The sequence below is a fragment of the Dendrobates tinctorius genome, unplaced genomic scaffold (assembly GCF_039654945.1).
Source record: "Dendrobates tinctorius isolate UK_male_01 unplaced genomic scaffold, ASM3965494v1 ptg000103l, whole genome shotgun sequence".
In the NCBI taxonomy this organism is placed as follows: Eukaryota; Metazoa; Chordata; class Amphibia; order Anura; family Dendrobatidae; genus Dendrobates; species Dendrobates tinctorius.
The window spans coordinates 45,598,130-45,668,415 of NW_027361771.1; the positions used below are offsets into that span (position 1 = coordinate 45,598,130).

The 70,286-nt window shown below is 42.1% G+C and overlaps 1 protein-coding gene and 1 long non-coding RNA gene across 2 annotated transcripts in view; both read right to left on the reverse strand.

Annotated features, from left to right (window-relative positions):
* Positions 1-6,344: 6,344 nt before the first annotated feature.
* Positions 6,345-60,706, reverse strand: LOC141100124 (uncharacterized). The gene is made up of 10 exons (XM_073588376.1): positions 60,604-60,706; positions 41,159-41,310; positions 38,299-38,478; positions 38,105-38,228; positions 32,212-32,375; positions 21,101-21,274; positions 20,906-21,023; positions 20,707-20,804; positions 20,436-20,547; positions 6,345-8,572 (listed from the first exon to the last, which is right to left on the reverse strand). Exons 2-10 carry the CDS (start codon positions 41,264-41,266, stop codon positions 6,624-6,626), a joined length of 3,027 nt encoding a protein of 1,008 aa, XP_073444477.1. The 5' UTR covers positions 41,267-41,310; positions 60,604-60,706; the 3' UTR covers positions 6,345-6,623.
* A 5,838-nt stretch (positions 60,707-66,544) lies between these two features.
* Positions 66,545-70,286, reverse strand: part of LOC141100143 (uncharacterized) — a 4,760-nt gene continuing 1,018 nt past the window's right edge. The window contains exons 1-2 of the long non-coding RNA XR_012234611.1: positions 68,813-70,286; positions 66,545-68,282 (exon numbers count right to left, since the gene is read on the reverse strand). The exon at positions 68,813-70,286 is cut by the window's right edge and continues 1,018 nt beyond it. This is a non-coding gene — a long non-coding RNA (uncharacterized lncRNA). The remainder of the gene's footprint in view (positions 68,283-68,812) is intronic.

Below are 70,286 nucleotides of genomic sequence, written 5' to 3' on the forward strand. Positions count from 1 at the left end.
TGGAAGAGAAGACCACCTGCGCTCCCATTTCTTTCACTTTCTTGCCTAAGTCTTCAAAGTCTCTGCAGATGGTTTCCAGGTCGTTTCTTGCGGTGTCATTTGTCCCCACATGTAGTAGCAGGAATGGGTAGTCATCTGTAGGTCTGAAGAGTCCTGATATCCTGTCAGACACATCTTTAATTTTTGCACCTGGAAGACAGCACATTTCTCTTGAAGTTATATCCGGTCTGCAGATAGCGGCCTCTGTTCCTCTCAACAGGGAATCCCCCATGACCACCACTCTCCGTTTCTTCTTCACATTTTTCTTTCTCCATCCAGGAGGACTCTGAAGGCGTACAAGGTTGCTGTTTGTTGGCAAAGTCTTATCCTGATGTATTTCTTCATCATTTTCCTGCGTGAGAGCCTGGTACTGGTTCCTGAGCAGTATGGGTGCTGACTGCCTCCTGATCCTCCTGCTTCTCTGGGTCACATGTCTCCATTCCTCTGTTTCTTCAGGTGCACTTCGAATTTCTTCTCTTTCTGTAACATGAAGAGATAATTCTGCTCTGTCCAAGAACTCTTCACCTTCCTTAATGATCTTCAACGTAGCTAACCTCTCTTCGAGATTTTGCAACTTTTCCTCCAACAGGGACACAAGCTTGCATTTGTGGCATGTGAAGTTTGGCTTTTCCACTGGTAAATCTGTGAACATGTAGCAAGAAATGCAGCTCACCAAATGGCTCCTGGCCTCTTCCATCTTGAGATTTCTTAAAAACGATGAAAGATGAGCCAAAATGATCTCCTCAAGATTCTTCCCCTGGTTTTCCGATTTCCTCTTTTCAGCTGCAACGGCCAAACCCCAGTGATCGTTGAGCTCGCGGAGACTCTTCACTTATCCCAGAAGGCACTGGGAATATGCAAATGATCTCCTCAAGATTCTTCCCCTGGTTTTCCGATTTCCTCTTTTCAGCTGCAACGGCCAAACCCCAGTGATCGTTGAGCTCGCGGAGACTCTTCACTTATCCCAGAAGGCACTGGGAATATGCAAATGATCTCCTCCTGTATGAGATATATCTCATACACAAGGTGTATAGAACACCGAGCTTCCTTTTTAAGATAGGGTCCGCTCAGATGCAGACTGTCCTAGATGTGGAACAGAGGATGCGCATTTAATGCACATGTTCTGGGAATGCAGTAAACTGGGCTCATATTGGAAAAGCACATTAGCTCTAATCCAAAGGGTATTTGGGGTGCAAATTCAGGCAGACCCAAAGGTGTGTGTGCTGGGATATATGGTAGAGTCAACGGACTTTGAATCTCCGCTGGCCATTGGGTTATCGCAAACATTATACCAGGCTCGCAAACTGATTGCATCAGATTGGCTGGATGTCCAACCTCTGTCGGTCAGTGCACTAATAAACAGAATAAATGCTAACATTCAAATGGAAAAGGGTTTATAGAAAGAGAAAAGCAATAACAAAATTTGAAAATATATGGGGACCATGGTTAAATACGCCCTGCCTACCGTCTGGAGCACTGGTGAGAGATAGGATATGGCAGCCAGTGGTTCCAGGTAGAGGGCTACAATATTCCCGGGCTTTGGATATTGGAGTAGTTACTGGACATAGTAAATAGAAGTGACTATTGTGTGTCAGTCAAGTTAGGGTATATTGGATGCAATGATCTATGAATATACGTAGTTTGCTCTGGTGTGTTATTGGAGGGAGGGGCATTTGTTTTTGTTCTCATTTATAAATATAATCAATAAAACTGAGTTAGAGATAGATATATGGAAAGTTGTTGATACAATTAAATGCATAACAGTAATGTAAAGGCTTAATCTGTAATTACGAACAAGCGGTTATTCGATGGTATATTTGTAACAAAGTTATGTATGCTTTCTTATCAATAAAAATGATCTGATTAAAAAAATTATATATATATTTTTTGTCATGTCTATGGCAGTATTTTTTTAAAAAAACAAACATTTATCTTTTTAGAATAAGCTTTCACATTGGAACACAATTTTTTCAAAACCTATTGTTATAGGAAACAATTCATATTTGTAGTGGGTTTTATAGCATTGGGCAATGACAAATTCTATTCTTTAAAAAAATATTTAATGTGCTCTTTTTTATTTTTACACAATGTAATAAGAAAAAGTAGTTGGCAATATTTTCGGCAATTTTTCTGGAGTCACAGAAAATCTTATATGCGGTCATACACTATTGATTGGACACCTGACTGGGCTCAGGAAGTGCCATTTGGTGTATAGATGTAGCTGGAATAGGTTTCAGGCACCTGGTTACATTTGCGGTGCCCTCAAGGCACCAGTACTGTGGAAAGTCCTCAATGGAGACCCCATTTGGAAACTAAATCCAACATGGAATTCTTGCTATAGGTGTATAGTATTTCGACCCCTCAAGTGTTTCCCAAAAAGTAGACACAGGTCTAGAAATATTTCGGCAGTGACCGAATGTTCCTGGCTCTGTAGGAGACTATTGTTTATTTAAAAAGAAACAACTGAGATGGATTTACAGTGTAGACTTTCAGGTTTAATTTACCACCTAACCCTGGAGGTATTTTCGTTTTTCACTCCCCTTCTTCCCAGAGCCATAACTTTTTTATTCTTCCATCAAAATGACCATGTGAGGGCTTGTTTTTTGTGGGTTGAGTTGTCCTTTTGGATGACATAATTGGTTTTACCATGTTGTGTACTAGAATACGGGGAAAAAATTCCAAGTGCGGTGAAATTGCAAAAAAAAGTGCAATCCCACACTTGTTTTTTGTATGGCTTTTTTTACTAGGTTCACTAAATGCTAAAACTGACCTGCCACTATGATTCTCCAGGTCATTACAAGTTCATAGACACCAAACATGTCTAGGTTCTTTTTTGATCTAAGTGGTGAAAAAAAATTCCAAACTTTGTTAAAAAAAAATTGTGCCATTTTCCGATGCCCGTAGCATCTCCATTTTTTGTGATCTATGGAATTGAAAGAGTTAATTGTCCGAAAAAGGGGTGGTGACTTGCAGGGAAAGGTGTTTTTAAGAGCAATTTATTGGACTCTTACCATGAATACAAAACAACCCAATGGGTTAAATTTTTAAAATGACACAATATTGCTGTATAAATGTTTCAAAAATATATATGTTTCTATGCTATACAAATTTACACATGATCACAAATTTTCCTAATATATTTTGATAGGTTAAAAGTGGTTTTAAATATGTGCCGCTAAGTACCGTATATACTTGTGTATAAGGCGAGTTTTTCAGCCCCTTTTTTGGGCTGAAAAAGACCCTCTCAACTTATACACGAGTCATACACCTGAAAGCCGGCGAGGGAGGGGGAGCAGGAGACATGATACTCATCCTCCTGGCGTCTGCATATCCAGCTTTGCTACATCTCAGTCCCGGCTGTCTGCATCTCCCTTCCTGTCTTCTTTCCATATGGGTGGAGCCGCATATTCATGATTTTAATGAGCGGTACCATGTGACCGCACAGGAAGAAGACAGGAAGGGAGATGCAGACAGCTGGGACTGAGATGTGTAGCAGACGCCAGGAGGGTGAGCCAGCCATGCCATATTCACCTCAGTCTCCCGGGCCGGGTCCTCTGTCTGTGACGTTCAGGTCCAAGGGCGCGATGACGTGGTTAGTGGGCACCCTCTGCCTGAACAGTCACTGAAGAGAGCCGGTGACGCTGAGGAGCAGTGGACAGCTGGTGAGTATGTCATTTTTTTTTATATCGCAGCAGCAGCATTATATGGGGCATATATTAATATGGAGCATCTTATGGGCCACCAATAACCTTTGTGCAGCATTATTATATGGGGCATATATACAGTGCTGTGCAAAATAATTAGGGCAAAGCATTTTTTTAAGTAAAATCGTAAGTTGGTTACCAGTCAGTGATTCAAACCAGTTTTAACTGCTTTGAACAGGCACTCACACCAGTTCAAAGCAGTTAAAACTGGTTTGAATCACTGACTGGTAACCAACTTACGATTTTACTTAGAAAAATGCTTTGTCCCAATTAATTTGCACAGAACTGTATATTAATATGGAGAATGTTATGGGCCACAATTAACCTTTCTGCAGCATTATATGTATTTTAAATATGGAGCATGTTATGGGTCCACCATTAACCTTTCTGCAGCATAATATGGGGCGTATTTTAATATGGAGCATCTTATGGGGCCACCAGTTTACTTTTATTAGTATCTATTTTTATTTTTGAAATTTACCAGTAGCTGCTGCATTTCCCACCCTAGGCTTATACTCGAGTCAATAAGTTATCCCATTTTTTTGTGGCAAAATTAGGGGGTCGGCTTATACACGGGTCGGCTTATACACGAGTATATACGGTACTCACGGTACCTCTACGACTAAGTAACTAACGAGTCAGATGTTTGAGTCAGCAGAACCCGTTATAATGGATTGACGATAAAGGATATCTACTTTACACAGAGGATGTACCGTTCAATCTCACAATAACCCAACATATTGTTCACAGCTTGCGCAACTGTGAAATCTCAGCTATTATTTTGTTTCCTGGTTTTAAAAAACACTCCAAGTGGTCCTAATGTTCTGTCTAAACATATGACAAGAATACTACATGCATCTGAGGCATAGTTTTGTGCTTTACAGCATATAAAGAGGCCGAGAGTTAAAATTAAATAAAATGTGACCGCATGAAAAATTACATCTCTCAAGGTATTCATCTGAAGGTGTAGTGATCAATTGGCTTTTGAAGAGTGAAAATTGCTAATATGTTTAGTGCCTAATACATTGTGGCTACCTTGTCTTTACGTAGAAGTACACTTTGTGCACAAGTGTTCGACAAGGATTTTGACCGTATAATTTTATGCAGATTTTACAACTCCAAGCTGTATAAACTTGAATTATTATTGGGTGATGAAGACCAAGTGATGAGTATTTGTGTAATGAGGGCGGGTGTGTCCTAAGCATACCATTTCATTACCCCTTATCAAGGCGTGCAGAATTATTAGGCAGCTTGTTTCCTCAGGCAAATGGGATTTAACCAAGTCTGAAAAGTCAAAAGTCAGAGATGCAGCACTCTTAAAATTGCTAAGATATTGGGATGTGATCACAGAATCATTAAAAGTTTTGATGCAAATAGTCAACAGAGTCCCAAAAACCGTGTTGAGAAAAAAAAGACGCACATTAACTGCCAAACACTTTAGAAGAATCAAACATGAAGTGTCCAAGAAGCCATTATCCTTCAGTGCAGTCATATTCCAGAGCTACAACCTTTCTGGAGTGCCGAGAAGTACAAGGTGTCCAGTGCTCAGAGACATGGCCAAGGTAAGGGAGACTGAAACCCGACCACCACTGAACAAGACACAAGTTGAAACGTCAAGACTGGCATAAGACATACCTGAAGACAGATTGTTTCAAAGATTTTTTGGACTCATGACATGAGTGACTCTTGAGGGTGAAGATGGATGGGCCTGTGGCTGCATCAGTAACAGGCATAGGCTCCACTCTGATGCCAGGAAGGTGCGGGTGATGTACTGCACTGGGCTTGCTATTAAAGATGAGCTAGCTGGACTAGGAGAGTATCACTGAAAAGTAGAAAATCTGCAGCAATGTAATCCTCGATATTCATGAGCCATGGCTGTATCCACTGCTGACCACTAATTGTCCACGTTTTCTTCTCAATTCAGATGTCCTTACAAACTGACCAGCACTTTTGTCCATAAAATAGCTACTGATGGAGAAACATGTGACAATACCATCAGCCTCCCTAATAGAAAAGCAGCTTTCTCATGTCAGCTGTTTTACAATTGGAGAAGGCTGATGGATAGGTCTGGTTAGGCCTCTTTCATACTTCCCTTTTTTTGGTCAGTTGCAATCCGTGAAAAAATGCAAAAGACAGATCCGTTTCCGTTGTGACACAACGTATGCCACCGGACCGTTGTTTTGACAGATCCGCTGAAGTCGGAAATTTAAAGGAACCGCTGCCTAGAAAGAGAGAGAATTTTTCCTGCCGCCAGAACGGGATTTGGGGTTAAATTTCTGGAAAGGAAATTCTTCCGGGCATGCTCAGTGTAAAAAAGCGGATCCGTGCTGACAAAAAACGTTACGCTTCATTGTCCATCCACTCAAGTAAGCGGACGCCAAAATTTTGGCGGATCCGTCAAAAAACGGATCCAACGGATGATCATCCGTCAAAATCTGCCGCTAATGCAAATCAATGAGAAAAAAAACGGCGGATTTTGACTGATGGAAACAAACGGAAGTGTGAAACGCCTTAGATGTGCCTTCAACAGTAGCTATTTTATGGACAGAAATGGTGTTCAGTTTGCGAAAACTGCATTAAAAACAGACAGTAGCCAACCTGTTTAAACATAAAATTATGAGATTCAATAGGACACATTAAAAGGCAATGGACAACATTTAAGAAAACTCTGACCAGAAAACTTGTTGCCCATAGCAAGCAATCTGCATTTAGCTTTTCTTTTTTCAGAGTAGTTTACAAAAAATGTAAAATTATAACTCTGATTTGATGTAATTAGTAATAAGACCAGTGTTTCTGTCATACAATTCTAATAAATCAGATTCAATAGTGCTGAATTTTGTACCCCTCTTTTTACCTTGTGGCACGTATACACTGTACTTGTCATGTAACTATAATTTGGGAGTGCAGCGGATCAATGGAAAAACTATTCAAGATAGAGAGGTTGGGAAGTTGAGAGACACCTGAAGAGGTGTGAATTCTGTGGTGTCTAATAAGATCTGACCTCTGGATAAAACATTTTCCACAGTCCGAGCATGAAAATGGTCTCTCTCCTGTATGAGTTCTTTGATGCATCTCAAGTTGAGATTTACGTGTAAAACATTTTCCACACTCTGAACATGAAAACGGCTTCACTCCTGTATGAATTTTCTGATGTGCAACAAGCCCTGATTTCATAGTAAAACATTTCCCACATTCTGAACAAGAATACGGTTTTTCTCCTGTGTGAAATTTTCGATGCTTAACAAGAACGGACTTTCGAGCAAAGCATTTCCCACATTCTGAACATAAAAATGGCCGCTCTTCTCGGTCGTTTCTCAGACGAAGTTCACCATTTCCAATTTTTGAGGAGTTTCCATCTGAATGAATTTTCTGATGTCTGACAAGATCAGATTTTTGGATAAAAAATTTACCACATTCCGAACATAAAAAAGGCTTCTCCCCTGTGTGACTTCTCTGGTGTATTTCTAGCTGACATTTACGTGTAAAACATTTTCCACATTCTAAACATGAAAATGGTTTCTCTCCAGTGTGGATTTTGTGATGTTGAACAAGAGATTTTTTCTGTGTAAAACACCTACCACATTCTGAACATGAAAATGGCTTCTCCCCTGTGTGAATTCTCTGATGTCGCTCTAGATGATCTTTTAGCAAAAAACGTTTCCCACATTCGGAACATGAAAATTGCTTCTCTCCTGTATGAATTTTCTGATGCTTAACAAGATATGCTTTCTGGGTAAAACCTTTTCCACATTCTGAACATGAAAATGGTCTATCCTCATTGTGAATGCCATGATGTATTTCAGGGTGGACACAAGTATTACCATTCTCACAATCCAAACATGAAACTGACTTCTCCAATGTATGAATTTTTTGATGTTTATCAAGACCAGATTTCTGTGAAAAACATTTTCCACATTCTGAACATGGAAAAGGCCTCTCTCCTGTGTGAGTGCGATGATGTTTCACAAGACCTGATTTCTTAGAAAAACATTTCCCACATTCTAAACATGGATATGGTCTTTCTCCTGTGTGAGTTCTCTGGTGGTCAACAAGAACTGACTTCCTGGCAAAACATTTCCCACATTCTAAACACAAATATGGTTTCTCTCCTGTGTGAATTTTTTGATGTTTCACAAACAATGATTTGTTGGTAAAACATTTTCCACATTCTGAACACGTAAACTGATTCTGCTCTGAGTGAAGTCTTAAATGTTTAACAAGAACAGATTTTTTGCCAAAAGATTTTCCACATTCTGAACAGGAGTATGGTTTCTCCCTCATGTGAAATCTCTGATGTTCTACCAGGTATGATTTATAAGAAAAAGATTTACCACATTCGCCACATGTAAAAGGCCTTTCACCAGTGTGAATTCGTTGATGTCTATAAAGAATAGCTCTGTGGGTAAAACGTTTTCCACATGTAGAACATGAAAAAGGCTTTTCCCCCGAGTGAAATACCTGATGTTCCACAAGATGTGTCTGCTGAGTAAAAGATTTGTTGCACTTATCGCATGAAAACGGCTTCTCTCCTGTGTGTGTTCTTTTGTGTCTAAAAAGATTTGATTTCTGGCTAAAAACTTTTCCACAATCAGAACATGAAAACAGTTGACCATTTTTATGTCCTGAACACTGTGTAACATTAGATGAATGGATAGGTGAAATGTCCTCTTGAAAACAGTACTCAGAGAACGCTTTTACATTGAAAAACCCTTGGTGTACACTTGGGACAGTATATAATTTTTCTGAAAAATGTTGTTTAATGTCATCTTCAATTTCACGATCTGGAGATGAAACAAGCTGTCCGTTTAACAACTTGCTGCGGCGGTCAACTGTTAAGAATAAAGAAGGATTTTATAACATTTTTTAACTATCCAAAAATTATAGTAATACACTATATTACTTATCTGTAGATGCAGTGGCATGTAAAAGTTTGGGCACCCCTGGTCAAAATTACTGTTATTGTGAACAGTTAAGCAAGTTGAAGATGAAGTGATCTCTAAAAGGGCTACGGTTAAATATTACACATTTCATTTTTTACATTTTAAAAATTACAAAAAGGAAAATAGGAAGATGGAAAAGTTTGGGCACCCTTGGAAATGTGTGTGCTTAGATAACTTTGACCAAGTTTTCAGACCTTAATTAACCTGTTAGGGTTATGGCGTGTTAATAATCATAGTTAGGAAAGGCCAGGTTGTACAAATTTCCCAGCTGTTTCAAAACCCAGCCTCCTCTAACCTTGTGCCAAAAAACAGCCTTGGGTTGTTCTAAGCAGCTGCCTAGCACTCTGAAAATGGTGGAGGCCCACAAAGCAGGAGAAGGCTATCAGAAGACAGCAAAGCATTTTCAAGTTGCTCTTTCCTCAGTTCAAACTGTAAATAAAAAATATCAGTTAACAGGAACAATGGAGGTCAAGATAAGGTTTGGAAGACCAAGCAAAATTTTAGTGACAGCTGCTCATAGGATTGATAGAGAGGCAAATCAGAACCCTCATTTGACTGCAAAAGACCTTCAGGAAGATTTAGCAGACTCTGGAGTTATGGTACATTGTTCTACTGTTCAGAGACACAGGCACAAATATGGTCTTCACAAAACAGTCATCAGAAGAAAACCTCTCCTGTGTCCTCACCATAAAATTCAGCATCAGAAGTATGCAAAAGAACATATAAACAAGCCTGATGCATTTTGATAAGTCCTGTGGACCGATGAGGCTAAAATAGAACTCTTTGGCCACAAAAATCAAAAATATGTATGAAGAAAAATGGGAACAAAATTTCAAGAAAAGAACATCTCGCCAACCATTAAGCATGACGGTGGATCACTCATGCTTTGGGGTTATGTTGCAGCCAATGGCACAGAAAACATTTCATGGGTAGGGGGAAGAATGGATTCAATGAAATTTCAAGAAATTCTCAATACAAACATAACATCACCTGAAAAAAAAGCTGTAATTTAAAAGAGGATGGCTTCTGAAAATGAATAATGATCCTAAACACATGTCAAAATACACAATAGACTACCTCAAAAGACGCAAGCTGAATGTTTTACAATGGCCCTCACAGTCCCCTGATCTGATCATCATTGAAAATCTGAGGTCAGAACTCAAAATAACAGTGCATGCAAGACAACCCAGGAATCTCACAGAACTGGAAGAATTTTCCAAGGAAGAATGGATGAAAGCCCTCAAGTAAGAATTGAAAGGCTCTTGGCTGGCTTTTTGTAGATGTGATACTAGGTACTAACCATGCAGGGTGCCCAAACTTCTGCATTGTCCATTTTCCTTTTAGTAATTTTTAAAAGTAAAAAATGAAACAATATACATATTTTTTGCCTAAAATGCAAAACAATATGTAATCTTTAACTTTAGGCCTTTTAAAGACAATATCATCTTCAACTTGCTTAACTGTTTACAATAGCAGTAATTTAGACCAGGAGTGCCAGAACTTTTACATGCCACTTTATATATGTAAACAAAATATATCTCCTTACCTATAATCACGAAGAAAGACAGCACACAGTTGATGTAGAAGACAAGGCTTGGTCGCATGTGACCCTAAATGTTGCTACTGTAATCTATAGGCAAAGGTCCATGTTTTCTGCATCAACTGGCTGGAGTATCGGTTCTCTTGATTTATTTACAGAAGCAATCAGAATTATTCAACCCACATTACAAGTTAGATTTATAAGCAAAATTTGCAAACCTTCTGCAATAAACCAAGAACAAATGTTAACATCTCAATACAACCAATATAACATGTGGTTTCTATAAATTCAACACAAAGTACCACTTTTACTGACTATTGCATTCTAGTCATTGAACCTCTTCATGACAAGTATCTTCAATAATTACCGTATATACTTGCATATAAAGCCGAGTTTTTCAGCACATTTTTTGGTGCTGAAAACGCTCCCCTTGCTTATACATGAGTCAATTGTCCCAGAAAGCCGGCGGGGGAGGGGGAGTGGCGTGTGACAGAGGCAGGAGCCGGCGGCTGTGGCTAAAGCCTGTACCGCTGATTATTCATTTCTCTTATAGAGCGCACAGTGACATCTGAGGCCACTGGCTTTCTGAAGACATCCTATTCACCCTCCTGCGTGCCCTCGCAGCATCTCGTTGGTCCCGGCGCTGGTAGCTCTTCCTGTGATCACATGGCCCCGTTCATTAAAGTAATGAATATGCACGCTTCTCCACTTCCTTTGGCGTGGAGGGAACATTCATCATTACCTTAATGAGCAGGGCCACGTGATCACTCGGCACAGGAAGAGCTGCCGGCGCTGGGACCAACGAGATGCTGCAAGGGCGCATGGAAGGTGAGTAGGTTGTTTGATTTTTTAAATAGGAACCATTCATACAAGGATAGGGGACAAGGAGCCATGCATACCAGGACAGCGATGGGAGAGCCATGCATACCAGGACAGAACGGGGGAGCCATGCATATCAGAACAGGGATGAGGGGAAAATGCATACCTGGCTTATACTCGAGTCAATAAGCTTACTCATTTTTCCGTGGCAAAATTAGGTGCCTTGGCTTATACTCGGGTCGGCTTATACTCGAGTATATACGTAGTAGAGCACCCTTTAGCTGTTACGACCTGCTGTAAATGGATGCAAAATAGACACCAGTTTCCTGAGGAATGGGCAATGACCTCCACATCACTAACGCTCTGGGGTTTGTGTGCTGCAACTACCTAGTGAAAAAAAAGTTGCAGCATGCTATGATTTCACTTTTAAATTGGATAACACTCACCCATTTAAGTCTATGGGTTCAGAGAAAAGGTCGGACTGAACTAGGATGACATCTGAGTGCAGTCCAATTTCCGTGTATTCACAGAATGGAGAAGGTGAAGAAATGTTATCTAATATATAAAGCTCAAGTGTCTGTCTGTCTGTCTGGGATTGGCATCCACACCTTCGCAGCTACAGCCACAAAATTTGGCACAGTCACACGTCTGGACCCCGAGAGTGTCCTAAGCTATGTTGTGAGGCGAAATTTTAACCCCGCGCGTTCCAATTCACCAAACAATTTTGCCCCTATCTACATAATGGGGAAAAAGTGTGTGTGTGTGTGTGTCAAGCCCCGCCCCTCATTATGTCATAATGGTTGCCATGGCGATGCTGATGTCATCGTAGGTTGCAAGCCCCGCCGTTCATTATGATGTCATAATGGTTGACTATGGGATGGAGGATGTGTGATGGGTATATGTGCACTGGACTATGGGATGGCAGATATGTATGATGGGTATATGGGCACGGGACTATGGGATGGAGGATATGTATGATGGGTATATGGGCATGGGACTATGAGATGAAGGATATGTATGATGGGTATATGGGCAGGCGACTATGGGATGGCGAATATGTATGATGGGTATATGGGCATGGGACTATGGGATGGCGAATATGTATGATGGGTATATGGGAATGGGACTATGAGATGAAGGATGTGTGATGGGTATATGGGCACTTGACTATGGGATGGCGAATATGTATGATGGGTATATGGGCATGGGACTATGGGATGGAGAATATGTATGATGGGTATATGGGCACGGGACTATGAGATGAAGGATGTGTGATGGGTATATGGGCACTTGACTATGGGATGGCGAATATGTATGATGGGTATATGGGCATGGGACTATGGGATGGAGAATATGTATGATGGGTATATGGGCACGGGACTATGGGATGAAGGATGTGTGATGGGTATATGGGCACTTGACTATGGGATGGAAGATATGTATGATGGGTATATGGGCACGGGCCTATAGGATCGTGGATATGTATGATGGGTATATGGGCACGGGACTATGGGATGGAGGAGAATTATAATTTGCTATAACTAACCACAGTTAGTTACTATGCCTGGGCAGCTCCGGGCTCTTCAGCTAGTTATCAATATTCTCCTCACAGTGTACTAGGATTTCCTCATTTGAGAGAATTGAATAACACTATGCTGACACTTGGATGAATATTTACATTTTGCAGATTTGTTGATGAAACTTCTGCAACTATACCATTTATCTGAAAGGACATGCAGAAATCAATGCGCTTGCCTTAGAAACTACCACCCTCCCATAAATAAATGATACTGTATTTCAACAATAAACAGACTACATGAGAACGCTGATGAAAGGATCTCAAGCCAATTGGTTGTATGCTCCTTTCTTTCACCCTAATGTGTTTCACTGATGGCAAATGAAAGTAAATTTTATATATTTAACACAGACAAATAATGGACACAAACACAAACCTATACTAAGGCAAAAAAAGTCTCTAAAAATGTAAGCTTAATTAAAAGAAAACTCGTGTGTATATATGGAATGTTATCTGTTAACAAAAAGGAAAGTCTTTGCTGCCAATTTAATGTAAGTAGATACCTACAATCAAAACGGAGAAGCCCCATCTCATCAAGCATTCCTATTCATCAAGACCTCCACAGAAATAGCCCTTATTCTAATGTCTGACCAAACAGATTCTTCAGATACCTATCAAATTCATTTAAATCTAAAGAGAACTAATCTTTACTCTTTAATACAGTCCTGGGAAAAGTGTGGCGAGTGGGCCGAACTGGACCAGATGTGTCTGTTCCAGTCTGGTCATCTGGCTACTCCAGCCCGACCTGCCCACTGAAACAGCCAAAGGGCTGAAAACTGTGGCCCACCCTGCCCGGCCCGACATCTCGATTTCACCACTATCTGCCTCAGGATGCTAATAGTGGTGACTATAATGGTGGAAGAAGAAGCTGCCGGCTCCACCTTCCACATTCAGCGTGTGCGACTGAGACAGCAGACAAGATGCTATCACTACACGGCGTCTTCTGTGTGGAGACTCAGTGCACACAGCAAAGATGGAGTAGAGTGCTGGGGGGACTGAGAGGGAGGGAATAAGTATTTGATTCCTTGCTGATTTTGTAAGTTTGTCCACTGACAAAAACAAACAGTGTATAATTTTAAGGGTAGGTTAATTTTAATGTTGAGAGATAGAATATCAAAAATAAAATCCAGAAAATCACATTGTATAAATTTGCATTTTGCAGTGAGAAATAGGTATTTGATCCCCAACCAACAATTAAGAGTTCTGGCTCCTACAGACCAGTTAGACGCTGCTAATCAACATGTTACCTGCATTAAAGACAGCTGTCTTACTTAGTCACCTTTGTAAAAGATTCCTGTCCACAGACTCAGTCAGACTCTAACCTCTACAACATGGGCAAGACCAAAGAGCTTTATAAGGATGTCAGGGACAAGGTCATAGACCTGCATAAAGCTGGAATATGCTACAATACCATAAGTAAGACACTGGGTGAGAAGGAGACAACTGTTGGGTGCAATAGTAAGAAAATGGAAGAAACACAAGATGACTGTCAATCGACATAGATCTGGGGCACCATGCAAAATCTCACCTCGTGGGGTATCCTTGATCATGAGGAAGGTGAGAGATCAGCCTAAAACTACACGGGGGGAACTTGTTAATGATCTCAAGGCAGCTGGGACCACAGTCACCAATAAAACCCATTGGTAACATATTACGCTATAAAGGTTCACAATCCTGCAGTGCCCGCAAGGTCCCCCTGATCAAGAAGGCACATGTGCAGGCCCGTCTGAAGTTTGCCAAAGAACACCTGGATGATTCTGAGAGCGATTTGGAGAAGGTACTGTGGTCAGATGAGACAAAAATTGAGCTTTTTGGCATTAACTCAATTCACCATGTTTTGAGGAAGAGAAATGATGCTGCCAATGACCCAAAGAACACCATCCCCACTGTTAAGTATGGAGGTGGAAACATTATGTTTTGGGGGTGTTTCTCTGATAAGGGCACAGGACTTCTTCACCGCACCAATGGGAGAATGGATGGAGCCATGTAATGTAAAATTCGAGTGACAACCTCCTTCCCTCCGCCAGGACATTAAAAATGGGTCGTCGCCGAGTCTTCCAGCAAGACAATGACCCAAAACATACAGCCAAGGCAACAAAGGAGTGGCTCAAAAAGAAGCACATTAGCCTCTTTCTGACATATGACATACTATCCCGTCCATGGCCCTGGGCCTTATGCCCATGGACGGGATAGTATGTCAGAGCGATCAGCTCTGCTCACGGGGGCAGCGCAGCTGATCGCGGCCGGGTGTCAGCTGATTATCATAGCTGACACCCGGCACTAAGTGCCAGGAGCGGTCACGGACCGCTCCCGGCACTTTAACCCCCGGCACATTGCGATCAAACATGATCGCAGCGTTCCGATGACATAGGGAAGCATCGCGCAGGGAGGGGGCTCCCTGCGTGCTTCCCTGAGCCCCCCAGAACAACGCGATGTGATTGCGTAGTTCCGAGGGCCTCCTCCCTGCAGGCTCCCGGATCCAAGATGGCTGCGGGGTCCTTCCGGGTCCTGCAAGGAAGTTGGCTTGTCAGTGCCTGCTGAGAGCAGGCACCAGCAAGCCTCCTACACTGCTTGTCAGATCGCTGATCTGACAGTGCTGTGCAAAGTGTTAGATCAGCAATCTGACACTATATAGTAATGTCCCACCCTGGGACAAAGTAAAAAAGTTAAAAAAAATTATACTGTGTAAAAATGTTTAAAAAATTCCTAAATAAAGAAAAAAAAATAAATATTGTTCCAAAAAATACATTTCTTTATGTAAATAAAAAAAAAACAATAAAAAGTACAGATATTTAGTATTGCCGCGTCGATAACGACCTGCCCAATAAAACTATCCAACTAGTTAACCCCTTCAGTGAACACAGTAAAAAAGATAAAATAAAAAAACGAGGTAAAAAACAATGCTTTATCATCATACCACTGAACAAAAAGTGGAATAACATGTGATCAAAAAGACGGCTATAAATAAACATGGTACCGCTGAAGACGTCATCTTATCCCGCAAAAAACGAGCCGCAATACAGCATCATCAGAAAAAAAAATAAAAAAATTATAGCTCTCAGAAAAAAAGATGCAAAAATTTTTTAGATAATAGTTTTTATTGTATAAAAGCACCAAAACATAAAAAAAGATATACATGAGGTATCGCTGTAATCGTACTAACCCGAAGAATAAAACCGCTTTATCAATTTTACTACACGCGGAACGGTATGAACGCCACCCCAAAAGAAATTCATGAATTGCTGGATTTTGTACATTTTGCCTCCCAAAAATCGTAATAAAAAGCGAACAAAAAATGTCATGTGCCCGAAAATGGTACCAATAAAAACGTCAACTCGTCCCGCAAAAAATAAGACCTCACATGACTCTGTGTGCCAAAATAGCAAAAACTATTTTTTTGCAATAAAAAGCGTCTTTTAGTGTGTGACAGCTGCCAAACATAAAAACCCACTATAAATAGTAAATCAAACCCCCCTTTATCAGTTAGGGAAAAATAATAAAATATATATTTTTTTTATTTATTTCCATTTTCCCCATTAGGGTTGGGGATAGGGTTAGAGCTAAAGTTAGGGTTGGAGCTAAAGTTAGGGTTGTGGCTAAAGTTAGGGTTAGGGGCCCCAAGAAGAAGCAACAACGAAACAGAGCTTTTCAGGCGTGGGGGAGCACTACCAGCATCCTACACCTTAGTGCACAGACTTGCTCTACCTATCTCCATAGCAGGCAATATACAGTTACTACTTTCTATGCACTCATGTAGATTGTACCCCTTCTATTCCATTTCTGTTAATGGCTACTGTTTAGTAGTGTTTTTTGCACTTTTCAGCACTTACTAGCATTAATTGCTTTTGCTGATTATATATTGGCCTTTCTGTAGGGATTATGGATAATGTGGACAATTGCATCTAACTGCACTTTAAACATATAATTTTTTTGATGTGCACTTTATCTGTTAATCCTACATAGCAACATTGCTGCTGATTTTTGGATATATGTACATATTAATGCTTGTCAAACTCCCCCTGTGATTGTAGGTCCCTTTTTATCCTGTCTCCTTTTTATTCATTACCTTTAATAATTTTTAAACTACCGTATATACTCGTGTATAAGCCGACCCCCCCTAATTTTGCCACAAAAAAACTGGGAAAAACTTATTGACTCGCGTATAAGCCTAGAGTGGAAAATGCAGCAGCTACTGGTAAATTTCAAAAATAAAAATAGATACCAATAAAAGTAAAATTAATTGAGACATCAGTAGGTTAAATGTTTTTGAATAACCATATTGAATCATGAGCCCCATATAATGCTCCATACAGTTCATGCTGGGCCCCATAAGATGCTCCATACAAAATACACCCCATATAATGCTGCACAAAGGTTAAAAATGCCCCCATAAGATGCTCCATAGAATAATATGCCCCATATAATGCTCCATAAATGTTATGGCCCCATAAGATGCTCCATAGATTATTCCCCCATAAGATGCTCCATAGATTAAGCCCCATAAGACGCTCCATAGATTATTTCCCCATAAGATGCTCCATGAATTATGCCCCAATAAGATGCTCCATAGATTATGCCCCCATAAAATGCACCATGGATTATGCCCCCATAAAATACTCCATAGATTATGCCCCATATGCTGCTCCATAGATTATGCCCCATATGCTGCTTCATAGAATATGCCCCCATATGCTGCTTCATAGAATATGCCCCCATATGCTGCTCCATAGAATATGCCCCCATATGCTGCTTCATAGAATATGCCCCCATATGCTGCCCCCATAAGATGCTCCATATATTATGCCCCCTCCATAGAATATGCCCCCATAAGATGCTCCATATATTATGCCTCCATATACTGCTGCTGCAGAAAAAAAAATGCCATACTCACCTCTCCTGCTCAGGACCCGGCACCTGAGATAATCACCTGTCCGGGGTCCATCGCTGCTCACCACTGTCTGCCGCTTCCTGTGTCAGTGACTGTTCAACCAGCAGAGGGCGCAGCGCGCACTAACCACGCCACCGAGCCCTCTGCTGCCTAAACATCACTGACAAGCAGCAGACAGCGGTGAGCAGCAATGGACCCTGGACAGGTGAATATCGCTATACATATCCCCTCCTGGCGCGGTCTCTGCAGCCCCGCTTCTCCACGGTCTCCCTTCCTGCCTTCAACGGTCACGTGATACCGTTCATTACACTCATGAATATGCGCATATTCATGAGTTTAATGAGTGGTACCACGTGACCGCTGAAGGCAGGAAGGGAGACCATGGAGAAGCGGGGGGGCCGCAGAGACCGCGCCAGGAGGGGTTAAGTATAATTTCTCACACCCCCGCTCCCCCTCCCCCACCGACCCCTAGGTATATGACTCGTGTATAAGCCGAGAGGGGGACTTTCAGCCCCAAAAAATGGGCTGAAAATATCGGTTTATACACAAGTATATACAGTATTTATTAATAAAATATAATTTTTTTTATCCTTATTTCACTACTTTTTTATGGCACCTACCATAATGGATTATGTCTCTAAAAATCTCATTGAAGTGACCTTTGCCATTATCTAATAGGACTATGGGATTAATTATTTAGTATTTTATGTGACACATCTCTGATTTAAGGACATGAAAATTCAGAGTTGGAAAATTGCAAAATTTTCAAAATTTTCCACTTTTTTCACAAATAAACGCAAGTCATATCAAAGAAATTTTACCAATAACGTGAAGTAAAGTATGTCACGAGAAAATGTCAGAATCACCAGGATCCATGGAAGCGTTCCAGAGTTATTACCTCATAAAGGGACAGTGGTCAGAATTGTAAAAATTGGCCCGGTCATTAATATGCAAACCACCCTTGGGGGTAGTGGGGTTAAAGTCCTGAAGTGGCCTAGCCAGTCTCCAGACCTTAATCTCATAGAAAACTTAAGGAGGGAGTTAAAGCTCCGAGTTGCCAAGCGACAGCCTCAAAATCAAAGTTTTAGAGATCATCTGCAAAGAGGAGTGGACCAAAATTCCTCCTGACATGTGCACAAACCTCATCAACTACAAAAAACATCTGACTACTGTGCTTGCCAACAAGGGTTTTGCCACCAAGTCTTGTTTGCCAGAGGGATCAAATACTTATTTCTTACTGCAAAATGCAAATAGATGTAAATGTGATATTCTGCATTTCATATTCTATCTCTCAATGTTAAAATTAACCTACCATTAAAATTATGTCTTTGTCAGTGGGCAAACTTACAAAATCAGTAAGTGATCAAATACTTATTTCCCCTACTGTGTGTGTATAATATATATACATACACATTATATATATATATATATATATATATATATATACACACATACATACACATATATGTGTGTGGGGCTCATACTCTATTTAGTTGGACTGTGTGTGGGCTTATACTGTATATAGGAGGCTGTGTGGGATCAGACCGTATAGAGGGGGCTGTGTATGGACTCCTACAGTATACAGGGGAGGTTTCAGCATATTTAATACTGCTCAATATTAAGTGATATGATTATTTATGTTAATATTATTATTGAGAAGAATTAAATTTCAGCCTACTGGTTCGGCCCCCCAAGACAGTCCCGGTCTCTCATGTGGTCCCTTGGGGAAATAACAACATCTGCAAGGAGTTTGTATGTTCTCCCCGTGTTTGCGTGGGTTTCCTCCGGGCACTCCGGTTTCCTCCCACATTCCAAAGACATACTGATAGAGAATTTAGATTGTGAGCCCCATCGGGGACAGTGATGAAAATGTGTGCAAACTGTAAGGCTAAGTGCACACGTACCGGAACTCTCGCGGAAATTACCGCGAGAATTCCGGAATTCCATTCCGCAGGAAAATCGCATTTTAAATTCCCGCGATTTTCCCGCGGAAAAACTAGCATTTTGCAAGCGTAATTAGCTTGCAGAATGCTAGCGTTCTCCAAGCGATCTGGAGCATCGCTTGGAAAACTGATTGACAGGTTGGTCACACTCATCAAACATAGTGTTTGACGAGTGTGACCAACTTTTTACTACTGTGGCCGCCTATGCAGCATCAGTAGTAAAATATAGAATGTAAAAAAAAATAAAAAACGGTGTTATTCTTACCTTCCGGCGTCCTGCGCAGCCGTTCCCAGTAATCCTTTGCGAAAATGCCCGCGATGACGTCAGTTCTCGCGGGATCGCGACGTCTCGCGATGACGTCGCGCGAATGACCGCGAGACTTCGCGATCCCGCGAGAACGGACGTCATCGCGAGCATTTTCGCAAAGGACTACTGGGACCGGAGCGTGAAGAGAAGCGGGAAGGCTGCGCGGGACGCCGGAAGGTAAGGATAACAATATTTTTTATTTTAAATTCTATTTTTTACAGGGATATGGTACCCAAAGCCCGGAGTACAGTCTCCTCTCCTCCGGACCGTGGGTACCATCTGCAAATGTTCTGCTTACTTTCCGCATGGTGTGCACAGCCACATGCGGGAAATAAGCGGAACAATGCATTCCTATGGGTGCGGGATTGCCGCGATTCCGCAAATTAATGAGCATGCTGCGGTTTTTACCGCGAAGCGATTCTGCCGCGGTAAAAGCCGCAGCATTAGCACAGCATTGCGGAATCCCATAAGAATGCATGGGATGCTTATTTTTCGCGTTTTCGCGGCAAAATCGCGCGGTTAAAACCGCCGCGGAAACGCGAAAAAAATGCAACGTGTGAACTCAGCCTAAAGCGCTGCGGAATATGTTAGCGCTATATAAAAATAAAGATTATTATTATTAAATGAATTGCCTACCCATATGCTTTAGTCTATTCTGTATTTAGAAGGTATTACTTACAAGTGCTAATATCTGTAGGAAATTCCTCATCCACGGACGGTTGATCACATCGGATATAGATATCTTCTTCTCGCTCTATGATTTCAACTTTAAGATCAATTATATCTTCATCCTGATCCAAGATGCAGACATAGTAACATCAAATTATATAGAAAGTTTAAGACATTTTTTTTAAAGTACCAAAGTAAAATCAGTAGTCAGAATTACTAACTTTTAAGCAGCTTCTCTACAGATCATATACATTTTATAATGGTAACTGTGCTCCATCTACCTGAAGGTCCTGTGGGACAAGAGAGCTTTCTTCTGGACAGCTCTGGAAATACAGATCGCCTGGATATATATCCAGTAAATTCATTTTACTGGATTCATCTGCAGAATATATAAAGTGACTGAAAAAATCCTTTCCATGGGTGATCAAATAATACAAGTATATGGATGACCCTTCACAATAAATTAAAGTCTCCTCTTACCAGATGATGTAGAAGAACAGTTCTGCATAACATACTTGTATGCATCCTTGTGTTGTTCCAAAAACTCCCACTCTTCTACAGTAAAACTGACAGCAATATCTTCGCACCTTAAAGGAATCTGAAACAATATAATACAGTCATCATTAAGAAATGAATGTTGATGTATGCCGTCCCAGCACTCCGAGTACAGCTCACCTCTCCAGTCAGAAGCTCAGTTATTTTGTAGGCAAGTTCTACGATCTGCTCATTTCTTTCATATATTGTTGCGCAAGATGATGGTTCAGTGATTGGGCATGAGGTTTGGCTCCATTCTCCTGATACAAGAAGGCTCAAACATTCACTGGGTGTCTTTTTAACTACTTGAAAATTCTGTGAATGGATAGATAGTAGTTGTAAAATCATAAATAGCCCCCAAATATAGGAAGGTATTGGACAAATGTAGTGGTTCTCCATATTCGACAGGTGAAAGCGGTGTTCTACAGCTGACATCCACTTCTAGTTGCTCACCTTCAACCCCTTAAATGCCACAGTCAATAACAACCACAGCATTCAAGCTGTTAACAGAACAATCAAGTGCAGTACGGAAGTATTTGCAGTGTAAAGTATTAGCAATCAAACAATCGCTTTTTTATATTTCACAACGGTACTTAATGGGATTCTCCGAAAGGAGTGCAGGCTGCTCAAACTGCTGCGGCCTGAGCATAACCTATGCCTCATACTGTCAAGCTATCTTTTGGGCACAGCAGTGGAGCATCCTAGTGCACATGAACCTGTCCTACTAACACTCGGTGTCAGTGTATCAAGATTGCGGATATTTTCATTCTATAGTGATTATATACTGTATATATAAAAGCCAACACAAAAATGTAAAAAGGGAATTAGACCTACCAGTAATTCGGTTTCCAGTAGTCCCTCAGGACAGCACCATGGAGGTAGTCCTCCCTTGACCTATAGCGGGACAGGATCACAGAGAGGGTATGTGCACACGCTGCGGATTCTGCTGCGGATCCGCAGGGGTTTTGGCTCTGCGGGTCCGCAGCAGATTCTGCTGCGTTGTACAGTACCTTTACTTCCTATGGAAAAAAAAAAAACGCTGTGCACATGCTGCAATTTTTTTTCGCGGTTTTGCTGCGGTTTACAATCCGCAGCATGTCAATTCTTTTGTGCAGAAACGCTGCGGTTTCACACCTCATCCATTATGAGGTGTGAAACCGCAGGGCAAAACCGCAGGCAAATCCGCAGATAAACCGCAGGACTTTCACTACAAAATCCGCAGAGCCAAAAAACTCTGTGTGCACATAGCCTAAAAGGTCCCTCCCACCTCCACCCTCCAGTGTTATTTCAAAGTACCACCAAGAATGGATGGAAATGGTCTAAACGCGCCCTTACAAACGCATATATAAGAGACCATTTAACAGCTTCATCTTAGTCTGGAGCCATGGCGACCTGACGGACAAACGATCTGCTGGAAGATTGATCCCGTGCAAGCCTAAACACAAACATAAGGGAGGGAATTAAGGGTGCTGTCCTGAGGGACTACTGGAACCAGAATTACCGGTAGGTCTAATTCTCTATTTCCATTACGTCCCTCCGGACAGCACCATGGAGAATACCAAAGGAAAGATCCCAGGGTGGGTACAGAAGCCCAAGGTTGATTATTATTGAAACTAAGGGCCCCGTCACACATAGCGACGCACCAGCGATCCTGACAATGATATTACCATGTCAGGATCGCTGGTGTGTCGCTACATGATCGCTGGTGAGCTGCCAAACATGCAGCTTCACCAGCGATCAGCACCAGCGACACGTGGGTAACAAGCGAAGCACGTCGCTTAGTTACCCACTGTGTACCTTAGTTACCAGGGAGCTGGTAACCAAGGTACACATCAGGTTTCTAAGCGCTGCGCGCCGCCTAGGTACCCGATGTTTACCTTAGTTACCAGCGGCAGCTCGCTGCTTGTTGGTCTCCCGCCTGTCACACACGGCGATGGGTGCTGGCCAGCGGGACACTAGCGATCAAAAAAATGTCCTGGCCATTCCAGGACGATCAGCGATACCCGGCAGGGGGGCCGGTCGCTGAGAAGTGTCACACATAGCGAACTCTCGCTGGTGAGATCGCTGTTGCGTCACAAAACTTGTGACTCCGCAGCGATCTCGCTAGCGAGATCGCTATGTGTGACGGGGGCTTAAGGAAATACGCTATCTGGCAAGTAATATCTCCTGCCATTACCAACATAGGGCTTCTCATTAGAAGCACTGAAAGGGAAATGTGGATCATCACGCCTGGTTTACCTACAGTATGTTAGACACAGGGAGTCTGGACTCTGGAATCGATGAAAGTGGTGTTGGTGGGGGGGTTGTTGGTAAAAATCCTCCGAAACGAGAGATTATTTCGAACTGCCTCTATACGAGTCATTAGTCCGGACATTATATATAAGTCAACTTATCTATATATACACACATATATACACGCATAGCCTAAAAGGCAATCTCCTCAGTGATATTTATACACCCTGCTTGCCCTGGTGGGAGTAACCATACCCTATAGCTAGAGAGAGTAGTTCTCTCCTCATCACAGAGGGGGATTACCTACTGTGAGGCAATGGGACTATGGGTTCTCAACTCTAAGAGTCCAGGTTACAGATTCTTTATCTCAGGAGCCCTGACTGCTGTAAGAACAGTGGGTGTGGGATCATCTGCCGCAGTGCTGCTGTTTCGCCACAAGGTACAAAGGCAATGATGCAGTCCCTGGCAAACATAATACAACTGACTTATGTGACAAAAATTTGTCTACTGGATTTTGATCAAGGCAACTAGTCTGATTGCCGTATGTGGAGGTTGGGAAGATTCTTTCCTTCCACCTCATGGAATTTACTGCTCCCAGGACAGTAGTATGTCCTTTGTAGGATGAACCCAAAGATGTATCTCTCCCTTAAAAGCTAATTATGAAAGAGACTTGCCTTTAGCACTCAAGGCAGTAGCTCCTTACTACTTTACTAGGCCAATTCAAGCATAGGTGTTTTTTTGTTTTGGCTAAGCTCGGATGCCAAGAATGAAGCAACAGAAGTTGGATCTGGGTCCAAAACTGAAGGACTCTGGGCCCAAGACAAAATGTGAAGTGGTAGGCCAACAATACAGGGTGCGTCCACGCAACAAGGCACAAGTCAGATGGTCTAAGCCAGAGGCCCACAGCCAGAGGCACAAAGCCATAATGCCCGAAGTACTATGAAGCATTGAGGCACCATGGTGTACTATGAAGCACTATGAAACACTATGATGCAATCTGATGCACCAAAGCATTATGACGCAATATGATGTATAGAGACGCTATGAAGCACTATGATGCCATATGAAGCAAAAAGGCACTTATGATGTAATATGATGCACAAGGCCACTATGAAGCACTATGATGCAATAATATTATTATTTCTAAAGCACCATTGATTCCATGGTGCTGTACATGAGAAGGGGTAACATACAAAGTACAGATATCACTTACAACAAATTACAGATATCACTTACAGTAAACAAACTAACAATCACAGACTGATATAGAGGGGAGAGAGGACCCTGCCCTTTCGGGCTTACATGCTACAGGATGGTGGGGAAGGAGACAGTAGGTTGGGGGGTTGCAGCAATTCCAGTGATGGTGAAGCGGTAGCTCCAGTAGTGGTGAGGAGGCAGCGGGGATCATTGCAGGCTGTAACATGATGCACAAAGGCACTTGTGGAACACTGATGCAATATGATGCACAAAGGTACTATGATGCAATATGATGCAGAGGCACTGTGAAGCCCTATGATGGAATATGATGCGGAAGCACTGTGAAGCACTATGATGCAATATGATGCAGAGGCACTGTGAAGCACTATGATTCAATATGCACAGAGGCACTGTGAAACACTATGATGTAATATGATGCACAAAGGCACTATGATGCAGAGGCACTGTGAAGCACTATGATGCAGAGGCACTGTGAAGCACTATGATGCAATATGATGTGGAGGCACTGTGAAGCACTATGATGCAATATGATGCAGAGGCACTGTAAAACACTATGATGCTATATGATGCACAAAGGCACTATGATGCACTATGATGCGATATGATGCAGCGTCACTGTGAAGCACTATGATTCAATATGCAGAGGCACTATGAAGCACTATGATGCACAAAGGCACTATGAAGCCATATGGTGCAACCTGATGCACTCAATATAATGCCAAGAGGCACTATGATGCAATATGATGTGCACAGATATTATGATGCAATGATGCACTATGATGTACTTTGATGCGATATGATGCAGAGGCACTGTGAAGCACTATGATGCAGAGAGGCACTATGATGTAATATGATGTACAAAGGCACTTATGAAGCACTATGATGCAATATGATGCACAAAGGCACTAAGATGCACAAAGGCACTATGATGCACTATGATACAATATAATGCAGAGGCACTATGAAGCAATATTATCCATAGAAGCACTCAACAAAGCATAGAAGCACTATAATGCAATATGAAGCATGGGGCACTCAATATAATGCACAGAAGCAATATGATGCACAGAGACACTCAAGGTAATGCATAGAGGCACTATGATGCAATATGATGCACAGAGGCACTTAACATAAAGCATAGAAGCACTATAATGCAATATGAAGCATAGGGGCACTCAATATAATGCATAGAAGCAATATGATGCACAGAGCCACTCAATGTAATGCATAAAGGCACTATATTGCAATATGAAGCATAGAGGCACTCAATACAATCCATAGAGGCACTATGATGCAATATGATGTGCAGAGGCACAGACAGACTACGGCCCTGCTTTAAGGTGCCAAACACGAGACCAGGCCCACAGTTGCATCCAGGAGAGAAATCTGTCAGGGTTCTGGATAAACCTCCACTCTGAATAGAACATCTCACTTAGCAGACTGACCCTACCCAAAGGAGCTAATTACTGAGCTGCAGCTGGAGGGCCGTCTTCATGGAGACGCTGTGCTGCATTAACCCCATGTGTCCTCCTATGGATGGAGTAGTTAAGTCGAACCATGAGGCGTAACCTGGACATATGGTGTTATTATAGCCTACAGCAGGGTTCCCCAACTCCAGTCCTCAAGACCCACCAACAGATCATGTTTTCAGGATTACCTTTGTATTTCACAGGTGAAGCAATTATCACCTGAGCAATACTAAGGAAATCCTGAAAACATGATCTGTTGGTGGGCCTTGAGGACTGGAGTTGGGGAACCCTGGCCTAGAGGTCCAAGGCTTAGCTGCATATATGTGAAAACATACTGTACCTCAGCACATGAGCAGCTTCGGCACAAAGGCATGAGACTAGCATCAGCCCAGAGGCCTAGGCCCTCAACACAGCATTCCACCGTGCACTTACCTTTGCTGGCTCCATACCTGCTAGAAAAACAGGGGGAACTGGTAACGCCGAGAGCCCACCATGGAGGGAAGCGGCGTCCCATCAGAAATGCTGCATCATTGCCAATGATTTCCTCTCCTGTGCCCCACGAGATCCAGGAAACCAGCCTGTTGCCTGTCTAGTTCTGCACTTCTCTGTTCTACCGTGGAACGCACGCCGACCTGCTCTGGCATCACCAGAGGAGCGACGGCCTTCACCGCCACCCGATCTTCGGACGTAGCGGTGGCTTGCATCCCGGCGTCGGAGCTGAGAGCCTCCACTGCGGGAGGAAGCGGCTCTACCCAGGAGCCTCGTCCGCACCCTGTCTCTATGGCTGAGGGACCCCCACCCAGGAGGGTTTCAGCCACGAACTACTTGACAGGGGGAAGGTTTGGACCAGCCGCTCGATCCCCCTGGGCCCTGTCAAACGTTCACCTTCTATCTTCACTCCTCATGGAGCAACCTCTCACACAACCATCCCCTTTGGGACAGGAAAAACACTGGAGGGTGAAGGTGGGAGGGACCTTTTAACCTCTCTGTAATCCTGTCCCGCTATGGTCAAGGGAGGACTACGTCCATGGTGCTGTCCAGAGGGACGTAATGGAAAAAAGAATTAAAACTTTTAGACACTCCTAATTTATAATTAGTTACATAAAAAATCTTAATACAAGTAAACACGTGTCGCATCCTCACAAACATGTACACACGTGATCAAAATTGTTGGTACCCCTGGTTTAATGACAGAAAAACCCACAATGGTGACAAATAACTTGAATCTGACAAAAGAACCGTATATACAAGTGTATAAGGCCTGTTACACATTTCAGTTATTTGACGTCAGTCAGAATCCGCCAGGTTGTGAAAAAACGGATCCGTTTCCGTTGTGGCACAAATGGATACCACCAGATCCGTATTTTGACGGATCCGCTTTAGTAATGAGTGACTAAAATTTAAAAAAAAATGAGTCTGGGAAAAAGGAAGGAGAGAGAGAGATTTTCTGCCGCCAGACATTATAACGAATGACGGATAACAGCGGATCCGTTGCTATCCGCTATTTTGGCGCAGACAAAAAACGTTTCATTGTCTGTCCACTGATGTCAGCGGATGACAAAATTTTGGCGGATCCGTGGAAAAACGGATCCAACGGATGACTATCCGTCAAAATCCGCCGCTAATGCAAGTCAATGGGAAAAAAACAGATCCGCCAAAAAAATGGCGGATCCGTTTTTTTTTGCAAAACGGTGGATTTTGACTGACGTCAAACAACTGAAGTGTGAAACAGGCCTAAGCCGACCTAAGTATAAGCCGACCCCCCCCCTAATTTTGCTACAAAAAACTGGGAAAACTTATTGAATTATGTATAAGACGAGAGTGGTGCTGCACAAGGGTTAATGGTGGCCCAAGATGATCCATAGATAAATACCCCCCATAAAATGCTGCACAAGGGTTTGGTTGCCCAAGAAGATGGTCCATAGATAAGTACACCCCATAAAATGCTGCACAAGGGTTAATGGTGGCCCATAACATGCTCCATAGATATACAGCCCATATATTGCTGCACAAGGGTTAATGGTGGCCCATGACATGCTCCATAGATATACACCCCATAAAATGCTACACATAGGTTAATGGTGGCCCATAACATTCTCCATAGATATACAGCCCATATATTGCTGCACAAGGGTTAATGGTGGCCCATAACATGCTCCATAAATATACAGCCCAAAAAATGCTGCACAAGGGTTAATGGTGGCCCATAACATGCTTAGTGCATATACAGCCCATATATTGCTGCACAAGGGATATTGGTGGCCCATAACATGCTCTGAAGATATACCCCCCATATACTGCTGCACAAAGGTTAATGGTGGCCCATAACATGCTCCGTAGATAAATACCCCCCATATACTGCTGCTGCTGCAATTAAAGAAAAAAAAAGGCATACCTCTCGTCGCTGGGAGCCAGGTGCCGCCGCTTGCTCAGGCCCTCGGCACTGGCGATATTTACCGGTCACCGTTCCATCGCCGCTCTGTCTCCTGGGTCCTTTGTCAGTGACGTTCAGCAGAGGGCGCGCACTGACTACGTCATCGCGCCGTCTGACCTGAACTTCACAGTCAGAGGACGCGGAGGAAAGAGCGGCGCTGGAACGGGAACAGGTGAATATTGCTCTGCTCCGCGTCCTCCCCCCGCCATACTCACCCCCTCCCGGCGCATGGTCTTAGTCTGAAGCCCCTGCTTCCATGGTCTCGGCACCTCTGCTCTCAGGTTTCAGCAGTCACGTGGTACCGCTCATTAAAGGCATGAATATGCGCATATTCTTGACTTTAATGAGCGGTACCACGTAACCCTGAACACAGGCGCAGGAGACCTTGGGAGAAGAGCTGGGGCTGCAGAGACGGACCAGGAGGAGGTAAGTATGATCTCTGACACCCCGCTCCCCCTCCCCCGCCGACCCTCTGGTCTGTGACTCGCGTATAAGCCGAGAGGACGACTTTCAGCCTTAAAAAATGGGCTGAAAATCTCGGCTTATACGCGAGTATATACGGTAATAATGTATCAAAAATCTATGAAAATGAACAAATGAAAGTCAGACATTGCTTTTCAACCATGTTTCCACAGAATTTAAAAAAAAAAATAAAACTCATGAAATGATGGAACCACTGAAAATAATGTGACAAAAGGGACATGTTAAATCACGGTGTGTCCACTAATTAGCATCACAGGTGTCTACAATCTTGGAATCAGTGAGTGGGCCTGTATAGAGGGCTACAGATACTCTCTGTGCTGTTTGGTGACATGGTGAGTATCACACTCAACATGAACCAGAGGAAGCGAAGGAAAGAGTTGTCACAGGAGATTAGAAAGAAAATTATAGACAAACATGTTAAAGGTAAAAGTTATAAGACCATCTCCAAGCAGCTTGATGTTCCTGTGACTACAGTTGCACATATTATTCAGAAATTTAAGCTCAATGGGACTGTAGCCAACCTCCCTCGACGTGGCAACAGGAGGAAAATTGATGACAAATCAAAGAGACGGATAATACGAATGGTAACAAAACAGCCCAGAAAAACTTCTAAACAGATTAAAGGTGAACTTCAAGCTCAAGGAACATCAGTGTCAGATCGCACCATCCGTCACTGTATGAGCCAAAGTGGACTTCATGGGAGACGATCAAGGAGGACACCATTGGTGAAAAAAAAATCATAAAAAAGCCAGACTGGAATTTGCCAAACTACATGCTGACAAGCCACAGAGCTTCTGGGAGAATGTCCTATGAACAGATGAGACAAAAATTTAACTTTTTGGCAAGGCATATCAGCTCTATGTTCACAGACAGAAAAATGAAAGAAAAGAACGCTGTCCCTACTGTGAAACATGGAGGAGGCTCTGATATGTTCAGGGGCTGCTTTGCTACATCTGGCACAGGGTGTCTAGAATCTGTGCAGGGTACAGTGAAATTTCAAGACTATCAAGGGATTCTAGAGAGAAATGTGCTGCCCAGTGTCATAAAGCTTGGTTTCAGTTGAAGGTCATGGGTCTTGCAACAGGATAATGACCCAAAACACACAACTAAAAACACCCAAGAATGGCGAAGAGGAAAACATTGGACTATTCTGAAGTGGCCTTCTATGAGCCCTGACCTAAATCCTACTGGATAGAGCTGAAACATACCATCTGGAAAAGGCAACCGTCAAACACGAGACAACTGGAGCAGTTTGCTCTTGAGGAGTGGGCCAAAATACCTGTCGAGAAGTGCAGAAGTCTCATTGACTGTTACAGGAATCGTTTGATTGCAGTGATTGCTCAAAAGGTTGTGTAACAAAATATTAAGTTAAGGGTACCATCATTTCTGTCCAGGCCTATTTCATGAGTTTTATTTATTTTTAAATTCTGTGGAAGCATGGTTGAAAAGCAATGTCTGACTTTCATTTGATCATTTTCATAGTTTTGTTTTATTTATTACTACTCAAGCTATTTCTGTGACCATTGTGGGTTTTTCTGTCATTCTACGAGGGGTACCAACAATTTTGACCATGTGTGTGTATATAATATCATGACTGAAACAATTTGTTTTGAGTTTATTTTGAAAAAGTACTAAAACATAAATACAATACAGATTTAGTAACAGTGTAATCACACTCACCTGCACAATAAAGTTAGCGCTGTAAAAAACGATACCCGGAATACAATGGCAGAGTCACTTTTCTTTCTATTCCACTTCAAAACTTTTTTTCCAAAAAGGATTTTTAACTCAAATATAAAATTTTCCGTAGACTAGGGAACTTAAAGTTGGAAGCCATGGTCAACGTTTGTTTAAAACCCCTTAATGTCCAATGACGGACACAGTTCGTCATTAGACATATCCCCTGCTTTGATGAGGGCTCCGGCGCTGAGCCCGCATCAAAGCCGGGACATGTCAGCTATTATGAACAGCTGACATGTGCCCGCAATAGGCGCTAGCGGAATTGCTGTCCGGCCGCGCCTATTAACTAGTTAAATCCCGCTGTCAAAGCTGACAGCGGGCATTTAAATAGCATTTCCAGCTGCCGGGCCGGAAATGACCTCATCGCCGACCCCCGTCATGTGATCGGGGGTCGGCGTCACGTTGCCTGGACAACCATAGAGGTCTCTATGAGACCTCTATGGTTGTTCCAGGCATATGGCTTTCAGCGTCACCCGGTGGTCAGCGCTGAAAGCACAGGAGTAAATTTGCTACATATGGGTGATCTGCTCATTGCCCATATGTAGCAGAGCCGATTGGGTTGCGCATGCTTCTAGCCTCCTATGGAGGCTATTGAAGCATGCCAAAAGTTAAAAAAAAAAATGTTTAAAAAAAAAAAAAAAAAAATTAAAAAAAACTAAAAGTTCAAATCATCCCGCTTTCGCCCCAATCAAAATAAAGCAGTAAAAAAAAAATCCCACAAACACATATTAGGTATCGCCACGTTCATAATCGCCCGATCTATCAATAAAAATAAAGCATTAATCTGATCGCTAAACGGCGTAGTGAGAAAAAAATTCAAAACGCCAAAATTACGTTTTTTTGGTTGCCAAGACATTGCATTAAAATGCAATAACAGGCGATCAAAAGAACGTATCTGCACAAAAGTAGTATCATTAAAAATGTCAGCCCTGCACGGAAAAAATAAGCCCTCACCCGACCCCAGATCATGAAAAATGGAGACGCTACGGGTCTCGGAAAATTGCGCAAATTTTTTTTTTTTTTTAGCAAACTTTAGAATTTTTTTTCACCACTTAGATAAAAGAAGACACAGACATGTTTGGTGTCTATGAACTCGTAATGACCTGGAGAATCATAATGGTCAGATTTAGCATCTAGTGAACCTAGCAAAAGAGCCAAGCAAAAAACAAGTGTGGGATTGCACGGGATTTCACCGCACTTGGAATTTTTTTCCCGTTTTCGAGTACACGACATGGTAAAACCAATGGTGTCATTTAAAAGTACAACTCGTCCCGCAAAAAATATGCCCTCATATGGCCATATAGACGGAAAAATAAAAAACTATGGCTCTGGAAAGAAGGGGAGCGAAAAACGAATACGAAAAATCGAAAAAAGCTCCGGTCATTAAGGGGTTAATATTTCTCTTACTTACAAAGATGTTGACATTTTTCTGATTTGAGAATGTATGACCAGTATTGCATTTCGGGTGGGAATCTTATCAGTGCACTTTTTTATGCATTTTTTTCTTACCAAATACAAGAATTAAATGGAAGTAAAGAGGAGAGATATTAGCTTTTTCTTGTCTATCAGGCTTTCCATTCCAATTCACTCCCGGATCTGGCTAAACTGCAGCAACAATTACAGTAAATGTGGGAAAGCAGCCAAAAGGTCTGGTGACAAGTTGCGCAATCCCTCACCTCTCCGGTAAGGAGGTAGATCATGTTCAAGGAAAGGTTTAGTACCCCTTCTGTCATCAGCTCTTTGCACACTTCCATTTTCGGAGGGTCAATCAAGAAGGCCTCTGTCTTGTAAAAGACTGTTTGCTGAAAATTACCCCGGGTAGAGTCTGAACTGCCGCTGCCTGTGAGAAAGGACAAACAAATGAATACAAATGAAAAATTTAACTATAATGGGACCTGCCTGGTTCAGTTCAGTATTTGGCGCAAAAGAATGACCTCCACGCAGCTCAATATTTCACCTAAAATATAATATTATATATACACTCCCTGACAGAAGTTATGTCTCTTATCCATGTTATGTAAATAAAAGCTTACAACCTGACGTTAAATTCATCCATTGGTTGTATGAATTATTCTTTTGAAAGCTGAAACCCTACAAAATGTGGCTTAGGTTAAGAAAATAAATTGGCATCAATGCAGAAATATTGATCATTTAATGGACCCAGAATGGTCAGATTTTGGCAAGACAAAAGTTTCGTCGGCCACAGAAAGTAATGTGATATTCAAACAAATAATTAACTTAAAATACAAATATATGTTGCATAACATTGGTGAATTAAGTTGTGGTACTATTAGAGTCATATTTAATATTTTGTGTGACTTCCATGAGCTTGAAGGACTGCATCCATGCGGTTCAACAATGATTCATACAATTTATTAATGAAGTCATCAGGAATAGCAAAGAATGCAGTCTTACATGTCTCCCAGAGTTCATCTAGATTCTTTAGTTTTGTCTTCCAAGCTTCCTCTTTCATCCTACCCCAAACAGGCTCAATGATGTTCATGTCTGGGGACTGGGCTGGCCAGTCTTTGCGCACCTTGATCTTTTTTGCCTGGAGGAACTTTGTTGTAGAGATGGATGCATGAGATGCAGCACCATCCTGCTGCAGAATTTGACCCCTTTTATGATCTGCAATATAAGAGGTAGCCAATACTTCTTGATATTTTAGGCTATTGATATTTCCTTCCACCTTGCAAATGTTTTGCACACCCCCAAACTGAATGTAACCCCAGACCATGATCTTTCCACCACCAAATTTAACTGTTTTCTGGGTGTATTTTGGATTCATACGGGCTCCAGTAGGTCTCCTGCAGTATTTGTGGCAGCTGTGGTGTAATTCTACTGAAGATTCATCAGAGAAATCCACCTTCTGCCACTTTTCCAGCGTTCATCTGTTTAGCAGGCTGTGGGACTTTGAAATGCCACACGGTTTTTTATTTGCCTTTTGTTTAGTGCTGGCTTCTGGGCACTGATTCGACCATGGAGGCCATTTCGAGACAGAATCCTACAAACTGTTCTAGTTGACACAGGGACTTGAGGTGAACAGGCCTGTTGGAGCTCTGCTGCAGTGGAAGCATGTTGGAGCCCTCCTGAGCAGTTGTCTTGTGGGGTCTGCCAGACCTGGGCTTGTCAAACGCATCTCCAGTCACTTCAAATCTTTTTCTAATTCTTTGTATTTGACGATGAGACACATTAAAGGTGCCAGCCATCTCTGCAGTGGATCTGGTCTTGAGCCTCTTGATAATCCAGGCTTTGGTTGCAGGGTGGATTTTTGGCATGTTGTCAGAGCTCAAGTTGCAGCTCAAGTGAAGGTCTGGGGTGCTGGGTTTCTTTTTATACACACCCACTAATTAACCGATCATTTACTGAGCACAGGTGAGGATGTAAACTAGGACTGGGTGCATTATATGACCAGGTGACAAAACTTTTGCCTTGCAAAAATCTGACCATTCTGTGTCTATTAAATGATCAATATTTCTGCATTGATGGCAATTTATTTTCTTAACCTAAACCACATTTCGGAGGGATTCAGCTTTCAAAAGAATAATTTATACAACCAATGGATGAATTTAATGTCAGGTTATAAGCTTTTATTTACATAACTTCTGTCAGGGAGTGTACAGGGTGGGCCATGTATATGGATACACCTAAATAAAATGGGAATGGTTGGTGATATCAACTTCCTGTTTGTGGCACATTAGTATATGGGAGGGGGGAAACTTTTCAAGATGGGTGGTGACCATGGCGGCCATTTTGAAGTCGGCCATTTGGATCCAACTTTATTTTTTTTCAGTGGAAAGAGTGTCATGTGACACATCAAACTTATTGAGAATTTCACAAGAAAAACAATGGTGTGCTTGGTTTTGACATAACTTTATTCTTTCATGAGTTATTTACAAGTTTCTCTTTGTTTTCAGCCATTGACATGTCGCAGAGGTTAACACGTGAGGAGCGGATAGAGATTGTGTTGATGTCTGGTGAACGCAGTACCCGGGTCATTGCAGCAGATTTCACTGCAAGACACCCTACGCAAGAAAACTGTCACCATTCCCATTTTATTTAGGTGTATCCATATAAATGGCCCACCCAAAAAAGTTTGCCTCATCACTGAACATAATGTTCTGTGTAAACCGAGGGTCCTGTTCCAATTTTTGTTTTGCCCATTCTGCAAATTCAGCGCTCCGACCTGGGTCATCCTCTTTGTGATACTGCAGCAGCTGGATTCTGTAAGGGTGCCATTTGTGAGTAGCTAATATCCGCCGAAGGGATGTTCGACTGATACCAGATCTGAAAAATATATTTTTAAAAATATTTTTTTTCACTTTCAACTGTATTTGTTCATCCTCTTAGGAGACATGAATCTGCAGTCATCTGCTTGTACTATACACAGAAATACCAAAGTACTGTTGTGTATAGTAATAAGCACAGTCTCCTATAAGCACTAGCCATGGGCTGGCTTTGCCAGGAGAAACGTCAAAGGCCTCCTGAGGAAGACAAACAAAACATGCGTTGGGGCAACGGGGTCACCAGGGTTACCAGATTTTTTACACTGTTTCTTGCTTATTACCTCTCATTCATTTTTTGCTTAGACAAACAGCCTTATTCTTGTTTAATACATCGGCAACAGAGGGATCACACAATGACTAACCACCAGTACGCTGGTATTTTCTGCACTTACCTTATTGATAGTACTATTGCTACAACCCCTGGCAAAAATTATGGAATCACCGGCCTTGGAGGATGTTTATTCAGTTGTTTAATTTTGTAGAAAAAAAGCAGATCACAGACATGGCACAAAACTAAAGTCAATTCAAATGGCAACTTTCTGGCTTTAAGAAACACTAAAAGAAATCAAGAACAAAACATTGCTTTTTTCATTATTTTCACATATCCAAGTGTGACTAATTGTTTAATTTGTGCTCACCAATAGCACCATTGATAACCTTGTCCCCTATAAATTGGAACATAGCAGATTTTTTAATATATTTTTGTATTTTAAATTGATATAATAAAGCTTTATATTTTACTTGGATTATACTCTGTGTTAGGAACGGCGGAACACACTAAATAAAATAAATAATAAAGTGCGCTCGCCGCTCGGGGTCCACTGTGCAGAAGGTGTTATAACTGCTGCTGAGTAATGGCAGACGTGCTATATGGCGGTATAATGCGTACGGGGTTAGACGTCACCCAGGTGCGCAGAGCAATCACTGTTTAATCACAGAGATGCCAGTAGGGGTAAACACAAAAAGGCTGAGCCTGTTAGCGTCACAGGTCTCAGATATATGCACACACGGTATCAGGTCACAGGTGCAGGACCAAAGGCAGAAAGAACTGCGTCCATCTAGACCTACCTTGTGTGCGGTGTCGCTACTGCGGGCGCCAAAGAGAGCTGCAACCTTGCAATTTTGATTTGATTTTTTTTCACATTATGCCAATTACTTTATTTTATATTTTGATAGCTCGAAATTTTAGGAATGCAGTGATAACAAATATGTTTTTTTTCAATTGTTTTATTTGTATTTGTTAGTCTCCTGAGGGGCTTTAAAGCTGAGATTGTCTGAACGCTTGTGCTATGCTGGCAGTCACGTCACCGGTGAGCCGCTGGATGGGTGGAATGACACGCCCCCTGCTGCATCATATTTAATGCCTCTGTCGAGTGACAGCGGCACAGGTTAACAGTAACTGGCTGAGCTCCAATCCACCCATGGCTGTTAAAGACACATGATGGCTGATTAATTCAGCCATCATCCGCTGGGAAAGATATGGGTCCAGCATGCGAGCCCATATTAAAAGTCAGGCACATGACCTTTGACATACATATACATCAAAGATTTTGAAGGGGTTAAAGGGCCTGATCAATGTGTTTTACCCACATTTCAAATGTGAAATTGTGCAAAAATTTTACAACTTTTTCATTTTTTTTAGTTACTCCCAGCCAACTTCCCCCAACTTTTACAAAACAGGGTGGAACTGGGGTTGTAAATTATGCCAGAAATGTACTCAAAACTGGAATTAAATGTGGTGTTTCACTGAAGTCTAAAGATAAGCCAAATCATTAAGAAGGTCCTGCATATTAACCCCTTCCCACAAAAGGACACTGTATTCACATACTGAAAATGTGTCCTCATATGTGGAAGCTGAGCTCCTTTCATACTCAGCTGATACCAGCTAACCAGCTATATTATAGAGCCATCATCTATCTCTAAAGATGCAGCTTGTACAGAGTTCCGGAAACAGGTAATAACCATTTAAATGCCGCTGTCAATCTCTGGCAGAACCATTTAAATGGTTGTGAACTGGTGCCCAGCTCCCATCAGCCCACATGACGCCATTGTGTGGGACCGATGAGCTACTATGACAGATGGGACTTGGTTGCCAGAGTCATATGACCCAGTCCTTATGTGAAGCTCAGCAGTAGGCAGAGCTTGATAAGAGAAATACATTTTCCCTATATATTGCAATACTGTGCCATTGCCGTACATAGTATCAGAGATCAAATCACTTAATAATGATTAAAAGAAAACCACATTTAGTATTTCCATGTTTGTAAAAGTCCTATTAAAATATTGAATTAACCTGATCAGTATAGGCCATAAAGAGAAGACAAATTAAAGCGCAATAATTGTGTTTTTTGGTCACCTCTCTAAAAAAACCTGTAACTAGCAATCAAAGCATCTTATGTCCACAAATATTGTATTAATAAAAAAGTCCATTCACCATGTAAAAAAACAAGCCCTCACTTAGCCCCATTACCACAAAAATAAAAATATCACTGGCAACACAAAAGCAAATAAACTTTTTTTTAACAGTATTCTGAATTTTATTTTAGCCCTTACAATAGAAATAAACAAAAAAATAGGTGCACTTTTTTACACCATCTCATCAAACTTGGAATATTATTCCCGGTGTTTCAGCAGAATACACGGTAAGGTGTATGGTGCTGTTCAAAACTACAACTCGTCCTTCAAAAAACAAGCTCACACATCAATCTCGATGGAAAGATACAAAAGTAGCAAAAGCACAAAAATGAAGAATTCCTTGGCCCTTACAGGGTTAATGTAATAGGCACATCTTATTGTAGTGCACATTTCATCAAGATTGGTGTGCAAATTGTCTGTCTTGAGAAATTTGGCCCCAAGTTTCCAGGAAGTAGAGCGATATACCAATGAATGGATAAGACTTTGTGTTTATCTACTTTAACGTATAATACTGTATAAAAGGTGAATACTTGGTTTATAATTAGTGATGAGCGGACGCGCTCGGATAAGGAGTTATCCTAGTATCTTGGGAGTGCTCAGATAACATTTTTGTGGCCCTGCGGCTGTATGTTTTGTGGCGCAGACATGTAGGCAATCCCTACATGTGTTGATGCTGTCTTCCGCCACAAAACATACAGCCGCAGGGTCTCAAAATATTATCCAAGCACTCCCAAGATACTAGGATAACATTCAAGCATGCTTGGATAACACATTATCCGAATACATTCGCTTATCACCATTTATAACTGATTGACATATGATAGGGAGGGGTGAGAAGCTAAGTGACCCTCAAAATTGCTCCTCTTACCTTGTGATATGTGGGTCTGGTAGTGCTCCATGATGATATCCATGTACAGATCCTTGTGTCCTTCTACATACTCCCACTCCTCCATGGAGAAATAGACAGCGACATCATCGCATCTGATAGGCACCTGACACACAATGATACAGTCATCATCCAGACACCTCACCCATGCCATGTAACGTCACGCTAGTGCTCACCTCTCCCATCAACAGTTCAGTTATCTTGCTGGCAAGAGCCACCATCTTCTTTTTGTTTCTAAGATATGTCAGTGAATTAGCTGAAAACTCCAAGATGAGACTCTGGGTGCAACTCCTCTCCCCTAAAGGATGGCTAACCGACACAAACTCCTCAGATGTCTTCTTCACAACTGTGTAATCCTGTGTACGGAGACACTAATATAACTACATACATTTCCAGGACTACCTAGATGAATTATTGCTTTGTGAAAGAAAAATATTCAGAATTGAGAGTCCTCAGTGGCTGATACCTTTTAATGGCTAACTGAAAAGATGGTAACACATTGCAAGCTTTCCAGACTACTCAGGTCTCTTCATCAGGCAGAGACTAATACAACATCTGAAGAGTCACATATTTATGCACAATACAGCACAGAAAAAATGCAATAGATGAGACAAGTAAGATCAGCCCTTTCAAGACAAATTTATCTGGGCAGGCAGTTTTTTTGAAAGCCAAATCCATCAGCACCTTTAAATCTCCTTACTGCTAAGCCTCTGCCTCCTGAGGTTGTTTCCCAGCAGTGAGCCATCAATAAAGCTTAAAGGGATAGTACTAGGCAGAGAGAAACAACCTAGGGAAGGAGTGGCTGCGACTGAAACAGCAATTAATGCCTCATTTGCATATGAAACTATCAATTTGTCTACAATGCACCGTCAAAAGGACGCAGCTCCAGGAAACGCTAGTGTGAAACTAGCCTTAGCGGTATATACAAATAAAGATTATTATTATTTACATAGAATGGTAGAGTTGGAAGGGACCTCCTGAGTCATCTGGTCCAACCTCCTGCTCAAAGCAGGATTCGCTAAATCATCCCAGTCAGATGTCTGTCCAGTCTCTGTTTGAAGACTTCCATTGAAGGAGAACTCACCACCTCTTGTGTGTGGAGGAGGTCCCTTCCAATTCTACCACTCTAAGATTATATGTAAATACATTGACAGCTTTAGATCTTCTGTTTGTTACAGCATTGTAGACAAATTGGTAGTTTCATATGCAAATGAGGCGTTAAGTACTCTTTCACACCCAGCCGCTCCCTCTCTACATTGTTTCCCTTGCCTAGTACTAGCCATTTTAGCTTTATTGAGGGCTCTCTGAATGTGTGATGTCACCCACATTTCAAAGATCTGCATCTCTATATACAGTCATATGTAAAAGTTTGGGCACCCCTATTAATGTTAACCTTTTTTCTTTATAACAATTTTGGTTTTTGCAACAGGTATTTCAGTTTCATATATCTAATAACTGATGGACTCAGTTATATTTCTGGATTCAAATGAGGTTTATTGTACTAACAGAAAATGTGCAATCTGCATTTAAACAAAATTTGACCGGTGCAAAAGTATGGGCACCCTTATCATTTTCTTGATTTGAACACTCCTAACTACTTTTTACTGACTTCCTGAAGCACTAAATTGGTTTTGTAACCTCATTGAGCTTTGAACTTCATAGCCAGGTGTATCAAATCATGAGAAAAGGTATTTAAGGTGGCCACTTGCAAGTAGTTCTCCTATTTGATTCTCCTATGAAGAGTGGCATCATGGGCTCCTCAAAACAACTCTCAAATGATCTGAAAACAAAGATTATTCAACATAGCTTTTCAGGGGAAGGATACAAAAAGTTGTCTCAGAGATTTAACCTGTCAGTTTCCACTGTGAGGAACATAGTAAGGAAATGGAAGAACACAGGTACAGTTCTTGTTAAGCCCAGAAGTGGCAGGCCAAGAAAAATATCAGAAATGCAGAGAAGAAGAATGGTGAGAACAGTCAAGGACAATCCACAGACCACCTCCAAAGACCTGCAGCATCATCTTGCTGCAGATGGTGTCACTGTGCATCGGTCAACAATACAGTGCACTTTGCACAAGGAGAAGCTGTATGGGAGAGTGATGCGAAAGAAGCCGTTTCTGCAAGCACGCCACAAACAGAGTCGCCTGAGGTATGCAAAAGCACATTTGGACAAGCCAGTTACATTTTGGAAGAAGGTCCTGTGAACTGATGAAACAAAGATTGAGTTGTTTGGTCATACAAAAAGGCGTTATGCATGCGCTGTATTGTTGACCGATGCACAGTGACACCATCTGCAGCAAGATGATGCTGCAGGTCTTTGGAGGTGGTCTGTGGATTGTCCTTGACTGTTCTCACCATTCTTCTTCTCTGCCTTTCTGATATTTTTCTTGGCCTGCCACTTCTGGGCTTAATAAGAACTGTACCTGTATCTTCCATTTCCTTACTATGTTCCTCACAGCGGAAACTGACAGGTTAAATCTCTGAGACAACTTTTTGTATCCTTCCCCTGAAAAGCTATGTTGAATAATCTTTGTTTTCAGATCATTTGAGAGTTGTTTTGAGGAGCCCATGATGCCACTCTTCATAGGAGAATCAAATAGGAGAACTACTTGCAAGTGGCCACCTTAAATACCTTTTCTCATGATTTGATACACCTGGCTATGAAGTTCAAAGCTCAATGAGGTTACAAAACCAATTTAGTGCTTCAGGAAGTCAGTAAAAAGTAGTTAGGAGTGTTCAAATCAAGAAAATGATAAGGGTGCCCATACTTTTGCACCGGTCAAATTTTGTTTAAATGCAGATTGCACATTTTCTGTTAGTACAATAAACCTCATTTGAATCCAGAAATATAACTGAGTCCATCAGTTATTAGATATATGAAACTGAAATAGCTGTTGCAAAAAACAAAATTGTTATAAAGAAAAAAGGTTAACATTAATAGGGGTGCCCAAACTTTTACATATGACTGTATGTAGCTTGGGGAAAATTGATCTTACTTATGGATTCCCTTTAGTAACAATTCCCCAAAAGTTCTCACCTCTCCAATCAGAAGGTAGATGATATCCCAAGTGAAGCTTAATAGACTCTTGAATATTCTGGTTTGGTCCATGTTTATCCTTAAGGGGTCGTTCAAAAAGAGGACCATGTCTTGTTGAGGGATTATACGACTTCAACATAGATGTTCTGGTACTGTGAGAATAAAAGTGCAACACATAAATAAATGAGCACATATTTAAAGGGAATGTGTCAAGAGGAAACCTTTTTTAAAATGTTATTTTTTTTATTAAATACTGTTTTTTTAACTTCATGTCACCATATTTTAATATCTAATTAAAATCATAATGATTTTATAACATATTTCTGTTTTGTTGGCATCTAAATCGTCTGCTCAATATAATTACAGGCAAGGTTAAAATGATAGTAACTATACATAAATAATACACTAGCACACCATTCACGATAAGTACCGTATTTTTCGGATTATTAGATGCCCCAAAACAATAAATTTGGGCGGAAAATGGGGGATGCATCTTATAGTTAGTACGCAAGCTCACCGGGGATTGTGGCAGCGGTGTAGCAGCATAACTTCCTATGGGAACCAGTAGCGGCAGAAGTGTGGCGATGCTGAAGCTCGGTGTTGGCGGTGAGCAGTGCATCATTGGTTTCCCTGCGGCCATTTTCCTGAAGCCGTGGACCAACGGAGGTGGCGCATGCGCGGACTGAGATCTCGGCGGCCCTCAGCTTCAGGAAAATGGCCACCAGAGGCCAGGCGTGCGCAGATTGTTATCTCGGTGGCCCTCGGCTTCAGGAAAATGGCCACCGAGAAACCAATGATGCACTCGGCTATGCTCACCGTGGACAATGGGCCGCAGCATCGCCACATTTCTGCCGCCGGCATCCTGAGGAAGGGACCCTGCTCCATGCAATGCACACTGCTCTGCCTTACCGCTGACACCGGACCTACAGCATTGCATCGCTGGGATACCCCAGAACTGTAGCATTGTCTCACTTCTGCCGCCGTCGGCGGCTTCCTGAGGAAGGGACCATGCCTCCTGGGACCCCGCTCTACCACCGCCAGCCCTCAGGTTAGATACCCTACCTTAAATACGGACGATAAGACGGAACCCCCCCATCTTATAAAATTCTTTTTTTTTTGCCATTTCCCACACCAAAATTTGGGGTGCGTCTTACAGTCCGAAAAATATGGTACTTTCGCATAGAAGTCCTCTACACAGGCTAATTTCCTATATTCATGGAAAGCATAGAAAAAAATGTATTGTTTCAAAATCTCATTTAAATTTTTTTGCTCCTTTAACAATTTCACAAAGCACTATTACCCCCATTGTCACCTGTAATCTGTTATTAAGATCGTAGATCACAATGTACATATGTATGGATTGGTCATAAATTTTAGCGACCCAAATACATTTTTAGAATGATTTCAATCATTATGCTTTTGCTTACCGTATATTATTATGCTTTGCTTATATAGCGCTATCTTATTCCGCAGCGCTTTACACACATCATCACTGTCCCCGATAGGGCCCACAATCTAAATTCCCTACCAGTATGTCTTTGGAGTTTGTGAGGAAACCCACACAAACTCGGGGAGAACATACAGACTCCTTGCAGATGCTGTCCTTGGTGGGATTGAACCCAGGACCCCAGCGCTGCAAGGCTGCAGTGCTAACCAATATGTACAGTATATGTAAACAAAAGAGCACACAAATACCTACTTCACGCACAGAAAAATGCTTCTCATGTGCAGCTACTGCACTGACATGTTTGACTAAAATTCAAATATACAAAGGCCACGTTTCATCAAAGCTTTTAAGCCCACCAAAAAATGGCATAAAAGCTTAGAAAAAGTTGCAGATTTTGTCAGTATTTACGCCATTTTTCCCTGCTCTGCCGAAATAGATGAAGCTAGAGCAGGACAGGGCCTCGCGGGGATGACGCCCTGTTCCTTGCCAGCTCCACCCATTTCAGCGAAGCTAGGAGAAACTGAGGTGAAAACAGCAAAAAAATGAATTAGACAAGCGGTGATGTTTCATACGCCATGAATTGCACTTCCGTCCCTAAAGGGAGTAATTTTCTGACGTAGCACATGGAGGCACCCTCTACTCATCAAACGCTCCAGATTCATGAAGAGGCGTGCATTTCTTCATGAATCAGGAGGGTCTGACTCCACAACGCCTACTCATCAAGACGGGTGAGAAAATCATATTCTATGGGGGTCATGAAAATGATAACACTAATTGGTTTCAATCACGGCAAAATTATTGAACAAGTGGGGCAATACATGCCCTTTACACGTTCAGAGGTAATTTCTTTTGCAACTGTATGTCCTGTGTCCCCTCCTATTCCGATGAATACTGTTTGGGGGTGGATGGGCAATTAGGGGCGCCCATCTTTTTATATAAGCCACTGGGTAAAAAACTTGCTAGCATGATCTTTCTGTCTCCCTTTGCTTCTCACTCTTTCTCCCCATAGAGCAGCGGTGCCCGACATTTCTGACCTTGAGAGCCACATTCAGCTCTGAGAGAGAGGGTCGCGAGCCACATCCCGCTCTCGCCCCCTTACGGTAGTGGCAACCAAAGTCCTTATTACAGGTATAGTGATAACCAAATATTTTCCACAAAAATAACCCCAAAGCAGTACACTGAGATCCACGGGTTCCCACAATACCCCCATTCAGTATTCTCCCATCAAGGAGTCTCACCACACTGTCACATCCAGCTCCAAGCACCTCCTGACAGGTAGTATCATCCTGTCTCTAGCGTGCCATACTTAAATTATCTCTAAACTCCTAAGACCAGTACATGTGTATCCAGAACTGCTCTTCTGTGCAGGGCTACTCATATAATTCACCATTTTGAGATATTCTTTTAATACCCGTTTGCTAGACCTGGAGCTATTGCACCCAGCTGACAGACACCCGCGAGCCACAATTCATGGAACCGTGAGCCACATGTGGCTACTGAGCTACAGGATGGGGACCCCTGCCATAGAGAATTTTAGGCTCTGGAATCTCACCTCTAAACTTTGCTAGCAGATGAGTTGAGCTCTTTTTCACAAAGTGGATGATAAGTTCAGGACGGAGGGGGAGAGATGAAGAAATCGGGGTTTCGGTGAAAACATCTGAAATACGCGATTCAGACTGAACCCCCATTGGAAAATTCCATTTAATGAGGCAGATGGAGACACTACTCTGTCTGACCTATAATCCAACAATGTCTGGCTTCTTAAGTGTGCATAAAAGTGTAGTCAACCATAGTTTTGTGACTTCTGAAAAGAACAACAATGTTGAACAGAGGCAAGACGGACTTCCTGGGTAACTCTGCTGCATCATTATAGTGAATGGACCCATCAACGGATTCATCTGAATCACGTCACTCAGAGATTTAGATGTAAACCCCTATATAAGTGCTCAGCATAGTGCGCAGGATAAATGCGATCTCAAATGTTATGTAAAATGTTCCCAACAAAAGCTTCAATTCAATCCACCAAAAAAGCAAGTTTTCATTCAGGTCTGTCATTTGTCAATGGAAATATAAAGGGCTTCCACATTACTGGTAGAACAAAAGCAAAATGGCTCCTCATCCCCCTAAAAAAAAACCCCCAGAGAATTCTGCACTCCTAAATCCTAATGCCCCCCTTCCCTACTGAGCGCCTAAGTGTGCCTATACTGAAGTTGGCATCCACGTTTGGCATTTCTGTAGCGATCAAAGCCTGCTTAATTTATGGGATTCATGTCTCCAGAAGCACAAGCTGAGCACGACATCGTACTGGCACTACATTGGCAGACTTGCAATTTTCACTCAGCAACATCCACTACTGCTTGTTTCTGGAAAACAATGTTCTCCAATATAATAATAATACATTTTGTTTCTATAGCGCCGACATATTCCGCAGCACTTTACATGTCAGAGGGGACTTGTACAGACAATAGACATTACAGCATAACAATAATCACATAGATCATAACAGATAACAAGAGGAATGAGGGCCCTGCTCGCAAGCTTACAGTCTATGAGGAAAGAGGTAGACACGAAAGGTGGGTGGTAACAGTTGCCCTGATTGTATGGACCAACCATAATGTTAAGTGTGTAACAGTACAGACACAGCGGGCTAATAGATGCATAAAGCATGTGGGAACATGATGTGGGGAACCTGGTTATGGTAAAACATTTGGCTAAGGTTAATGTGTTGAGGCGATCGGCCAGTCTGAATAAATGAGTTTTCAGGGCACGCTTAAAATTGTAGGGATTGGGGACTAATCGTATTGACCGGGGAAGTGCATTTGACTCCAAGAGTCAAAATGCGCTCTGTCCCTCCCATATCTCGTTGTAAAGCTAAGCACTACTGTACGGCCACCTATGAAGAATTGTCACATTCAGCAGAAATTTTGGGACAAACTTGGTGCTATTTTTACCCAATTCTTCAAGTGAAAATGTAAAATCTGGGGCTAACAAATTTTTAGTAGTAAAAATGTAAATAATTTTTTCTTCACCCCCAATAGTATAACTTTCTTTGACACACTTGCGGTGTCAATATGATCACTGCACCCCTAGATGAAGTCATTGAGAGGTGCAGTTTGTAAAATGGGGTCACTCATGATGTAGAGGAGGGGTGGGGGCTGTTCTGGCACCTCAGGGGTTCTGCCAATGTGACATGGCAAACCGCAATCCATAACAAAATCTGCACTGTAATATGGTGCACCTTCCCTTCTGAGCTTTCCACGGTGCATGAAAAGTATTTGCACTTGCAAAACAAACTGAGATCTATTTTTTCTTATTAGTGGTAAAAAATGCAATTATTCTTTCTTCACTGCCTGCCCAGTAGTATAAAATTCTGTGAGGAAAATATGGTGTCAATATGATCACTGTACTCCTAGATGCATTCATTGAGAGGTGTGGTCAATTATGTTGGGTCTGCTTTTATGGCACCTCAGGGGCTCTGCCAATATGACATGGCACCCTCAAACCATTCCAGCAAAATCTGAACTCCAATATGGTGCTTCTTCCCGTCTGAACTTTGCACTGTGCATCAAAATATGTGGTATTGGTCCACTCAGGAGAAATTGCATAACAAATTGTACCATTCATTTTCTCCTATGAAAAAAACTTGAGGCCAAAGCAACAATTTAGTGGAAAAAAAATGTTAATTTTCCATTTACTCAGCCCAATATTATACAATTCTGTGAATCTCCTGATGTTTAGCCCCTTAACCCCCAAGGGTGGTTTGCACGTTCATGACAGGGCCAATTTTTACAATTCTGACCACTGTCCCTTTATGAAGTTATAACTCTGGAACGCTTCAATGGATCCCGGTGATTCTGACATTGTTTTCTTGTGACATATTGCACTTCATGTTAGTGGTAAAATTTCATTCAAATAACTTGCGCTTATTTATGAAAAAAAACGGAAATTTGGCGAAAATTTCGCAATTTTCCAACTTTGAATTTTTATGCCCTTAAATCACAGAGATACAGCACACAAAAAACTTAATAAATAACATTTCCCACATGTTTACTTTATATCAGCACAATTTTGCAACCAAAATTTTTTTTTGTTAGAAAGTTATAAGGGTTAAAAATTGACCAGCGATTTCTCATTTTTACAACACCATTTTATTTTTACGGACCACATCACATTTGAAGCCACTTTGAGGGGTCTATATGATAGAAAATACCCAAAAGTGACACCATTCTAAAAACTGCACACCTTAAGGTGCTCAAAACCACATTCAAGAAGTTTATTAACCCTTTAGGTGCGTCACAGGAATTTTCTGAATATTTAAAAAAAAAAAAATGAACATTTAACTTTTTTTCACAAAAAAAATACTTCAGGTTCAATTTTTTTTATTTTACCAAGGGTAACAGGAGAAATTGGACTGCAAAAGTTATTGTGCAATTTGTCCCGAGTACGCTGATACCTGATATGTGGGGGGGAACCACTGTTTCGGCGCATGGCTGAGCTCAGAAGGGAAGGAGCGCCATTTGACTTTTTCAATGCAAAATTGGCTGGAATTCAGATCGGACACCATGTCGCGTTTGGAGAGCCCCTGATGTACCAAAACAGTGGAAACCCCCCACAAATGAGACCATTTGGGAAACTAGACCCCCCAAGGAACTTATCTAGATGTGTGGTGAGCACTTTGACCCCTCCAGTGCTTCACAGAAGTTTATAACGCCCGGGCGTGAAAATAAAAAAAAAAATCGTATTTTTTTCACAAACATGATCTTTTAGTCACCAATTTTTTTATTTTCCCAAGGGTACCAGGAGAAATTGGACCCCAAAAGTTGTTGTCCAATTTGTCCTGAGTTCGCTGACACCCCATATGTGGGAGAAAACTACTGTATGGGCACACGTCGGGGCTCGGAAGGGAAGTAGTGACGTTTTGGAATGCAGACTTTGATGGAATGGTCTGCGGGTGTCATGTTGCCTTTGGAGAGCCCCTAATGTACCTAAAAAGTGGAAACCCCCCACAAATGACCCCATTTTGGAAACTAGACCCCCTAAGGAACATATCTAGATGTGTGGTGAGCACTTTGAACCCCCAAGAGCTTCACAGAAGTTTAAAATGCCCGGGCATGAAAATAAAAAAATCGTATTTTTTCCACAAACATGATCAATTAGTCCCCAATTTTTTTATTTTCCCAAGGGTACCAGGAGAAATTGGAACCCAAAAGTTGTTGTCCAATTTGTCCTGAGTACGCCGATACCCCATATGTGGGAGAAAACTACTGTATGGGCACACTTCGGGTCTCGGAAGGGAAGTAGTGACATTTTGGAATGCAGACTTTGATGGAATGGTCTGCGGGTGTCATGTGCGTTTGGAGAGCCCCTGTTGTACCTAAACTATTGAAACTCCCCACAAGTGACCCCATTTTGGAAACTAGACCCCCCACGGAACATATCTAGATGTGTGGTGAGCACTTTGAACCCCCAAGTGCTTCACAGAAGTTTATAACGCCCGGGCGTGAAAATAAAAAAATCATTTTTTTCCACAAAAATGATATTTTTGCCCCTAATTTCTTATTTTCCTAAGTGTAACAGGAGAAATTGGACCCCAAAAGTTGTTTTGCAATTTGTCCTGAGTAGGCTGATACCCCATATGTGAGGGTAAAACCAGGGCTGTGGAGTCAGAGTCGTGGAGTCGGTGCTCATTTTGGTGGAGTTGGAGTCGGTATAAAATGGACCGACTCCTAAAATATATAATAAATTGGGTACAGTAGTTCAATGCAGAATGTGCTGAATATTTTTTCATAGGAATTTGGGAAAGTTATGAAATGTCCTATAAATGACTGTTCTATTCCTGATCTAAGGCTACAGTCACACACAGCGCTTTTCCTGTGTTTTTTGAGGATACGTTTTTCAGTTGTTAAAGCAGATCAGCTTTTTAAAAAACCGCATCACCTGAAAGGTTTTTGAGCTCATAGATGTTTTCAATAGCAAAAGCAGATTAGAAATCTGCTCTATCTATATATCCATTTATCCATATCTGTCTATCCATATATCTGTACCAAAAAGAATGAAAGCCGGATAGCACACAGACTAACACTCCTTTTTTTTAGCACCAGTCAGGTACACCTCATAGCTGCCCAAAAGGACGCCCAGGACAGGCATTGCTCGTCTTCAGTAACATCAACTGATAGTTGGAATAAATAGACTGCATTCATCACCACATCTTCTTAAGGTGCAGGCTTTATTTTCAAGTGTAGGGGTGTGAATTATGAGGTTCTGCAGCAGCTGAGGTGTGCAGTATGAAATTCTGCGGAGCAGTATGAGATTCTGCCCCCCCCCCAGGTTTGATCCTGGCTATGCCCACAGTGTGAATGCAGCCTGAGGATCTAGGCTTTATCTTAGCCGAGAAAAGTCATAGTGTGTGTTTGTGTGTGTGTATATGTGTACATATATATATATATATATATATATATATATACACACACACACACACACACACACACACACACACACACACACACACACACACACACACACAGTACAGGCCAAAAGTTTGGACACACCTTCTCAAAGCGTTTTCTTTATTTTCATGACTATGAAAATTGTAGATTCACTCTGAAGGCATCAAAACTATGAATTAACACATGTGGAATTATATAATTAACAAAAAAGTGTGAAACAACTGAAAATACTGTATGTATTATATTCCAGGTTCTTCAAAGTAGCCACCTTTTGCTTTGATTTCTGCTTTGCACACTCTTGGCATTCTCTTTGTGAGCTTCAAGAGGTAGTCACCGGAAATGGTTTTCACTTCACAGGTGTGCCCTGTCAGGTTTAATAAGTGGGATTTCTTGCCTTATAGATGAGGTTGGGACCATCAGTTGTGTTGTGCAGAAGTCTGGTGGATACACAGATGATAGTCCTACTGAATAGACTGTTAGAATTTGTATTATAGCAAGAAAAAAGCAGCTGAGTAAAGAAAAACGAGTGGCCATCATTACTTTAAGAAATGAAGGTCAGTCAGTTCGAAAAATTGGGAAAACTTTGAAAGTGTCCCGAAGTGCATTGGCAAAAACCATCAAGCGCTACAAAGAAACTGGCTCACATGAGGACCGCCCCAGGAAAGGAAGACCAAGAGTCACCTCTGCTGCGGAAGATAAGTTCATCCCAGTCACCAGCCTCAGAAATCGCAGGTTAACAGCAGCTCAGATTAGAGACCAGGTCAATGACACACAGAGTTCTAGCAGCAGACACATCTCTACAACAACTGTTAAGAGGAGACTTTGTGCAGCAGGCCTTCATGGTAAAATAGCTGCTAGGAAACCACTGCTAAGGACAGGCAACAAGCAGAAGAGACTTGTTTGGGTTAGAGAACACAAGGAATGGACATTAGACCAGTGGAAATCTGTGCTTTGGTCTGATGAGTCCAAATTTGAGATCTTTGGTTCCAACCACCATGTCTTTGTGTGACGCAGAAAAGGTGAACGGATGGACTCTACTTGCCTGGTTCCCACCGTGAAGCATGGAGGAGGAGGTGTGATGGTGTGGGGGTGCTTTGCTGGTGACACTGTTGGGGATTTATTCAAAATTGAAGGCATACTGAACCAGCATGGCTACCACAGCATCTTGAAGCGGCATGCTATTCCATCCGGTTTGTGTTTAGTTGGACCATCATTTATTTTTCAACAGGACAATGGCCTCAAACACACCTCCAGGCTGTGTAAGGGCTATTTGACCAAGAAGGAGAGTGATGGGGTGCTACGCTAGATGACCTGGCCTCCACAGTCACCAGACCTGAACCCAATAGCGATGGTTTGGGGTGAGCTGGACCGCAGAGTGAAGGCAAAAGGGCCAACAAGTGCTAAGCATCTCTGGGAACTCCTTCAAGACTGTTGGAAGACCATTTCTGGTGACTACCACTTGAAGCTCATCAAGAGAATGCCAAGAGTGTGCAAAGCAGTAATCAAAGCAAAAGGTGGCTACTTTGAATAATCTAGAATATAAGACATATTTTCAGTTGTTTCACACTTTAATTATATAATTCCACATGTGTTAATTCATAATTTTGATGCTTTCAGAATGAATCTACAATTTTCATAGTCATGAAAATAAAGAAAACTCTTTGAATGAGAAGGTGTATCCAAACTTTGGTCTGTACCGTATACATGTATACAGTGTATTACATATTTACAATTTATTAAAGTTATTTGTGTTCTAAAGTTGTATTCCAATAAATAGATATGTTCTATCTAAATATCTTGATTATTGGATCATAGAAATGATTAAATGTCTGATGTTCACATTGTACTACAATAAATTTTTCACTTAAATATAAGCAATATATGTGGGAGTCGGAGTCGTGGAGTCGGAGTCGGTGTAAGGGAAATTGAGGAGTCGGAGTCGCAGGTTTGGCTTACCGACTCCACAGCCCTGGGTAAAACACTGTTTGGGCGCATGGCACAGCTTGAAAGGGAAGGAGCACCATTTGACTTTTTCAACTCAGAATTGCCTGGAATTGAGATCAGATGCCATGTTGCATTTGGAGAGCACCTGATGTGCCCAAACAGTGGAAACCCCCAATTCTAACTCCAACCCTAACCCCAACACACCCCAACCCTAATCTCAGCCCTAACCCTAATCCTAACATGAAAACCTCAGAAAGAGGAAAAAATCCTCCAAAAAAAATCAAGATAAAACCAGACAGGCCTAAATACATCTGCACTCACCAGGGTGCAGCGGACCCAAGTAAAATGGCAACTGCACAAGTGCAATAATACCAAATGAAACAGCCAGCCTACTATCAGGGATTGGCCATGTGGTACACCAGTGCAGAAAAATAATCCACATGTGGCAGTGTTCACACAGGGAATGCAGAGCTTCTGGTTCACAGCCTCTTAGTAACACCATATAGGGGGGCTGCACATTTTTTTTTTTAATTATTTTAACACTTTTTTTTTTTTTTTTTTAAACTTTATTACATTGTCCCAGGTGGGACATCACTGATCTGTCACATCACGATCTGTCACATCACAGATCACTGTGACAGATCAGCGATCTGTCACAGGCAGTGCAGCAGGCTTCCTCGTGCCTGCGCTTTGCAGGCACTGAGGAAGCCGGCTCCCTGCAGGCCCCCGAAGGTCCCCGTCGCCATCTTAGATTCGGGGGCCTGCAGGGAAGGAGCCCCCCGCAGCAGCGCTGCACATTGTGCTGCTGTGGGGGGCTCAAGGAAGCAAGGAGGGAGCCCCCTCCCTGCCGATGCTTCCCTTTAACCCCCGGTAACACGGTGTGCAAGGGGTTAACGTGTCAGGGGCGGTCCATGACCGCCCCTGACACATTGTGCCGGGTGTCAGCTGTGATAATCAGCTGACAGCCGGCCGCAATCAGCGGCGCTCACCACGTGGGCGCCGCTGATCGCTATGACATACTATCCCTTCCCTGGGAATTAAGTCCCAGGGCACATGGACGGGATAGTACGTCATATGGGATTAAGGGGTTAAGAATGCTCACTGCACACCTAGATTAATTTCTTGATAGCTTTAACTTCCAAAGTAAGGTCACTTGTGGAAGTTTCTGCTGTTTTGGAATGTCATGGGCTCTTAAAATGTAAAAGGGCTTCTGCTATCTATTCCAGCCAATTTTGAGCTCCAAAATTCAAATGGCACTCTCCTTTCCTTCCAAGCCCTGCGGCCATAACTGTAGTTTCCCACTAGGGCTATCAGTGCATGCAGGAGAAATTGCATAACAAATGTTATGCCCCTTTTTCTCCTGTTACCCTTGTAAAAAATTGGGGGTTGAAGCAACATTTTTTTTGTGGGACAAACTGTATGGTTTCATTTTCACAACTCAATGTTATAAATTCTGTGAAGCACTAGGGTTTTCAAGGTGCTCACCACACACCTAGATAAATTCCTTGAGGGTTGTAGTGTTCAAAATGGGGTCAACTGTGGGAGGTTCCACTGTTTAGGCACAGCAGTGGCTCTGCATACATGACATGGTGTCTGCTATCTATTCCAGCCATTTTTGTGTTCCAAAAGTGAAATGGCACTCCTTCCCTTCCGAGCCCTGCCGTGTGCCCAAACAGTGGTTTTCCCCCACATATAGTGTGTCAGCATACCCAGGAGAAATTGCACAACAAATTGTACATTCCATTTTCTCCTGTTACTCTTGAGAAAATCGTAAATTTGGGGCTAAAGCAACATTTTTGTGGGAAAAAGTAACATTTTCATATTTTCACTTCCAAATCCTGTCAAACAGCTGAAGGGTTAATAAACTTATTGAATGCGGTTTTGAGCACTTTGGAATGCGGATACTAATAGAGATGGGCGAACCTGAAGAGTAAAGTTCAGGTTCCGTAACGAACATCTACTGCTCGGGCATGGACCACGAACATGGACTTCACCAGGAAGTCTGTGTTACTGTTCAGGTTCGGCAGTCCTAACACGAGTGTTTCATGCACATGACAGTGAGGCAAACACTGCTTCTGATTGGCGGTAAAATCATTATTGGCAGTCAGACAACCGCAGTTTCCACTCTGTCATATGACAGCGTGAGCCCGCAGCTATGATCAGAGGTAAAAAGTTTACCTCTGGTCACTGGCTTCGACTGATAGGAATAGTAGTCCTATCAGCCTATGCCTGCTGCTGCTAATAACAGTGAGAAAATGCAGCAGCTGATGGGAGTATTCATCAGTCAGCGTCTGCGCTCTAAATAAATAATTTAAAAAAAAATGGCATTGTTGCCCTGTATTTTTGATAAACAGACAGGCAAAATTGACAGATGTGGGCTGCAGCCCTCAGCTGTCAGCTAGGCTGGTTATCAAAAACAGGGGCGTCGCCACGCGGTTTTTTTTTTAAATTATGTAAATATATAATTTGAAAAAACGACATGGGGTCCCCCCCATTTTTGACACCTAGCCAAGCTAATGCAGCTGGGGGCTGGAAAGGGGTCATGGCTATTGCCCTCCCCCTAGCCCAAAAATAGCAGCCCGTAGCCACCCAGAAAAGGTGAGATTAGATGTGCCAATTCTGGCGCTTTGCATGTCTCTCCCAAATTGCCCTGAGGAGGTGGCAAGTGGGGTTTATATTTGTGGGGTTGATGTCACCTTTGTATTGTCCAGTGACATCAAGCCAACGGATTAGTAATGGAGAGACATCCCTAAGACACATATCCATTAATAATCCTATTCTTGTATTGTAAATAATCACACAGCCAGAATAAGTATTTTATTTGAAATAAAAAAAAACACTTTTCCATTTTTATTTAAAAATAAACTCAGCTATACTCACCTAACGCCCATTCCATTGAAATCATGGTCTCCTGCAATAAAACAAAAATACATATCCCTCATCAGTTAGTCATTCTGTCCCACGTTGTAATCCAATCTGGGATAAACAGTTTTCAACCTGGACAATGATAAGATGTGACCGTCTAGACTGAGAACCACTGGGAGAATGAGCTGCTGCAAGCGCAGCATCAGTGACGTCATCTAGGTTACCGTCGGTCAATGTGGATGCGTGGGATGTAGGGATGGACAGACGGACGATGGACGGATGGACAGATGGAGGGGTGGCTTGAATACACAGTGTCCCACGCCGTAATCCATCTATGTGACATGTTCTCTTCAGCATGACCGGTGGCATCATGCGACCGTTCATGCTGAGAAGCAGGGAAGAATCAGCTGCAGTGATCACTGCTAGCAAAATGACAAAAAGTCTCAAGGTGAAGCAGCGAGTTCACTGCAGTTCAACATGAGAAATTTCTCTATGTAAACTCACCTCTGCACCGTGAGACTTTTTCTCACTGTGCAAGCAGGGATCTCACCGAGGTAACCGTAGTTCATTGACCCGGCTGGGAAGCAAGTTCAGTGACCTGCGGTAACCTTGATGACGTCACCACCAGTCACTGAGGCTGCGCTTGCAGCAGCTCATTCATCAGTGGTTCTCATCCTGGGTGGTCACATCTTGGCACAGTCCAGGTTGAACACCGTTTATCTTCAGACATTGATTACGGCGTGGGACAGAACAACAGACAAGTGAGGGAAATGGTTGTTTTCTTAATTTTTTTTTCTTTTTACAGGAAACGTTGGCTTCAGTGGAATTGGGTGTTAAGTGAGTATAACTGTGCGTTCCCAGCGATGCCTTGCGAGACCTGTGATGACGTTGGTCTCGCGTTACTATAGCGATCTCGCGAGACCGCTAGAGTCACGCGAGACTACGTCATCACAGCACCTTAACGCAAGGCATTACTGGGAACGCTGAGGCCCGGGAATGCAGAGCGGGACGTCGGAAGGTAAATATACCCCGATTTTTTATTTTTTATTCTTTTTTTTTTACAGGGGTATGGTACCCAGGGGGCCTGGAGGACAGTCTCCTCTCTTCCACACCGTGGGAACCAACCGCACGAGACGCTTAACTTCCCGCATGGTGGGCATAGCCTCATGCGGGAAGTAAGCGATTCTCATGGATTCCTATGGGTGTGGAATCGCGGCAATTCTTTGCGATTCCGCACAAAAGAATGATCATGCTGCGATTTTTTCCGCGATGCGATTCCTCCGTGGAAAAAAGCGCAGCATTAGCACAGCATGTGCGGAATGCCATAGGAATGCATGGGGTGCGTTCTGTACATGATTTTTAAACTTTTTCGTAGCGTTATCGCGCCGAAAACGCTTAAAAATCGCATCGTGGGCACACATCCTAAAAGACGGTTTTTATTGTAAAAATAGTTTTTGCATCACCACATTTTGAGAGCTATAATTTTTCCATATTTTGACCCACCGAGTCATGTGAAGTCTTATTCTTTGCGGGACGAGTTGACGTTTTTATTGGTACCATTTTCAGGCACGTGATTTTTTGATCGCTTTTTATTCCGATTTTTGGGACGCCGAATGAACAAAAACCAGCATTTCATGAATTTATTTTGTGGGGTGCATTTACAACGTTCCGCGTGCGGTAAAATTGATAAAGCTGTTTTATTCTTCAGGTCAGTACGGTTACAGAGATACCTCATTTACGTCTTTTTTTATATTTTGGCGCTTTTATGCAATGAAAACAATTTTATGTAAAAAATAATTATTTTTGCATCGCTTTTTTCTGCGAGCTATAACTTTATTTTTTTGCTGATGACGCTGTGTGGCGGCTCGTTTTTTGCGGGACAAGATGATGTTTTCAGCGGTACCATGGTTATTTATATACGTCTTTTTTGATCGCGCATTATTGCACTTTTTGTTCGGCGATATGATGATAGGTCCCAGGTCACATAGACGGAATAGTACATCTAATGTAGGAAAGGGGTTAAAGAGTTTTAAGAAAATTGTCCAATTACTATGGCCCCTCTAAAAAAAGGCAGCTATATATTAAAGAGCTATAATTCTTAAACCCTTACTCCAATTAGGATGTGTATACCCTCAAACCAAAGCCCATATTGATTGTATAACTGTATCTTGAATATGTTCTGGTAAACAGCTAAAATGTCAAAACTTGTCACTGTTCAAATATTTCTGAACCTATATATATATAATTATTAAGTGCTCAAAAAAAAATCACATTCCTGACATCTGTTAAAAGTAAAAAACTAAACTGGCCAACCTCATTAACTCTTTCTGCAGCCAGCAATAGACAGTGTAATAAAACAGCTATATGAACTGAATGAAAAATTTGTAATGAGACCCAATTACAAAAATTATTTTTGCCCTCATTGCATGCATTAAAGAATAAAAAATATAAACAAAAGGTGAACAACCCCTTTTAACCCCTTCACCCCCAAGGGTGGTTTGCACGTTCATGACCGGGCCAATTTTTACAATTCTGACCACTGTCCATTTATGAGGTCATAACTCTGGAACGCTTCCATGGATCCCGGTGATTCTGACATTGTTTTCTCGTGACATATTGTACTTCATGTTAGTGGTAAAATTTCATTCAAATAACTTGTGTTTATTTGTGAGAAAAATGGAAATTTGGCGAAAATTTTGAAAATTTCGCAATTTTCCAACTTTGAATTTTTATGCCCTTAAATCACAGAGATACAGCACACAAAAAACTTGATAACTAACATTTCCCACATGTTTACTTTACATCAGCACAATTTTGGAACCAAAATTTTTTTTTGTTAGGAAGTTATGAGGGTTAAAAGTTGACCAGCGATTTCTCATTTTTACAACGCCATTTTATTTTTAGGACCACATCACATTTGAAGCCACTTTGAGGGGTCTATATGATAGAAAATACCCAAAAGTGACACCATTCTAAAAACTGCACCCCATAAGGTGCTCAAAACCATATTCAAGAAGTTTATTAACCCTTTAGGTGCGTCACAGGAATTTTTTTGAATATTTAAAAAAAAAATGAACATCTAACTTTTTTTCACAAAAAAAATACTTCAGGTTCAATTTTTTTTATTTTACCAAGGGTAACAGGAGAAATTGGACTGCAAAAGTTATTGTGCAATTTGTCCTGAGTACGCTGATACCTGATATGTGGAGGGGAACAACTGTTTCGGCGCATGGCAGAGCTCAGAATGGAAGGAGCGCCGTTTGACTTTTTCAATGCAAAATTGGCTGGAATTCAGATTGGACGCCATGTCACGTTTGGAGAGTCCCTGATGTACCTAAACAGTGGAAACCCCCTACAAGTGACCCCATTTTTGAAACTAGACCCCCCAAGGAAATTATCTAGATATGTGGTGAGAACTTTGAACCCACAAGGGCTTCACAGAAGTTTATAAAGTACAGCGGTACAATTAAAAAAATCATATTTTTTCCACAAAAATGATCTTTTCACCCCAATTTTTATTTTCCCAAGGGTAACAGGACCCTAAAAGTTATTGTGCAATTTGTCCTGAGTACGCTGATACCCCACATGTGGGGGTAAACCACTATTTGGGCGCATGGCAGAGCTCGGAAGGGAAGCAGCGCCATTTGACGTTTTTGGCTAGAATTGAGATCGGACATCATGTCGCGATTGGAAAACCCCTGATGTACCAAAACAGTGGAAACCCCCCACAAATGACACCATTTTGGAAACTAGACCCCCTAAGGAACTTATCTAGATGTGTGGTGAGAACTTTGAACCCCCAAGGGCTTCACAGAAGTTTATAACATACAGCCGTACAATTAAAAAATCATTTTTGTGGAAAAAATATGATCTTTTCACCCTCAATTCTTATTTTTCCAAGGGTAACAGGACCCTAAAAGTTATTGCGCAATTTGTCCTGAGTACGCGGACACCCCACATGTGGGGGTAAACCACTATTTGGGCGCATTTCAGAGCTCGGAAGGGAAGCTGCGCCATTTGACGTTTTTGGCTGGAATTGAGATTGGACACCATGTCGCGATTAGAAAACCCCTGATGTACCAAAACAGTGGAAACCCCCCACAAATGACCCCATTTTGAAAACTAGACCCCCTAAGGAACTTATCTAGATGTGAGGTGAGCAATTTGAACCCCCAAAGGCATCACAGAAGTTTATAATGCCCGGGCATGAAAATAAAAAAATCGTATTTTTTCCACAAACATGATCAATTAGTCCCCAATTTTTTTATTTTCCCAAGGGTAACAGGAGAAATTGAACCCCAAAAGTTGTTGTCCAATTTGTCCTGAGTAAGCTGACGCCCCATATGTGGGAGAAAACTACTGTATGGACACACGTCGGGGCTCGGAAGGGAAGTAGTGACGTTTTGGAATGCAAACTTTGAGGGAATGTTCTGCGGGTGTCATGTTGTCTTTGGAGAGCCCCTAATGTACCTAAACAGTGGAAACCCCCCACAAATGACCCCATTTTGGAAACGAGACCCCCTAAGGAACTTATCTAGATGTGTGGTGAGCACTTTGAACCCCCAAGGGCTTCACAGAAGTTTATAATGCCTGGGCATGAAAATAAAAAAATCGTATTTTTTCCACAAACATGATCAATTAGTCCCCAATTTTTTTATTTTCCCAAGGGTAACAGGAAAAATTGGACCCCAAAAGCTGTTGTCCAATTTGTCATGAGTATGCTGACACCCCATATGTGGGGGAAAACTACTGTATGGACACACGTCGGGGCTCGGAAGGGAAGCAGTGACGTTTTGGAATGCAGACTTTGATGGAATGGTCTGCGGGTGTCATGTGCGTTTGGAGATCCCCTGATGTACCTAAACTATTGAAACTCCCCACAAGTGACCCCATTTTGGACACTAGACCCCCCACGGAACTTATCTAGATGTGTGGTGAGCACTTTGAACCCCCAAGTGCTTCACAGAAGTTTATAACGCTTGGACGTGAAAATAAAAAAATCATTTTTTTCCACAAAAATGATATTTTTGCCCCCAATTTTTTATTTTCCTAAGGGTAACAGGAGAAATTGGACCCCAAAAATTGTTTTGCAATTTGACCTGAGTAGGCTGATACCCTACATGTGGGGGTAAAACACTGGGCGCATGGCAGAGCTTGGAAGGGAAGGAGCACCATTTGACTTTTTCAACTCAGAATTGGCTAGAATTGAGATCAGACGCCATGTTGCATTTGGAGAGCCCGATGTGCCCAAACAGTGGAAACCCCCAATTCTAACTCCAACCCTAACCCCAACACACCCCTAACCCTAATCTCAGCCCTAACCCTAGCCCTAACCCTAATGGAAAAATGGAAATAAATACAAAAATTTTATTTTATTATTTTTCCCTAACTAAGTGGGTGATGACGGGGGGTTTGATTTACTATTTATGGCGGTTTTTATATTTGGCAGCTGTCGCACGCTAAAAGACGCTTTTTATTGTAAAAATAGTTTTTGCATCACCACATATTGAGAGCTATAATTTTTCCGTATTTTGACCCACCGAGTCATGTGAGGTCTTATTTTTTTTATGCTTTGCTGCCTCTGGCACTGGACCACTTGACCGTGTGCATGGCATATGAAGTCTGAAGACTATCAACAAATTTTGCAGCATAATGTAGGGCCCGGTGTGAGAAAGCTGGGTCTCCCTCAGAGGTCATGGGTCTTCCAGCAGGACAATGACCCAAAACACACTTCAAAAAACACTAGAAAATGGTTTGAGAGAAAGCACTGGAGACGTCTAAGGTGGCCAGCAATGAGTCCAGACCTGAATCCCATAGAACACCTGTGGAGAGATCTAAAAATGGCAGTTTGGAGAAGGCACCCTTCAAATATCAGGGACCTGGAGTAGTTTGCCAAAGAAGAATGGTCTAAAATTCCAGCAGAGCATTGTAAGAAACTCATTGATGGTTACCGGAAGCGGTTGGTCGCAGTTATTTTGGCTAAAGGTTGTGCAACCAAGTATTAGGCTGAGGGTGCCAATACTTTTGTCTGGCCCATTTTTGGAGTTTTGCTTTTTGCTTCATTCTCTTTTGTGTTTTTTCATTGAAGACAAATTAAATGAAGATAATAATACCAAAGAATTTGTGATTGCAATCACTTTCAGGAAGAAACGGAGTATTATCTGACAGAATTGCAGGGGTGCCAATACTTTTGGCCACAACTGTATGTAAAAACATTTGTGCATTCCATACAGCTTTACACTGATGGATCAGGGCTGTGACCTGGTGCCGAGCTATACGGCGGCCCATTAACCCTGCAGGACGTTGGCCCACCTGCCACGATGTCAACAGTGGGTGTCAATGAGCGGGCACGTCCATATACATGAGCTGCCATAACCTAAGTGCTCAGTCTGTACTACAGTACAGATGACAGGACCCCACCCCAACACTGACTGGTGGGCACCGAGGACCAGAGGGGTTACCATGTGAGCAGCTCACAGACCTCTCAGTCTCCATGTGCTGACCACAGTAGCCTCAGAGAACACACAAAGGAACCAGGTTTCAGTTGCCATGGTAACCACCGACACATATGAAACATAACAGTATTTTACAATGGAGCAGACGCTGCAGCAGCAGGACGTGTCGGGAACACCCAGCTCAGCCAGCACTGCTCCACCGTATACCGTGCACTGCAGAGAGAGAAACGGCGGATTTATAAAGGCGACCGCGGCCACAAACACGGGTGACATACACTGAACACTCACTGAGCTGCAGGCGGCTCACCCCGGAAGTAATCCCTCCTCAGCTGCGCCGCTCTGCCCCATTACCTACAACTTCCGCCCTCAGTGCACCACGTGACTGGCTCCCTGCGCCTGATTGGCTTCTTCTAAAAGAGACCATGACAAGACCGGTCCGTGAGTCCGGGGACAGTTCCACAGTAATCAATCACAGAGGCGCTCTAGTGTCAGAGCAGGTAGCCCCTCAGGATTTGTGGGCACCCCTTTATCCAAGAGCCCTTTCTAGTTATTGGCGGCCATAGGAGGGTTCGGTACTGTGGGACCACTTTGGACAACATTATTATTTATGGAGGTGTGCCATCTGAAAACCTGCCACTCCAGCGATTCGGTATTTTCTCTTTACACGATTTACTGCCGGCTCGTGCAAATTAACTTATGGGCGATGGGAATTGGCGCTCATTCTGCATCGGCAAAGGTTTCATTTAAAGGGAACCTGTCAGCACAGAATGACTGTACAAACCAAGCACAGGCGCTCGGTGCATCAAGGCGGGGCCAATCATTTATATAGACCTTCCCACCTGTTTGTCTCTGAAAAAAAATCAAAACTTCAGAATTATGGTTTTTTATCGCTGCAGCATCGCAATAACAGGCGATCAAAAGATCATATCTATACCAATATTGTATCAATAGAAACGTCAGCTCGGCGCACAAAAAATAAGCCCTCACCCAACTCCAGATCACAAAAAATAGAGATGCTACAGGTCTCGGAAAATGGCGCAATTTTTTTTTTTTTTTAACCAGTTTGGATTTTTCTTCACCACTTAAAAAAGAACCTAGACATGTTTGGTGTCTATGAACTCGTAATGACCTGGAGAATCATAATGGCAGGTCAGTTTTAGCATTTACCGAACATGGTAAAAAAAAAAAAAACTGTGGAATTATACTTATTTTTGCAATTTCATAGCACTTGGATTTTTTTCCTGTTTTATATTACACAGCATGGTAAAACCGATGGTGTCATTCAAAAGTACAATTCATCCCGCAAAAAAACAAGCCCTCACACGGCCATTTTGACCAAAAAATAAAAAAGTTATGGCTCTGGGAAGAAGGGGGGGCAAAAAATGAAAATGCAAAAACAAAAATATCTCTGGTAGATGAGGGGTTAACTAATATTAGTAACAACAGGAAAATGGGAATAAATATCCAGCATAGAAAATACAGATGATGAAAAAGTGTGATGCAAACGGAGAAAAATTACCCTGAAAAGTAAGTTTCTACACAGCAGTGAATATGCACCTGGATATCCCACCAAGGTAAGTATCTGTAAAAAAAAAAAAACCTAAGTACCGGAATGCAGGTAAAAGGTAGAGATCAAGGTGCAAACACACAATACTTAGCATGTATATATTGTAGTGCAGCAGTGTCCACACTGTGCATTGATGAGGAAGTGACCCAGGAAAAGTTCAAAGTAAAGTCTCTTCTAACCCCTTAGCGACAGAGCCAGTGTGCAGCTTAATGACCAGTCCAATTTTTACAATTCTGACCACTGTGCCTTTATGAGGTTATAACTCTGGAACGCTTTAGTGGATCCCGCTGATTCTGAGATTGTTTTTTCGTGACATATTGTACTTCATGTTAGTGGTAAAATTTCTTCGATAAGTCTTGTGTTTATTTATGAAAAAAACGGAAATATGGCGAAAATGTTGAAAATTTTGCAATTTTAAAACTTTAAATTTTTATGCCCTTAAATCAGAGAGATGTGTCACAAAAAATTCTTAATAAATAACATTTCCCACATGTCTACTTTACATCAGCACAATTTTGGAAGCAAAATTTTTTTTTGTTAGGAAGTTATAAGGGTTAAAAGTTGACCAGCGATTTCTCATTTTTACAACAAAATTTACAAAACCATTTTTTTTAGGGACCACATCATATTTAAAGTCATTTTGAGGGGTGTACATGACAGAAAATACCCAAAAGTGGCACCATTCTAAAAACTAGACCCCTCAAGGTGCTCAAAACCACATCCAAGAAGTTTATTAACCCTTTAAGTGCTTCACAGGAACGAAAGCAATGTGGAAGGAAAAAATTAACATTTAACTTTTTTTTGAAAAAAATTTACTTCAGAACCAATTTTTTTTATTTTCACAAGTGTTAAAAGAGAAAATCAACCACAAAATTTGTTGTGCAATTACTCCTGAATACGCCGATACCCCATATGTGGAGGTAAACCACTTTTTCAGCACACAGCAGAGCTCGCAAGGGATGGAGCGCCATTTGACTTTTTCAACGCAGAATTGGCTGGAATTGAGATCGGATGCCATGTTGCGTTCGGAGAGCCCTTAATGTGCCTAAACAGTGGAAACCTCCAACAAGTGACCCCATTTTGGAAACTAGACCCATTAAGGAACTTATCTAGATGTGTGGTGAGCACTTTGAACCTTCAAGTGCTTCACAGAAGTTTATAACGTAGAGCCGTGAAAATAAGAAATCCATTTTTTTTTTCACAAAAATGATCTTTGCGACCCCAAATTTTTATTTTTACAAGGATAACAGGAGAAATCATACCCCCACAGTTGTTGTGAGATTTGTCCTGAGTACCAGATACCCCATATGTGGGGGGGAACCACTGTTTGGGCGCATGGGGGAGCTCGGAAGGGAAGGAGTGCCATTTTGGAATGCAGACTTTGATGGAATGGTCTGTGGGCATCATGTTGCGTTTGCAGAGCCCCTGATGGGCCTAAACAGTGGAAACCCCCCACAAGTGACCCCATTTTGGAAATTAGACCCCCTAAGGAACTTATCTAGATGTGTGGTGAGCACTTTGAACCCCCAATCGCTTCACAGAAGTTTATAAAAGCAGAGCTGTGAAAATAAAAAGTCTTTTTTATTTCCACAAAAGTGATTTTTTTAGACCCCCAAAGTTGGTAAATAGTGGAAACCCCTCAATTCTTGCTCCAACCCTAATCCTAATTCTAACCCTAATCCTAGTTCGCCCTAACCCTAATTCTAGCCCTAACCCGAGCCCTAACCCTAGTCCAACCCTAGCCCTAGCCCTAACCCTAATGGAAAACTGAAAATAAAAATATTTTCTTTATTTCGTTATGTTGGCCTAACTAAGGGAGTGATAAACGGGGGGATTATGTACTATTTTGTTTATTTTGATCACGATGATAGTTTATCATCGTGATCAAAATGAATGAATGGAATCTGCCAGCCGGAGCCGGCAGATTCCCCGGATCCAAGATGGCGGCTCCCACCGGAGGACGTCGGCGGGACGCAGGACCACCGGGAGGGGACAGAGGACCACGGAGAGGTACCGGGGGGGGGATCGGGGACCCGCTTTCTCCTCTGATGTGCGATCACATCAGAGGAAAGAGAAATTAAATGTAAAATCGCGGCTTTTTTTTTTTTGCGGTCGCCGTTATAGGGTTAATAACAGCGATCGCAAAAGCGGGGTCGGTAAAAAATGACCGATTCATGTTCTCTGGGGTCTCGGCTACCCCCGGCAGCCGAGACCCCGGAGAAAATCCGACATTGGGGGGCGCTATTCACTTTCTCCACAGCGCCGTGAATTATCGGCGCTGTGGTTTTAGTACCCTTAATTACCGCCGTTAAAAGGCGTATCGGCGGTCGCTAAGGGGTTAATGATCAGCGTACTCACAAACAGAAAATACTGTATATACTTGTGTATTAGCTGACTTGAGTATAAGTCGAGGCCCCTAATTTTGCCACAAAAAACTGGGAAAACTTATTGACTCACGTATAAGCCTAGGGTGGAAAATGCAGCAGCTACTGCTAAATTTCAAAAATAAAAATAGATACCAATAAAAGTAAAATTAATTGAGACATCAGTAGGTTAAATGTTTTGGAATATCCATATTGAATCAGGAGCCCCATATAATGCTACGTACAGTTAAAGATGCTCCATACACAATACACCCCATATAATGCTGCACAAAGGTTAATAATGGCCCCATAAGATGCTCCATAGAATAATATGCTCCATAAAATGCACCATAGATTATGCCCCCATAAGATGCTCTGTTATGAATGAGTCACCGAGGCGGAAAAAACAAAAAGCAAGCTAAGCCCAGAAAACCGGAGAGGTTGGTAACTAGCGAATTGCAGACCCCTGATCCTATCCACAACAACTAGCAGTAGCCGTGGAGCGTGCCTACGGTGGTCCTAGACGCCTCGTCATGGCCGGAGAACTAAATAAGCCTAAAGAAAGAAAGGGAAAATCTAAATTGCCCCAGAGCAGACCCCAAAGCAATAGACAGCCCCCAACATGTATTGTCGGTGAAACAAGATGAAAACACAAACACAGATAGAAAGATAGGCTGAGCAAACGATGGGGCCCTCACTAACTAGAAAGGACAGGAAAGAAAAGCTGCTGTCTGCAATCACGCAAAAAACCCCGCCAAAAAATGTCCAACACGTCTGATAGAAAAAGGCCCTGAAGTCGCTAGACTTCAATTCCCTATATCAGCACTCAGGTATATTCTGAAGACAGAGCAAAAGAGATCAACTGATCAGAGACAAAATGGGGATTCAGCCCAGTCCCAGCCAGGGCTGGCTGAACACAAAAAATAAGTAAACCAGACGAAAACTCATATAAACAATAGCAGAGAAAACTTAGCTTTAAGAAGGCAGGAACAAAACTGGAAACCAGAAGCCACAGTCAGGAGAAATCACCAGCAAGAAACTAGGGAGTCGGCTGCCTTAAATCCAATCAGAAATTCCTGATGTCCAATCACAGTCCTCTTCCTCAGGTGGCCCGTCTCTGCCATTTAGATCAGCTTCATTACCTCCCTTCACCAACAGAGGGAGTCCAGATAGAGAACTCACTACTCCTCTGTCAGCACAGCCAGCTCCATAACCCTCACCAGAAGCCAGAGGCAAACCCGAAAATGAGCTCACAACAGTACCCCCCCCCCCTTGAGGAGGGGTCACCGAACCCTCATCCACGCCACCGGGCCGATCAGGATGGGCCCGATGAAAAGCACGAACCAATCTATCGGCATGAATATCAGAGGCAGAGACCAAAGAATTGTCCTCCTGGCCATAACCCTTCCACTTGACCAAATACTGGAGTCTCCGTCTAGCCAGACGAGAATCCAGTATTTTCTCTACCTCATATTCCACATTACCTTTAACCAATACAGGGTCAGGAGGTGCCGCCATAGGAACTACTGGCTCAACATATCTCTTCAACAGCAACTTATGAAACACGTTATGGATCTTAAACGTAACAGGAAGAGCCAATCGAAAAGAAACCGGATTAAGAATCTCCAAAATCTTGTAAGGTCCAATAAATCTTGGCTTGAACTTTGGAGAAGCCACCTTCATAGAGATATTCTTTGATGACAACCAAACCATATCACCCACTTTAAACCGTGGACCAATGGTCCTATGCCGGTTAGAAAACCGCTGGGCCTTTTCCTGGGAGAGAGACAACTTATCCACTACTTGGTCCCAAATCTGCTGCATTCTCTCTACCACAGTGTCAACACCTGGGCAGGCTGAAGATTCCACTTGCCCTGAAGAAAATCGAGGATGAAACCCAAAGTTACAGAAAAAGGGAGACATCAAGGTGGCAGAACTAGCTCTTAATTAAAGCGAATTCGGCCAAGGGCAAAAATGAAACCCAATCATCCTGATCAGCAGATATAAAACATCTCAAATAGGACTCCAAAGTCTGGTTGGTTCTCTCCGTCTGCCCATTGGTCTGAGGGTGAAACGCAGAGGAGAAGGACAACTGAATTCCCAGCTTGGAACAAAAGGCTTTCCAGAATCTGGAAACAAACTGAACTCTTCTGTCTGATACAATGTTCTCAGGAATCCCATGCAACCGAACCACCTGTTGTAAAATCAAGGGTACCAACTGTCTTGCTAAATTTTCTCCCAAATTAGGTTATTTACCTTAACTTACGTAGCGCTCACTGACATCCCAGCCAGGCAAAGATTATTGACAATCTTTTATTTTAGCAAGCAATCATTTTGTTTTACATAGCACATGAATAGTCTCATTGATTTAAAAATGACAGTTATGACATGAAAGATTTCAGCATCAATAATAATTACCGAGTTATTGTAGCATCACCCTTCGCATCGGGGGACCTCGATCAGCGGGAAGGGGTTCTCCTCGGTCAGCATCACAGACTAAGTGCGTCCACTTGAATCGTCTGGAAAGTCCCCACCCGCTGAGGAGGTCAGTACTTTTTATAATATTAATTGGAATGATCACGCACTGACATGCGCAGTGACTTGTTTTTTTCACATTCCTCCTTTATCTCAGTTGGTTTGGTTCTCACATTCCTCCCTTCCAACTCCCACAACAATGCTGGGGCAGGTGGTTGCTTTTCACATTCCTGAGTGTGTGCTCTCCTCATGGTAGGAAAAGTTCAGATTCTGGTCACAATCCATAGTATCCAGATGGATGTTTCAATGTACTGCAATCACTACCTTATTGACTGGATGCCTATCTATACCAGTCTCTCACTCATGCATATCCCATTTGTATCACAATCGGTCCTTGATTGCAGTCTTTTAAACACCATCTTTATAGGACACCATGAGCACTTGTGGTTTCTTGCAACACATTTTGTAAGCTATATAGCAATTCCATATGGATAATAGAATCACTACAATAGCCATCACCAACACGGGATGAATCAGCCAATTCAATAATTTGGTAGCTGAGGGCGAATACCCTAGAAAAATATCATACCAATGATGAGAGGTAGCATCTGTTATGACAGAGCTCATTCTTAACAATTTTCCCCGCTACTATAGTTGTACTTATAATATATTGCTGTAAACTTTTATTAAGCATTGCTAAATAATGCTTGATTACTGATCATATCCAAAGTAACATCACATGATAAATCATGTATTCTATTTTTTGTATCTATATATGGACCATTAAATCGAGGCATTCAATAATACAAATTTTCTGATACCTCCAATATCAATGGGGCCACTACATATCTACACATTACATCTGATTTGGTAACATTACATACATAAATTACTCCAGTACAATATATATAATTGCAAACCATTTTGGAGAATTGTATTGATCACGGTCCTCCACGCTTGTTCATTAAATTAAATTTGTTAGTAACATTCTGTAAATTCAGCATAATAGTGTCTATCCCAATCTGCATGCTAACTGGCTGCCATATTGTAGGCATCCGCTTATCTTGCAAAGTCAAAACATCTTCAACATCATTTATTTCAACCTTTCCAGTATTCTTGTGCACCGCATATATAGATCGGTATCTCCTTTGATTTCAGGGCTCCAGCCCAGAAAGTTCCATCAAATGCAATATTTAGAAAGTAACACCTTTGATATACTTCACAAATAAAATTATCTTGATTCCTGGATTTGGTCGAATTGACCCATCCCCATCCCATCATTCCTTTTCTGGTATTCGTCACCTTTTTCCCCGACGTCCGAGCGTCACTTTAAGGAACTGCCAAATTCACGATACCAAGGATTCCAAGGGTTGTCAACAGTTTTTGATTCTAAAATAAAACTAAAACAGTATTATTCCCGCAAATCACACTTCCACTCCTGGCCTCGGAACGTATTCCTTCCTGAATTTTGTAGTCAGACAGATTCCAGGAGTCCAGGCACCGATGCTGTCCAAACACGCGAGCCCAAGGATTCCACTTAACCATATTTGAAGATTTGGAATCTATAAAATCAATAATCAACGTTATTCTCTCAAATAACATTTTTCTTGTGGGATATATTCCCATTTTTCTACTCCTGGCCTCATAATTAACAGGGTATGGTCTTTGCCTATTGCTATCACTTCAGCCTCTGAAGGCGGTCCTTGGGTATTTTGAACCCAGATTTTGGCTCCCACATTAGTGATGTTAGAAGAGCCAAAACCTTTTGAGCCTCTGATCGTTAATTCTGAAGGGGCTGTTCCCTCTTGCACATCTGACAAATTTATTGGAATCAAAAGCATTTGCGCAATACGCTGTCCTTTCTCCAAAATTAGAGGCTCATTCCCCAAATTTATCATTAATACTTTAATTTCTCCTTGATAATCTGCATCTATGACTCCTCCCACCACCATGGCCCCCTTTAATGCCAAACTAGACCTAGTGGCTATCTGTCCATAGTGGTCCTTTGGAATCTGACACCCCAATCCTGTAGCTATTGGTTTTACTTTCCCCTGTGGGATCACAACAGTTTCCAATGCACTCAAATCCAAACCTGCTGAATGTGGAGTCGCTCGTTCCGGTATTCGTGCTTCTTGATCAGTTTTCCACCATATGACGGACCTTATCAGGTGTGCCTCATGTATGGTGAGATTGGGTGTAAGCATCCTCATGAGAGGAGTCATGGAGTCTGTGATAGGCCTGTTGTTAATTATCTGCAAAGCCTCACTCAAATTGTCTCTCCATTGTCCATACTGTGTATCAGATTGATTAAGTTTTCTCAATGTGGATTTTAATAATCCATTCATTCTTTCCACCAAACCTGCTGCTTGTGGATGAAACAAACATTCTAATGAGTCAACAGGGACATGTGCATCAACATAAAAAACAGCACTTTTAGTAACCTGAATTATTTCCTCAATACTCTGCCAAATCTCCTTAGCCCACACCTCTTTTCCATGAATCTGCCAATCATGTTTTTTATCCCATGATCCAAGTAGCTAATCCATTAGCCACTGACCATGAATCAGTGTACAGATAACATTCTGAAACTTGTTCATGTTTCAAAGCCAAAAAAAACCAACCCATATAATTCAGCATATTGACTGCTTTTCCATTTTCTTTTCCAGTATTCCAGGAACTTTTACTGCAGTTTTTTTTTTCCAGCTACATTCTGATAATGTTCTCACTTGTCTTTTTACAACCAGGTGTTACATTCTAACACCACTTTCTGCCCTCCTACTTCTGTTATCTTTTGTTTTAACTGAGAGCATTTCCTCTGCATTTGTTGATTCCGCTCATGCATCGCGCGATATGCACTGAGCAGAATCCAAGTTCGTCGCCCTAAAGACACAACATCACCCGCCTTGGCGGGGACACCCATGAGTACATTAACAACATCATGGGTTAACTGCATCACCTGCCTTTGCAGGGAAAACCTCGAGTAACTAAACAACATCGAGGGGTTATCTGCCTCACCTGCCTTTGCAGGGATCCCCATGAGTAAACCAACAACATCATGGGTTAACTGCATCACCTGCCTTTGCAGGGAAAACCTCGAGTAACTAAACAACATCGAGGGGTTATCTGCATCACCTGCCTTTGCAGGGATCCCCATGAGTAAACCAACAACATCATGGGTTAACTACATCACCTGCCTTTGCAGGGAAAACCTCGAGTAACTAAACAACATCGAGGGGTTATCTGCCTCACCTGCCTTTGCAGGGATCCCCATGAGTAAACCAACAACATCATGGGTTAACTGCATCACCTGCCTTTGCAGGGAAAACCTCGAGTAACTAAACAACAACGAGGGGTTATCTGCCTCACCTGCCTTTGCAGGGATCCCCATGAGTAAACCAACAACATCATGGGTTAACTACATCACCTGCCTTTGCAGGGAAAACCTCGAGTAACTAAACAACATCGAGGGGTTATCTGCCTCACCTGCCTTTGCAGGGATCCCCATGAGTAAACCAACAACATCATGGGGCTCTGAGCCCTTGAGCTTATTATCCTATGCCTCTGCA

Bases quoted from the DNA above. Each gene is read 5' to 3' on its own strand.
- LOC141100124 (XM_073588376.1), bottom strand. From the start codon at position 41,266: ATGGTCCTCTTTTTGAACGACCCCTTAAGGATAAACATGGACCAAACC. The intron at 38,479-41,158 runs GTGAGAACTTTT...CTCCGTACACAG, and splicing joins TCTACCTTCTGATTGGAGAG to GATTACACAGTTGTGAAGAA. The intron at 8,573-20,435 runs GTAAGTAATACC...TATTCTTAACAG, and splicing joins TCCTACAGATATTAGCACTT to TTGACCGCCGCAGCAAGTTG.